General features: G+C 49.5%; 1 protein-coding gene across 4 annotated transcripts; it reads left to right on the top strand.

The window, feature by feature from the left end:
- The first annotated feature begins 33,762 nt into the window (after nt 1-33,762).
- On the top strand, nt 33,763-54,570 carry LOC122492766 (centriole, cilia and spindle associated protein). 4 transcript variants are annotated; one of them, XR_006299762.1, is made up of 5 exons: nt 33,776-33,941; nt 34,408-34,851; nt 49,386-49,654; nt 51,199-51,994; nt 52,386-54,570. XR_006299762.1 is itself a non-coding variant. In XM_043596356.1 (4 exons), exons 2-4 carry the CDS (start codon nt 34,461-34,463, stop codon nt 50,922-50,924), a joined length of 675 nt encoding a protein of 224 aa, XP_043452291.1. In that variant the 5' UTR covers nt 33,763-33,941; nt 34,408-34,460; the 3' UTR covers nt 50,925-51,240. The 4 variants fall into 4 exon arrangements, 2 of the variants coding, with proteins under 2 accessions (XP_043452291.1, XP_043452290.1); XR_006299763.1 differs by having other exon boundaries at nt 51,199-51,922; XM_043596356.1 differs by lacking the exon at nt 52,386-54,570 and having other exon boundaries at nt 33,763-33,941; nt 50,910-51,240.
- The last annotated feature ends 10,975 nt before the right edge of the window (nt 54,571-65,545 follow it).

Raw genomic sequence — 65,545 nt, forward strand, 5'->3', positions numbered from 1 at the left:
TCAACAGATGTAATGATTCATGTATCTCAGAGGATGTGCAGAGAATAAGAAAAAAAGCTGAAAGAAATAGAGCTAAGCCAGCTTCAGCACTATTTCATCTTTTTAGGGGAAGATTATGTGTGTCATTTTTGTGGAAGCCACTTTTCCTTATGGCCCTATGGCCTTCCTGATTGGAGTAGAGGCAAAGAGCACTCCCTTAGGAGTGGTACTGATTTTGATCATGTCTTTGACGGGCCTGGTTGAGAGATGGACCGGAATGTAAACAAATGATTCATCCCGTGGAATCCGGCACTTGGCTCAGCCTCCGTTATCAATGTGTGTGCGGATCGTTTTCCACAGCCAGGGAGGAAAAACACTCTGTACCCTCACGCAAAATAAAAAGAATACAGATACTCTGTCGAGTTTTGGCCCCCAAAGAACCAAATCTTGAGCATTTCTTGTAAGTCTAGACTCTGGGCAGAAACAGTTAACTAAACAGACTAAACTAAACTAAACTAACAACGAAACAGAAACAGTTAGTTTTTCCACCATGAAAACACAGACATAAACATGGTCATCTTGTAGCGTCTTTAATGTTAGATACTTGTTTGTTGTTTGTTTTTCTATTATTGGATGAGATAGTGTTGCTGAAGTCTGACTCCCTTGCCCCTTTTGCATAAATGAACTTCTTTTTGGGGGGCACCTGGGTAGCTCAGTCGGTTGAGCATCCAAGCCTTCGTTTCGGCTCAGGTCACGATCCCACGGTGTGAGATCGAGCCCTACGTCAGGCTCTGCGCTGACAGTGCAGATTCTCTCTCTCTCCCTCCCTCTCCCTCCCTCTCCTCCTCCTCCTCTCTCTCTCTCAAAATAAATAAATATATTTTTAAAAACCTCTTTTTTTGCATTTGGAACACTTTTCGTTTCTAAACCTTCCCTTGACAGATACCATTCGTGAGTCTGATTTCAGTTTTCAAGAAGCCATCGCTTCTCGGCCTTTCGGCTAAGATCAAGTGCAGTTTTCAAGAAGCCAGGTAACGTGTCCCTCTTTGTGGAGCCACACAGAACATCTGAGGGGCCCCAGGGCCCGGGTGCCTGCTTTGCCACGGCTGCAGCCCTGGGCTGAACTCTCCTTCCCTGTGAACTGGTGTCAAGGTCCTTGTCTGCCCAGGTCCGAGGGACAGATATGGCCTCATTGGAAGGATGGGAGCATCGAGGGTCTGCCTCACTTGGTCCCTGTGTATTTCACGAGGTAGAGCTTAATCTCAAAGAAGCGTCTACCCCTGGGACCGTAGGTAGGCAAGGAGGTGTTGTGCGAGTCCCGGGGGACTTTGGTGACCTTCACACTATCCGTCACTCGGGGCCACTTGTAGGACAACCGTGTATTTGGGAGAAAATATTGAGACGCCTGGCCTGATACCGGGACCACATTTGGCACAGCCTGCATGGGAAACCCAGGAAACCGTCCAGGGAGGCGTCTTAGCTCCGGTGGGAAGCCATCACGTCAGTGTGTCTCTGGTTCATTGTCAAAGCCCCGGGTTCCTAAGGGCCCTGCCTCGGCACCCATGGTCGTCTGGCATGTCTTTGCCTTAATTGAAAGAGCCTTTTCCCAATGGAAGGATTTACTAGCAGAGCACACGCCGCGTCCCTGTGTCACCTCCAGCGTGAGAACCCGAGTGCTGAAATCGCCCACATGTGCCCCGTTCGGTTCGGCTCGGGGGAAGAAGAGCTGCTCACAGCTTGGGAAGGTGCGGACCGAGGTGTCTTTCCTGTGAAGCAGCTGCTGCTCGGCTAGTGGTGTGGACGCTTTCTGGTAACCTGGTAACCACCTGTGTTTTGGTCTATTGCTTAGACTCCTCCTTTCCTCCCTGCGCTGTCAGTCACACTGCTGTGTGTCACCCGTCCCCCTCCCTCCCCCCCCCCCAAAACAGGGACCCAGCACGAGCCAGCTTGAGCCAAGTTGGAAACAGCGGCTGGTCCTGGATGAGCCGGTGATCCAAGCCCATCCAGTGAGAGTCCTTGCCTAGACCGGTCTGTGGTGTTCAGAAAGGGATGCTCGCTTCTTCTGGGCCTGGGGATGCCGAACAGGTGTGGGTGGGGGGGTGGATCCAGGAAGCTGTGGCCCTGGGGTGGGGGCTGGGGGAAGGAGAGTCGGGTGGCAATGCTCAGACTCCATCTGGGGACCGGGCTCCTATGCCTCAGTGCGTCCTCCCTGCTCGAGTCTACAGATGCCTCCCCACTGGTGTTTGTTTGGCTTGAACCGCTTTGAGTTGGGTTTCTGTCGCTTTCAACCAAAAGAGGCCGGGCCAAGAGTCTCGTCCTGAGGCAGTTGCCCGGGGGGTCAAAGGCACAGATTGCGGCTTTAGGCTCCCTCAGTCCGGACCTTGGTCCCGCTTCTCGAGATGGGCAGCTGGCCGGCACTGAGGCACCCTAGCCTGTCTCCTTGGCCGGAAGATGGGCCAGCGTCTCTGCTCTAGCTCCGGGGCCCCTTTCCCGAGCCACGGGACATGCTGTGCAGCGATCGTGATGGCCTCTCACAAAATGACCACATGCCAGCGTTCACGATGTGCAAGTCCTCGCGGGAAGTGTCAGGGGTTCCTTCACGTATTTATGCCGACAGTGTCTTGTTCTTTTTTTTTTAATTTTTTTTTTAACATTTTTATTTTTGAGACAGAGAGAGACACAGCATGAATGGGGGAGGGGCAGAGAGAGAGAGAGGGAGACACAGAATCGGAAGCAGGTTCCAGGCTCCGAGCCATCAGCCCAGAGCCCGACGCGGGGCTCGAACTCGTGGACCGCGAGATCGTGACCTGAGCTGAAGTCAGGTGCTTAACCGACTGAGCCACCCAGGCGCCCCTGACAGTGTCTTGTTCTAAAAGGGATTTATGCCTTTATGATAGCTTCCGCAAGATTCTGAAAGATGAAATGGAAATGAGTCAAGAAATTGGGGCATCGAGGGTTGGGAAGCTAAGGTAAACCTAGGAGTGAGATTAGTTAGCCAGGCAGGTTCAGATGAACCGGAAGTGTAATTCTTTTTTTTTTTTTTTTTTTTTTAATGTTTATTTATTTTTGAGACAGAGAGAGACCGAGCATGAACGGGGGAGGGACAGAGAGAGAGAGGGAGGCACAGAATCCGAAGCAGGCTCCAGGCTCCGAGCTGTCAGCACAGAGCCCGACGCGGGGCTCGAACTCACAGATTGAGATCGTGACCTGAGCCAAAGTCGGACGCTCAACCGACTGAGCCACCCAGGCGCCCCCAGAAGTGTAATTCTGAGCTCACCAACAGCTTATGCGAAGAGGGAGCTGTGAGCAGGCATAGGACTCTCGCGTCTTCATCCTGATGTTTTCACATCTTGGGGCCTTGATGACCTAGTGAAGGCCCTGCCTGCCCCAGGCCCCCAAACCCGCCGAGATTATTCAAACTAGCCAATCCCAAACCTGCTTACCCTGCCTCAGTGGAAGCCACCAGGAAGGCTCCGGGCGACGAGATGTCACCTGCGCCCCGTCCACCGCCTCACTGACCTGGTTGGTGTTCCCTCATTTCTAGGGAATCCATGGGTATAAAGACTGCTCCCTTCGTGACAGATATTTATTTCCACGTCTGTGTATCTTATCACACCCGAGTACAGCAAATCCCTGGCAGGTTCTGCAGCAGTGACTCAGGGTGTCCGTGGTATCCAGTGAGAAAGAGAAGCGCGATTATTCAGTAAAGCGAGGCCAAAGACAGTTGTCTCCGGTAGCCCTCTTGAAGAGGACGTTGCGTCCTGGACCGAGCAAAGTCCTCAAAGACAAATGCATAATTTGAGAGGAGGCTTTCAGGGGCGCCTGGGTGGCGCAGTCGGTTAAGCGCCCGACTTCAGCCAGGTCACGATCTCGCGGTCTGTGAGTTCGAGCCCCGCGTCGGGCTCTGGGCTGACAGCTTGGAGCCTGGAGCCTGTTTCCGATTCTGTGTCTCCCTCTCTCTCTCTGCCCCTCCCCCGTTCATGCTCTGTCTCTCTCTGTCCCAAAAAATAAATAAATGTTGAGAGGAGGCTTTCAGCGGCAATAGAACACTGGCTGAAACAGGCTTAAAGACCACAGCTCAGAGGTGAGAGCGGTGCCATGGAATTTGGAGCCTCAGGAGAGGCTGGTTTCTTTGTGATTCTTTTTTGTTTGTTTCGTTTCGTTTCTGAGCGCTCTCTGAGACACGAAAAGTTCCATTTATCTTAATGTGGCAGGAAAACATTTCGAAATATTAGCTGCTCGTTTAAAAATAATCTCTTTTAACGTTTATTTTCGAGGGAGAGAGACAGAGGGTGAGTGGGGGAGGAGCAGAGAGAGACAAGAATCGGGAGAGGGCTCCAGGCTCTATAGGTGGGGCTCGAACTCATGCACCGTGAGGGCCTGACCTGAGCCAAAGTCAGATGCTTAACTGACTGGGCCACCCAGGTGCCCCTTTAAAAGGCTGCTCGTGGGCCGCCTGGGTGGCGCAGTCGGTTAAGCGTCCGACTTCAGCCAGGTCACGATCTCGCGGTCCGTGAGTTCGAGCCCCGCGTCGGGCTCTGGGCTGACGGCTCAGAGCCTGGAGCCTGTTTCCGATTCTGTGTCTCCCTCTCTCTCTGCCCCTCCCCCATTCATGCTCTGTCTCTCTCTGTCTCCAAAATAAATAAACGTTGAAAAAAAAATTAAAAAAAAAAAAAAAGGCTGCTCGTGTTTATTCTTGGTATTCCTTTGTATCCCATGGCCCTTCTTTCCAACATTAGAGGCCAAGTTCAGAGTCAGAAAACAATCAAATTCTTAGCCTTGACACTAAAGAAAATAGGCTTGTGAGGACCAGAGAGGAGTAATGTCTTGAAAACCGAGGATCTCAATTGGCAAGAGCCGGGCTCTAAGGGGGATCAAAGGTCTAAGAACTGAAGAGCTGTTTGAAGTTCGCCTATAAATGACAGGAAGATGCTTGCAAGTGACATTTGGGAGGACGCTTACCTATAGCTTATTTTCTTCACCACAGAATGAGGACAGGCAAGCTCTTTGGGGCTGCAGGAAAAGAGGTTTTCCACGTTTAGGATGGTAGGGTAGTGGGGAGGCCACCTATGTCGTCAGTTTCAGAGGAGAAACTCTGTGGCAGGCACACCCAGGCTGAATGAGCCATGATCATGACCCCTCGATATGTTGATAATGACCCCCGAGCCCTGGGACGTGGCCAGCACGAACCAGAGCGTGGAGCAGGATCTAAGTGGGGTCTTCAGGGGGGTGAGGTGGTCAGGCTGGATCCGGGAAAGGCCCTGAGGCCCCGGGAGGTCCCCACATGTGCTGAGAGAGCTGGGGGTCCTGGGGAGGAGGTCGTGGCTCCTCGCAGAGCTGGAAAGGACGCACAGTTGTGGGAATGAGGTCCCCCCAGAAGGGCCACGTGGGCACAGGTGGACTGAGCTCAGCACCTCCTCATCAGCACTCACCTGAGTCCCCCCAGGGCCTTGCCACATCCCCAGGGGAGAGGAGGGCAGAAACATCCGATTTTAAGTCGTAGACTGACTTCACAGTCATTACCGAAATTTACCTGGAAATGACAAGATTCTTTTTGCTCTTGGGAGAAAACAGGGACTCAAGAAAAAGTATAGCATGGTTATAGAAAATACGGTGTCAGTTTTGCACAGTTGAGCTAGCTGCCAAGTTCTAGGAAAACGCTCTCTCTCTCTGTGGGGTATTTTGGTATTTAGTATCTCAGCGGTTGTTTCACTCCCAGCTAATACCCAGTTATTATCAATACCCAGTTATTATTACCTTTTTTTTTTTTAATTTTTTTTCAACGTTTATTTATTTTTGGGACAGAGAGAGACAGAGCATGAACGGGGGAGGGGCAGAGAGAGAGGGAGACACAGAATCGGAAACAGGCTCCAGGCTCTGAGCCATCAGCCCAGAGCCCGATGCGGGGCTCGAACTCACGGACCGCGAGATCGTGACCTGGCTGAAGTCGGACGCTTAACTGACTGCGCCACCCAGGCGCCCCATTACCTTTTTTTAATGTTTATTTATTTTTGAGAGAGAGAGAGCATGGGGGTGGGGGGAAGGGACAGTGAGGGGGACAGAGGATCCCAAGCGGGCTCTTTGCTGACAGCAGACAGCCTGATGTGGGGCTCGAACTCACGAACTGAGAGATTATGACCTGAACTGAAGTCAGACGCTTAACCAACCAACCCACCCAGGCGTTGCTGGCTATTACTGATTATTAACATGAGTCTCAAATTTTCTCTGGTTTGTCTATATTTTCTTGATTTTGTTATTTTCTATATTTTCTATATTTCTATATTTTCTTGATAATGAGCATGGCATTTATTCATTCAATAAGCACTATTGAGGACTTCTAGACAGCCAAAGCATAGTGCCCCAGTTTGGATCAGGTTCGGTTGTAAGAGACACAAAATAACAGTGGCTTAAATAAGATAAAATGTCTTTCTCTTTCCTCTAAAAGCCTGAGGATAGACCATCCAGGACTGGAATTGTGGCTCTACTCCACAAAGTTCTCAGACACCCAGGGCCATCTCTCTTGCTTCGCGTGGTTTTAATTTGCATCAGTGATGCAAATGTGGTCCAATGTGGCTGCACAGGTCCGGTCGTCACACACACATTCCAGCTAGCAGGAAGGAGGGAGGCAACGGACGTGACTAGCTGTCTTACGGAAAGCTCCTGGAAGCTGCTATTTAGTGCTTCATTGGTCAAAACGTGGCCAAAATACATCGCTTCAAGGGTAGCCCAGAAAAGTCGTTTTTATTCTGAGCGGCCCTGTGCTCAACTAAAATGTGGGCATTCCATAAAGGTGTAAGAAAGGAGAATGGTTTGGGGGGCGGATAACGGGCACAGTTCTTTAGGGATGCTTTATTTATGTCTATCCAATTCAGCAAACATTTATTGAGCAACTATTAGGAGCCAGGTACTGGCGGGACAGGTCCTGGAAGTGTCCTCCCTGGCGAGCCCTTATCCTCTCCTTGTTGTGCTCCCTCTGATGAGGCAATCATTTCCTCTCCTCCTTCGGATCTGATTTGGCTTTGCAGAGATAGAATTTTAAAAATATATATTTGTATTTATTTATTTATTTTTTGCGGGGCCCCTGAGTGGCTGTCAGTGGAGCGTCTGTCCGACTTCAGCTCAGGGCAGGATCTCATGGTTTGTCGGTTTGAGCCCCGCATCGGGCTCCCTGCTGTCAGCACAGAGCCCACTTCAGATCCTCTGTCCCCGCCCCCTCTCTGCCCCTCCCCTGCTCACGCTCCCTCAAAAATAAATAAAACATTTAAAAAACAATGAGAACAAAAGGTTTTTTTTTTTTTTTTCTGCTAGCCCTACCTCCGGATGTTGAACTCTGATGGCTAAGTGATTCTGTTTTACCCGCCTGATGCTCTGATTCTTTATGAAGAATCCCCTGGCCTCCATTTAAATTACCTCCAGGCCTTGAGGGTGAATCGTCAATCAGTATTAAATCTCTCAGACTCAGAGTCACAGACTCTTAAAGCTAGAAGGGTCTCAGGGAGCGCTGAGGACCCTCAGGGAGGACCCGTCAAGCCCAGAGGCGGGCAGAAGCTTGCCGGGGCTCTCAGGTGCCCGGGGTTCGGTTCGCGGCCCTCCAGCCCCCGCTGCCTCCCTCCACCGATGGCTCCTGGCAGAGATCAACACGCTGGGCAATCCCAGGCCTCAGTCACACGTCAGTCACCCAGGCAGTGCTGGGGGAGGAGGTCGTAACTGACTGACGTAACTGACGCTTCATCCCGTTCCTTAATCCCCAGGTGACCTGTCCCAGTTCTGCAGATGCGCATTTCTGAGCCCTGCAGGAGGAAAAACTCAGATTTGGATTTGTATCCTCTTGCTCCCCGGGCCCCTCCCCCACCTCTTCCTGCTCCTCCCTCCCAGCCGCCTCAGTGTCACCCCTGCAGCCCTTGCCTACCAGTACTTTGCTACCGCTGGGTGCAGGGGGAGGGCCAGGGTGGCTCGGCCCCCTGCCCATCGCAACCTCTCCCGGGGAGGCCCCCACCTGTGACTTGTTGTCCTGGAAGTGACACTCCCAAGTCATACATGATGGGGTGTATGGAGGCAGGATTATCCCTCTACTAGGGATAATGACTTGGATGCCAGTGACCTCTCTTGAGTGGGACGGAAGGGCTGGAGTCAGGCCCCGGGGCGCTGGGGATCAGCCCGGCCCTGACACACCGGGGGAGGCGGTCTCAGAGGTGCCCCGGCCTCTCCTCTGCCCCCTGCCAGGGGACAGGGTGCTAACTGCCGGTCATACCACCTCCCGTCTTCATGTCCCAGCAGAGGGAATGGGGTGGAGTGAGGGATGGGGTGAGGCTCCCTTGCTGGGGCGGGGTGGGGGGAGGGGAGAGCCTGCCAGACCAGAGGCAGGACCCTGGTGGGATCTGAAGGGACAGAGCAGCCCCACCAGAGAGAGCATCACCCAGAGAGAGAGCCACTACCCTCAGCCTCCTTTGCCAACGGGGATCACCCCCCCCCCGACCCCCACTCCCCGGCGAGCCTGGCTCCTGGTCCCTCCCTGGCCCCTTTCCTGCAGCACCGTCCCTGGTCCCTGTCCCCAAAGTGGTGTCTAGAGGGCCAGGAGGCAAAAGCAGAAGAACAGGCGCCCTACCCACCAGCCAGCGCCCTGGGCACCACTGGGGCCTCGGGCCTGAATCCTGGGGCGCTGCAGCCGGTGGCCAGAGCTGTGCCCTCCGTGTGCCAGCACATGTACAGATGGGGCGGCGGAACAGGTCAGGGAATGAAGAGTAAGGGAGCATCGTGATCCCACAGACACAAAACCAGCCCCCTGCCTGCCTCTCCCTGGGGAAACGGATCCGGGTTCATCTCACTCAGGGGCTTGGCATCTGGCCCGGGGTGAGTTGGGGCTCTCTGAGCCCTCTGGTCTGGACCCTCCTTTAATGCACCGGGTGGGGGGGTGGGGCACACATGTCGCTGAACTGGTGGGGGGGGGGGGAAGGGTGGTGTCTCATCTGTTCCACCAGGAGGCAGCGAGGTGATAGGAGCCCCCCCTCCACCCCCGCCTTCTCCCCCCCTGCTTTGTTGCTGCCGCATCTGTCTCTTGTGCAGGTCAGAATTCCTCGCAGAAAATCTAACGAAAGGAGAAAAGCACATTTTCAAGCCCGAACAAGAAAGATGCTTCCCGGAAGTTATGACGTCATTGCATCTGGGGGCACTGCGCTTTTGTGGTGAAGAAAAAGGATGGTTAGTATTCCTGTTAGATGCAGACTGGTGGGTGGGTGGGTGGGTGGGCGGGTGGCCAATTTCTCGCGCATCATCCTAAGTGGAAGGCGTAGCTGCTTCTCCGCCCAGCTATTCTCCTGGAGTTCATTTGCAAAAAAACTTGCTCTGAGTTTTCCTACAGGAAAAGAACGTACCCTGTTATTTTATGAGAAGGGGAAACACAGGCCACAAATCCCTGGTCCTCTTGGCCCTCGTCTGCCACACCCTTCCCCATCCCTGGCCACGTGGCTGCCCGGGAGGAACCCGCTGGTCGATGCTCACCCCCGCAGGACGGCATGAAACACTCCCCTGACTCCCAGCTCGCTTACGGGTAATGTTTTCAGGGCACAGACGAGAGTGGGGTGAAGCGTGTTTCCAGGTGCCGCTCCCCAACAGACCCGTCCTAATCTGGCGCGTTTTGGATGCGATGGGAGTGACATCACAGGCCCGGCTACAAAAATGGCCCCAGGTCGCCAGCAGACTGAGCCCCCCAAAATTGTAGAGCCAGAGGTCTGTTGGGCCACCTGTCAGGTCGACCCTTAAGGCCACAGACACAGCCTCAGTGGGGTTCCCCCTGGAGCATGTACTCCTGTTTCTTCCTCTGTTTCCCAATCCTAATCAGAAACCTCAGTGTCTCAGGTCAGGGGAGGGCTGTGGGGAGGTGGGATTAGACTTGGTCAGAGAATCTTTTTTTTTTTTTAATTTTTTTTAATGTTTATTTATTTTTGAGAGAGAGAGAGAGAGAGAGCACGGGGGAGGGGTAGAGAGAGGGAGACACAGAATCCAAAGCAGGCTCCAGGCTCTGAGCTGTCAGCACAGAGCCTGACACGGGGCTCGAACTCACAAACCATGGGATCATGACCTGAGCCGAAGTCAGACGCTTAATGGACTGAACCACCCAGGCGCCCCAGCCTGTGTTTTCTTTTTTATGCTACGTGAGAATATCACCCATGACAGAGCCACGGCCTTTGGTCTTTGAATGAGCTCGCGCTTGAGGAAAAGTGTTCGATATTCCAGAGACGGTACCTGTTCCTTCCTCGCCCGCGTGAGTCAGGAATCCTTGTCTCTGGCAGACGGAATATACCCCGTCTCCTCAACTGAGAATTCTACTCTGGAAATAAACACTGTACGCCTGACTTGGATCCTCTGTTCCCCTCTCTCTGCCCCTCCCCTGCTTGCCTGCTCTCTCTCAAAAATAAACACTTTCCGGGGCGCCTGGGTGGCTTGGTCAGTTAAGCGGCTGACTTCGGCTCAGGTCATGATCTCACGGTCCGTGAGTTCGAGCCCCGCGTCGGGCTCTGTGCTGACAGCTCAGAGCCTGGAGCCTGCTTCCGATTCTGTGTCTCCCTCTCTCTCTCTGCTCCTCCCCCACTTGCACTCTGATGCTCTCTCAAAAAAAAAAAAATTGAATAAATAAATAAGCATTTGTTTTTAACCAAGATGCCGATTCGAATTCAGTAGATCTGAGATGATCAGAGATTCTGGCTTATCACCAGGTCCCTGGTGATGCGAGGCCGCCGGCCTGTTCCACGGAGGGAAGGCGGTGTCTCCCCATGTGTGGTCCTCAGGCCGTCTGCATCGGAGCCCCTGGAAGCACCTGGGCTCCCCTACAGCCAGAATCTAGGGGAGGAGCCCCCGGCACCCGCAGTTCAGTAAAAGCCCCAGACGACTCCGGTGCAGACGGATGCCGGTGAGCAGCTGCTGTAGGGACGAGAAACATGGTCACTCGTGGCAGAGCCGAGGTTGAAATGGCCCATGGGCTTGTGCCGCTGCCGTGTGCGATGGTGTGCTCCTTCTGTGCCCCCAAGTTTTGGCCTCCTGACTCCCCAGAATAGATCTGCTTCATGGGATGGCTACCGTAATTAGCCAATAAGGTCAGATCTTGGTATAAAGAGGCCCTAGGGGGAACTGTGGCCTGAAGGAAAAATGACTCTGGAGAGCATCGGAACCCGGGGCAGGATGGGGAAGGACCCTCACCCTGCTTTGTTTCATGGAGCCTCCCCTGTACCTCCAGCACTGGGCCCAGAGCAACCACCTGGGCAGGCAAGGAGGCCAGGGGACCCACGGGAACCGTGCACAGCCGGCAGGCAGGAGTCCGGGTGCCGACAGGAGATGCAGCCTTGGGGGCTGGGCCAGCCCTGCGGGTCCCCCATAAAGCACTGCCGAGAAATGCAGGCTAGCCCGGCACACGCTGCCCCTGTCCCAGCCCCCAGCAGGACCCACGCTGGGTGCTTTGCACCCATGCTGGGTGCCCCGCCCCCCGCCTTCTCCCTCTCCCCCTTCGTCCCGGGAATATGTGGGGCGCACCTGCTAAATGTTGAGTGGGCACTAAAGAGAGAAGAGCCAGCAGAGGTCACAGAGTATGGGCCGACACAGACAGCTGAGCAAGCTCCTAGATCCGCTGTGATGAGTGCGGCAAGGGTGGTGGGGTTGTCTGCTGCGGTGCAGGGGGAGGGGGCTGCTGGAAGCGGCAGTTGCCCGGAGTCAGCTCTGGAAGCTGGACAGTTTGATATTCTAAGGCGGAAGGTCTTTCCACCCGTAAGCAGCACGGCACCGGGGCACTTAGGTTGAGCGAGGGCTAGGGGAAGATGAGGCCAGAGAGGCAGGCAGGGGCCAGATCAGGAAAGGCTTTCTGAGTCCTGCCAAGGAGGCTGGCTTTTCCTCTCGCAGGAGCCCCCCATCGGGTCGTCAGCAGGGGAGCCTTGAGTGAGGTCCCCGAGGCGGCCGTGAGGAAGAGATCCTGGAGAAAGCATGCACGGCTGACCGCCTTGGAAAGAAGGGCCGTGTTGCTGAATCAGTCCTGCACTTGAACTAGTAGAGGTTTTGGCGGACTGAAGTGCCCGTCACGGGTCAGTTTTTCTCTTACTGCCCTTCAAACCCCGTTTGAAAAAAAGATATTGGTGCCCCGGATAGATCTGTTCAGTGAGGACAAAGAGGCCGTCCATCCACCACGAAGATGGAAATGTTAGCAGTGGTGGCGCCCAGCCCTCAGTTCATTTGCAAACAATTGACAGGGAAGATACTCCCCGCGGTCAGAGAAATGGTTAGTATAGTCATGACTAAAGAAAACAAAAAAAACTGACCTTAAAAAATCCCAATAGGAAAGCAGGCAACAGATATGTACAAACAAATCATAATTATAGATATTGCTTTATTTTAGAGAGAGAGAGAGAGTGCATGAGTGGGGGAGAGAGGCACAGAGAGAGAGAGAGAGAGAGGGAGAGAGAAACAGAGAATCCCAAGCAGGCTCCACACTCAGCACATAGTCTGACGCGGGGCTTGATCCCATGACCCTGGGATCATGACCTGAGCCCAAATCAAGTGTCAGATGCTCAGTCAACTAAGCCACCCAGGTGGCCCCCCGAAACAAATCACGATTTAAGATACATATTCTGTAGAAGCACAAAGGACATGAAATAAACACACAAACCAAAACACGTGAAAAATGTTTAACACTGTTCGTGATCGAAGTCACGGCCATTTAGGCACTGAGAGTTGGCGCTCTTCGCGTATCAAATCGGCGATATTTAAGAAGCTAACACGCAACTCTGGACTGAGAAGACTAGCGGTGTGGGCAGCCTCCCAGCATCCCGGTGGGGGGGGGAGGGGAGGGAAATGGGGAAACTTTTCCGAGAGCAATTTAGACAATTAAACCCCAAAGCCATAACAGTGCCCTGTCTGTGATTTTACTTCCAGGAATCTATCGTAAGGGAATAATGAACGAGCCTGCAGGGATGGATGTACAAAGACACAGTAGTGCTATTTATGATAAGCCTAAATTGGAAGAGGTAAGTCATGGATCGAGGCTAGCCCAGTTTGATAAGCTTACACTGCGTGGTGTAGGATGGACCACTGAGCAACCACTAGACGTATGTACTGAAGGATCTTGAACCGATCGAGGGAAATGCCCGCGAGGCATCTCACATAAAACCAGTATATTAAACCACAAAATCGGCAGGATCCCAATTTTATTGTTTAAAATGAGCATACACTTAAATAAGTGTTAGAAGGGCACACAACCAAGCGGGGGAGATTATGAGGATTTTCTTTTAATGCGATTTCCCCCTTCCCCTGTATTTTGCAGTTTTCTACAACGAATGTTTTCCTAATTATGTTTGAAAACTTAGTCTACGAAGCCTCCTCGCCCCATCGAGTGACACGGTCCTCAATGCCACAGCAGGTTGATGCTGGCCTCAAGCTATGGTTTGGGGCAGGTGGGGTGGCAGGTGGCCCTTTGTGGGCCAGGTTTGCAGAGTGTCACCGCATCATCGGTCCCCGCGGAGGGCCTGTGACCACAGAAAGGAACCCCACCAAAACCCAAACTCACGTCTCCCTATCTCAGCGTCCTACCTGCCAGGTCCCCAAATTACCCGCAGCCAGCCCCATTCCGTATGAAGGAAGTGCACTGGAAGGAAGGTTGCAGTTAAATTACTTACTCTTGTAAATTTTGCCCAAACCAAGGACTTTCTAAAAACATTGCTAGAGGGGCGCCTGGGTGGCTCAGTCGGTTGAGCGTCTGACTTCAGCTCAGGTCATGGGCTCATGGTTCATGAGTTCGAGGCCCACATCGGGCTCTGTGCTGACAGCTCGGAGCCTGGAGCCTGCTTCGGATTCTGTGTCTCTCTCTCTCTCTGTCCCTCCCCCACTGGCGCTGTCTCTCTCTCTCTCTCTCTCTCTCTCAAATTAAAAAAACAAAACCAAAAGGACAGAGTTTGGAGAGCTTCCTGGTTGGTGAACACATGGGAATTTGGGGAGAGTGGTATCCTCACCCTTTCCCCATACCTTGTCCTATGTGTTTCTTCCATCTGACTGTTCCTTGTATAATGAATCGGTGATCTAGTACATGAGATGTTTTTCTCTGAATTCTGTGACAGGCTCTAGCAAATTGATCAAACCCAAGGACGGGGTCACTGGAACCTCTGATCTATAGCTAGTTGGTCAGAGGCACAGGTAACAGCCTGGGCTTGCGACAGGCATCTGAAGTGGGGGGCAGTCCTGTGGGACTGAGCCCTTACCCTGTGGGATCTGACACCATCTACACCAGGTAGAGAGCGTCAGAATTGAGTCGAATTGTAGTACACCCAGCTGGTGTCTGAGAATCGCTTCTTGACGGTGAGAGGAAGAACCCCACACGGGTCGGGACGGGCATTAGCACCATCAGATATGAAGCCAGCCCCTGAGGAGCTCAGGTTCTCGTTCAGAGCCCCAAACCTGCAGGACCCACAGCATTTTGTCCCAAGCTAGATTCCTAAGTCTTCCAGGGCACCAAATGAGCAGGGACCCTGGAGCTGGCCTCTTGAGTCAGAAAAACTCTGGGTCCCTTAGAAGGTTGAACCCTATTCATACGAGGTCCTTGGAGTCACGGCTCTGGGGTCTCTGTCCGGGATGGGTCCTCACACACCTGAAAACTTGGCCGATGAGAGCAGGGCCTTCGTTCCTACTTTCCCAGTGGGGCAGCTGGAAGGGGAAAGGGGGGATCGGCACGTTTGTTCAAAGGACTTGCTGAAGTCTGAAGGCTCGGATTCCTGAGCTCTGAGTGGAAGCCAGACCCTTGTGGGGAAGGACAGACACAGGGAAGGTATTTTTCTTGGATTCCTGGAGTGGGTTTGGGAACCAAGGTCATCAAGTGGATGGAGATCATGATTTACATTGTAGTTGAGGAGCGGGTGGGTGGGTGGAAATTGGGGTCACCTAAGAGACAGAAGCCATGCAATTTGCTTCGTATATGGCCGGCCACTTCTCGAGCAGGAGGCTTTGTTCTATCACCCAGTTGTCTGCGCTGCCGGCAAGAAAGCAATTTCGGGCACTCATTTAGAAATCAACATCCTTCCTGCAGCAAATGCATACTCGCCCCGAGAAGGATCTGGCTCATTACATTTCTCCGGGGACCAGAAACCTTCTCCCAGGCTTGTGCTCACCCAGCACGGCTCCCGCATGACTCAGGCAGGGACAGACGCAGGGCACACTGTTTCAGGACATAGGTGGCCTTGTAGACTGCAAACGCCGGGCGGAGCCCTGCTTCCCCCCCCACCCCCCGCCCCCCCATCGCTGTGGCCCAGCCCCGCTCTCACTTCTTACAGAGCTGAGGGATGGGGCTAGAAGCTGACTCTGTTGCCCATTTCAGTTGGGTCTTGCCCTCCACCCCCCACCTCTGGGGACATAGCCAGTGATAAATAGTATCACAATAAGGCCACCAGTGTAGTGGTGTCACGTGGGTTAACTCAATTCTTCGAACAGCCTCCTGCTTAGCGCACAAGCCCAGGCATGCAGGGTGCTTAGTGGACGGTTGGCCAATCGGTCTCTTTGACCCCCTAGATCTCCGAAGTGCATGCTGGGTCTTTTCAGACCACCGCTGTGCTCGCTACCTGGGATTACGCAGAATACCTCCGGGTAAGGATTTTCGCAGTTAGGATTAATCCTGCTGGCCACCCTTCAAATAAATTCTGCAGCCAAGTCCTCTTCTGTTTCTCTGGAGAAGCCAAATCTGGACCATCAGCCCCGTCAGTGAGAAGGTGCTGAGCCCGAGGCCCGAGCCCCTACCCGCCACATACACAGATCTGTTTCTGTCATGGGCTTGGTTCAATGCAAAGCATTCGTGCAAAGCAATGGCTGAAGAGCTTAAAACATTTCTCCTCTTCCTCGTCTCCGCTGACCCCTGTATGTCCAGGGGGGCCCTGAGTCCCTCTGGAGATGTTTGGAGCTATTTATAAACGTGACACAGGATGATGCCTGGCTTGGCAAGCGGGTCACACAGAACTTGAAGTTTTGGGAGGAGGAAACAGATACCCCGGTCCGAATCTGGCCATGATATCATTTACCTTCTAGTTCGTGGTGGCCCGCTGCCCGGGAAACGCCACCTGATCCCTTGAGGGATCCAGGGCTCTGTGGGAAAGTTCAGTCCCTGAGGACCCCAGCTGGTCGGTTTGGAAATGTCTGGACCTATAACACGCACGAGGGTTGGAGAAGACGCTAGCACTCGGTTTTCTTTGTCGAGTGATGCCCCCAGAGAAGCACTCGTGTATTATAACGAAAACCGGAGTTTCTCTTTGCCTCACCGTCCTCTGCATTGTCCTTTTAGGCAAAAGCATAATCCAGGGCACAGCAAGATGCTTTATGAGTTTCAGACTTCAGACCCAGGTAGTCTATAACTGCATTCTAAAGATGCCCCCCGGATATAATTTGGAGCCCTTTGTGGTGATTTAAAATTTTTGAAATGTTTATTTATTTTTGAGAGAGAGAGAGAGAGAGAGAGCACTAGCAGGGGAGGGGCAGAGAGAGAGGGGACAGAGGGTCCCATGTGGGTTCTGCACTGACAACACAGAGCCTGACACGGGGCTCGGACTCACAAAATGTGAGATCATGGCCTGAGCCAAAGTTTAATGCTCAATCGACTGAGCACCCCTGGAACCCTTTTTGGTGATTTTAAAAGAATCACAGATGATACCTTAGATCTAGATAATAGGAATATTAAGCAAGATTGGAACCAGGCTGGCATGTCATTTAAAAAAAATTTTTTTTTTAATGTTTATTCATTTTTGAGAGACAGAGACAGAGCATGAGCAGGGGAGGAGCAGAGAGAGAGAGAGACACAGAATCCGGAGCAGGCTCCAGGCTCCGAGCTGTCAGCACAGAGCCCGACGCGGGGCTCGAACCCACGAACCGTGAGATCATGAGCTGAGCCGAAGCCGGACGCTCAACCGACTGAGCCACCCAGGCGCCCCTCATTTTTTTTTTTAAAGGAAAATATAGTAGATCCCGAGAAACTGTAGATCTGTGTGACATTGCTTTCCAGAAAACTCCTGAGATTCATTGTTGAATATATGATTTCGACTATGAGGAAAAGATTTCTGGGAGTCTGCACTAGTTCAGAAAGAGCAGGTAAGTCATGCCAAAGTGATGCTATTGCTTGTTCAGATTGTGGTGCTCAGTCAATACCTCCAAGGGATCCCACAAGGGTGTTTGGTCCGTTTCATATGGCATCCGACATAAAACCCTATGCATGAAATGGAGAAATGTGGGTTGGGTAGTGACACGCTTGGACAGGTGAGAGATGGGTTGCTTGAACAATGATGTTTGGAAACTGGATTGATATCGTAGTAGAGGGTGGAGTATTCTGTTCTAGTTTCTCAATGTTTGGAAATGGAAAACCTGCTTGCTAAATTCGTAGGCACTTCGAAAGCGACAGGCAACTAGTCGGCAGACAACCAAACTTGACAGCCAAGCTTGACAGCCTGAAATGGCGGGCTCAGATCAATGCCTGGTGGGCATCAATGCCAACCAGGATGAATGCCAAGGTTGGATTTAGATTTTTAAATGCGAGAGAAACACGTTGGCAATTCATGAGAAGAATCACTGGGGAGTTGAATAGAACACATTGCGGCGTGATTAAAAGAGATACACAATCCCGCCCTACCTTCCTGAAGCATCCGTGTCAAGATCGTGTTCAAGCCATAGTACATGAAAATCAGTTTTCACCTAGTTTCTGTTAGTCCGCATCTCAGTTCAAGTCTGGGCTCTGCATTTCAAGATCCGGGAACAGTGATGAATTCTGGAACGTTGAGCTGGGTGCCCAGAATAAGGAGGCGTGTGGAATGCCATACCAAGGAGAGTGAAGGAAACTTTTTTTAGAGTTTATTTATTATTTTGAGAGAGAGAGAGCATGAGAGTGTGTGCCTGTGTGCACACAGGCTGGAGAGGGGCAGGGAGAGAGGGAAAGAGAGAACCCTAAGCAGGCTCCCCACCATCAGCCCAGAGCCCGACGCGGGGCTCGAACTCGTGAACCGTGAGATCATGATCCGCACTGAAGTCGGACGCTTAACTGACTGAGCCACCCAGGCTCCCCAACAAAGGAAACTTTTTCATTTTGAAAACATGTGTTTTAGTTTTTTACTGCAGAAAAACAAACCCGTGTTATAAAAATTGGGAAAAGTAAAGAGCAGTGGAGAAGAGACACTTGTCTTCTCCCCAGGGAAGAGTTGCTTTTATACTGGAGAAGGTGAGGCCTGTGGAGAGGGGGAGGGGGAGCAGGGTGGAGGGAGGGGGACACTTGGTTGAGAGTCAGGGCTTGGCCTCTGAGATTCAGTTTCCTCCTTATCCAAATGAAGGGCTTGATTAGGTGACCCTTCAGGCCACTTCTAATGTCGTCAATGACTTACTGATAGGACCGGACTGTCTCCTAAACACTTGAAGGGCTGGGAGGTAATCCCAGATTGATCGACACACTTCCAGGTTCCCGAAGATAAAACTAGAATCAGAAGGACAGGTAAACTAAGAAAACTCGGGATAGTTTATTATTAAGTAAGCATTTATTAGGGGCGGCCTGGGTGGCTCAGTGGGTCAAGCGTCTGATTTCGGCTCAGGTCACGATCTCACAGTTTGGTTCCTGAGTTCGAGCCCCGCGTCGGGCTCTGTGCTGACGGTGCAGAGCCTGCTCGGGCTTCACCGTCTCCCTCTCTCTCTCTGCCCCTCCCCTGCTCGCTCCCTCGCTCTCTTAAAAATACACAAATAAACTTTAAAAAAAGTGATTTACGTTGAAATTGCTGTCACAGCTGCAGCCTTGGAAGGCAGCATCGGACGGTCGTGCTTGGTCCCCGTTCTCATAGTCACGGGCTGCTGGGAAAGAAGCAGGGGCCCTTCAGAGCTGTTCCCATAGCCCCTCCCGGCACTTCCCCAGCCACTAGTGGCCTGTGCTCCTTCAGGCTTTCACTGTCATCCCTGCCTTGACCCTGTGTCCTCGAAATGTTCGTCCAGCTCCGGTTTCTTCTCAAATGCCCCTCTTCAGAGAAGCCTTCCTCCCACTTTAAATTTTCTCCCATACCAGGAATCATTCTGTCAACTCGGCCACTTGTGGGTTCCCTTTGTCCGCGTGGAGGGCAGGCTTTGTTCATGTTGTAACATCTGTTCCTACACCGGTGCTGACCCCACATCGGAGGCTCGGGCCATATTCATTTTTTGAGAGAGCGTGAGTGGGGGAGGGACGGAGAGAGAGAGACACACAGAATCCGAAGCAGGCTCCAGGCTCTGATCTGTCAGCACAGAGCCCGACACGGGGCTCGAACTCATGGACCGTGAGATCATGACCTGAGCCCGAAGTCGGATGCTTACCTGATTGAGCCACCCAGTTGCCCCTCTTTGACCTTGGTTTCTGACACAGGGCTCTTAAATCCCTTGGAATTTCTTGGATGATACATGTGTCTGTTCTTTTTTTTTTTTTAGAGAGAGAGAGCCTGGGGGAGAGGGGCAGAGAGAAAGAGACAAAGAGAGAGAGAATATCTCAAGCAGGCTCCACACTCAGTGTGGAGCCCAATGGAGGGCTCAATCCCACGACCCTGGAATCATGACCTGGGCCGAAATCAAGAGGAGGACGCTTCACTTACTGAGACACCCAGGTGCCCCTGGAGTGTCTGTTCTAATGAGGTGACTCTGAGTGGGCTGCTGGAGAGCTTCAGGATGGAGGTTGGTGACCCGCAAGACCAATCTAAGACCACGATTTCAGTCCTGCCTGCCATCCTCTGGGAAGGGGAGAGAGGCTGGAGGTTGAGTTAATCATCCGTCTTGCCTACATGAAAAAGTCTCTACAAAAATCCCAAACCTACGGGGTTCGGAGAGTTTCTAGGTTGATAAACATCTATATGCCAGCAGAGGCACACTCCAGCTCCATGGGGACAGAAGATCCTGGACTCCAGACCCTTCTGGATATTGCCTTATGTGTCTGTTCATCTGGCTGCTCATTGATATCCTTTATCATACCCTTTGTAACAGACCGTCAAATGTTAGTACATGTCGCCCTGAGTTCTGTGAGCCATTCTATCCCGCAAATGATCAAATCCAAGGAGAGGGGTCACAGGAACCTCTGATTTGCAGCCAGGTGGCACAGAAGTTGTAGGTAACTTGGGGACAGGTGGTGACCTGCGATTGGCCTCTGAAGTGGGGGCCATTTACGGGACTGGGCCCTTAACCTGTGGGATCTGAGGCTGACTCCAGGTAGATAATATCAGAACTGAATGGTAGGACACCCAGCTGGCGTCACAGAATTGCTTGGTGTGTAGAAACCTATGCATGTTGGTGTCAGTAGAGCGCTGAGTGTGGTGGCCACGTGAGAGTAAAAGAGAAACACACAGGGCGTTTTTCTCCGACTGGTCCCCTCCCTTCCCCTTCTCCTCGTGACCTGGAAGCTATGTGTTGGGATGGCCTTGGGGCGGCTGTGTCACAAGATGGGGAGATCCAGGGTCCCTGACTCACTGCTGGGAGGACAGCCCCCTCTTTGAGTGAGAAACAGGCTTCTATTGTTTTCGAATATGCAGATTTTGGAATCTGTCTGCTGGAGAAGCTGGCCCGACCAGGTAGGAAATGCTCGCAGGAACTACTACCCTTTCTGCCGATGAGATGAACAGTGAGTAAAAACTTTAGCAAATATTCTTGTTTTTCTAGAGGGCGAGGATTGATACCTAGGATTCCATCTAAAACAAAACCCTAGGGGTACCTGGGTGGCTCAATGGGTTGAGCATCCGACTTCGGCCCAGGTCATGATCTCGCGGTTCATGAGTTCGAGCCCCGCGTCGGGCTCCGGGCTGACAGCTCGGAGCCCGGAGCCGGCTTCGGATTCTGTGCCTCCCTTTCTCTCTGCCCCTCCCCCACCTGCCCTGCGACTCTCTCTCTCTCTCTCTCTCTCTCTCTCAAAATAAGTAAACATTAAAAAAATTTTTTTAAAAGAAACTATATTTCTATCTGTTTCACCTGTTTAAGCTCCCTTGGTCAGACTTTCTTTAGCAAAAGATTTCCGTGTGTTTTCTTTAAGGCGTAAAATGTCAAAGCTTCTAGCATTTACGGAGTGCTTGTGAAGCCCTCAGTGTGCGTCTCACTGAATCCTCCACGACGTCTCTGTGACACGAGTGTTATCATTCCCATCTCTCAGGGTCTGGCAGCTTAGGCTCAGAGAGGCAGACGCCTCGCCCAGGGGCACGCTGGGAGTAGGTGGGGAAGCTGGGTGTTCAGCCCAGCTCTGTCCAACTGCAGGGCCCTACATACTAACTGGTAAGTGACCTCACTGATCTAGTTGAGTCTTCCACTGAACAACCGAATCCCCAGCAAGGGTTTTCTGTGGTCCACACCTAAGCAGCCGGTCACATTTCGGGCCCAATTCAATTTGTAAGAAAGTTCTTCTTTATCCGGGGGTGAAAACTGCCTCCCAGGCCGCCAATAAATGCTTAATGAATCGAGCCACCACGGTCCTACACTAGAACCACTGGATTATGTATGCATCTTTCCATTTAAAAAATTTTTTTTTTCAACTTTTATTTATTTTTGGGACAGAGAGAGACAGAGCATGAACGGGGGAGGGGCAGAGAGAGAGGGAGACACAGAATCGGAAACAGGCTCCAGGCGCTGAGCCATCAGCCCAGAGCCTGACGCGGGGCTCGAACTCACGGACCGTGAGATCATGACCTGGCTGAAGTCGGACGCTTAACCGACTGCGCCACCCAGGCGCCCCTGCATCTTTCCATTTTAAGAAGTCAAAGGATCTGTACGGGAAAAGGAAAGAGCTCAAGAAGAGTTGCCAACCAGCCATCACCGACTGCAGAGAGAGGTGCTTATTATAAAGTCGTGTATTTCGACATCATGGCAAGGACGGAAGTGCAGTGCTGGCTCCTGATGTCCCTGCAGCCCCCTTGTGCCGGACTTTCATTGCTATTTTAAAATTTTAAAAAAATGTTTACCCATTATTGAGAGCGAGCGAGGGAGAAACACGGAGTGTGAGTGGGGGAGGGGCAGAGAGGGAGACAGGATCTGGATCAGGCTGCAGGCTCTGAGCGGTCAGCACAGAGCCCGACGCGGGGCTCGAACTCACGAACCGCGAGATCATGACTTGAGCTGAAGTCGGTCGCCCAACCGACCGAGCCACCCAGGTGCCCCTCATCGCTATTTTAACACCCTGTATCTCTAAATTATGTATCTGAAACGTCTTTATTGGGAATCATGAACAACAGTGCTCTCCTGGTTCATCTTTGGGGTTTATGTCAGGTAGGCTCTCCCAGAATATATATATATATATATATATTATATATATATATACTCATTTAATGAGTAAAATGAAAGAGAAAATTCTGGTCCCAGCTCTGACAATAAGTGTGTGATCTTGTGAAACTTATTTACCTTCACTAAATGACCTTATAAAAATTTTTTTTAATGTTTTTTTGAGAGGGGGGAGGGGTGGAGAGAGAGGGACACAGAATCCGAAGCAGGCTCCAGGCTCCGAGCTGTCCGCACAGAGCCCGACATGGGGCTTGAACCTGTGAACCAGGAGATCATGACCTGAGCCGAAGTCCGACACTTAACTGACTGATCCACCTTCACTAAATGACCTTCTAAACGTATTCTCGGTTTTAAAGACTAGAGGAATGTGGAGTAACCAATATTTAAGCAACGTCAGGAGATCCATGAAAGGAGATGTGTTCCATCTACTCCCACCCACTCCTGCCAACAGGGATTCGAATTTAACTTTGTAGCAATGATCAGAAGGTTCAAACACTTTTTCTCTACTATCTACACTTTTCCACCAAGAGTCCTTTGCTCCACTGTGTACTTGTGCTTATTAATCTCTAATATTGAGAAGGTAGCGTGCCCAGTTCACAAGATCACCCTCGCTCTGGACACCAGCTCCAAGTTTGGGATGCCCCAGGTTTGATAATTCCTTAGAAGAACTCACAGAACTCACTGAAAGCCAATGGTTGCAATATAACGACAAAAGGAAGCGCTGTGTGGGGCAGTCCGGGAGGGTTCCAGAAGCAGGGCTTCTGGTTGTTCCCTCCCCATGGTGTCACGGGCAGTGCTAACTGCTCCCAGCAATGATGGGTGACGTCATTTGTGGAATATTGCCAACCAAGGAAGTTCACCCACGCCTCAGTCTCTATGGGGGCTCCTTCGTCAGCTGTGTATGTAGCTGGTCTCAGTTTCCAGATCTTTTGGAAGTTGAGCTGATATTGCAGGACTTAACAGCGCCCCTCATAAATCACATTGTTAGACATTCTGGTAGGGTCCAAGACGCCCAAGCAAACAAAGACACTCAGCGGTCAGGACATTCCAAGAGCTTAGAGATTACCCACCAGGGGCTGAGAGCAAAGGCCAGGCCTCCTTCTGGGCCAGGTTAAGTCCTTACTATGCCTGTGGAGAAGTTTTCTTTTAGAGAAGTTTGTGAAGGCCAATGTTTACAAACTATCTTGGCTTTTTTTTTTAAGTTTATTTATTTATTTTGAGGCGGATTGGGGCAGAGAGAAAGAGAGAGAGAGAGATTGAGAATCTCAAGCAGGCTCCTCACTGTCAGCTTGGCACCTGGCGTGGGGTTCGAACTCACAAACTGTGAGATCATGAGCTGAGCTGAAACTAAGAGTCAGACGCTTAACCTCCTGAGCCATCCAGGTGGCCCTAGAATATCTCGTTTCCTGTCTGAGACTCAACAGAGTCCACTGCATCATCAAAAAGCAAATGCATTTTGAACATCCACCATGGTGCTCGGAAAATCCTGTGCTAATTGTCCACGAAGTTTACCCTGCCATTCTGAGCCCTGTCTCATCTATCGGCAGACATGTTTACGTGCCCTAGCAGCCCAGGCTAGATGAGGCAATGGAGGTGTTATCGCCCCTTGACCACACAGGGGGCTGAAGCTTTAAGCTGGCTTCTGACCAGCCATTTTTGTCATGGTTGCCAACTCCCAGGGTTCTGAAAAGAAGGCATGACAAGATGTGCCACAATGTCAGCAGCCACACAATCAGTAGTTGACTTGTAGTTCACTCAAGTCCCTTTCACATACGCGCTTTCTCCTCTGCAGGCTCAGGAAATGGGCAACTCTCTGACTCTCCTGAGTCACATTTTTGGGCGATAAAGTTTCCTCGGCTCTGAAAGTTGAGTGGACTTTGCCATCACAGTGGATCTCCAGAACCGGCGAAGTCTGTGCTGTGGACCGAACCGTGTTCCCTCCAAATTCTTGTGTTGAAGCCCTAACCCCCCTGAGCCGAGTCAGACAGTAGAATTCCCCCAAAGCGGTCAATGTGATTCTCTTACAAATTCAGAAAGAACGTGTTTCAGAGGTTCATTTAAACTCTCAGGGGAGAGATCTGCACGATGGTGAAGGCTGTTCTCTGTCAGGCTTTGAAAATGAGCAGCTTACGTGGGCTATGCTCATTGCCTCACGACTCACATACTATTTATTTATTTCTTAAGGTTATTTATTTATTTTGAGACGGAGAATCCCAAGCAGGCTCCACGCCGTCAGCTTGGAGCCTGACGTGGGGCTCGAACTCACAAACCGTGAGATCGTGACCTGAGCTGAAATCAAGAGTTCGACGCTTCACTGACTGAGCCACCCAGGCACCCCACACACTATTTATTAAAAAAAAAATATAGGGGCGCCTGGGTGGCGCAGTCGGTTAAGCATCCGGCTTCAGCCAGGTCACGATCTCGAGGTTGGCGAGTTTGAGCCCCGCGTCGGGCTCTGGGCTGATGGCTCAGAGCCTGGAGCCTGTTTCCGATCCTGTGTCTCCCTCTCTCTCTGCCCCTCCCCCATTCATGCTCTGTCTCTCTCTGTCCCAAAAATAAATAAACGTTGAAAAAAAATTAAAAAAAAATATATATATATTATTTAAGTATAGGTGACATACAATGTTATATTAGTTTCAGATGCACAAAAGTGACTTGACAATTCTAAGATTTGGCTTTTATCTCGTCTCTTCATTGAAACTTCATTTCTGAAGCTCATTCAACTCTTGCCAGTCTGATTTTTTTTTTTTTTCCAGCCGTCACTATCCTAAGTTACTCGGCACACGGTCATCCTGGGCTGCTGCTTTCTGATAAAAAAGAGCTCCCGTCTCCTGGTTGCTTATTAAATGCACATGCAAGTTCCATTACTTCACACACTGTAATTGTATCCAATCCTCACAAGACCTTGCTACCGCATCTATTTTGTGCCTACGGACACTGAAGCACTAGGAGGTTAAGGTACTTGACCAAGGTCACATAGGGGCAAAGCCAAGATTCAAACTCAGGCAATCTGGGCCCAGTTCCCGGCACACTTACTCTCCATACCACATTGTCCCCACCCTCTTTATTCTCTGCCTCGGGGTACCTGGCCAACTGCTCCTCAGCCAAATTCCTTTTGTCTTAATCATCCCTTCTAGTAACACGCGCGTTAACTCTGGAGTCGGGGGGCGTGCTTGGGTTCTAGTTTCATCGGCTACTTACTACCCACGTAATCTTGGTCAAGTTTTTTTATTAGGGCTAGTCCTCAGTTTTACCATCTCTAAAGTGGACGTAATAAGTCTAGCTGACAGAGTTGTTTTGAGAATTAATTGCGATAATGTGAGCAGAAAGCCTGATATTAGTAAGCATTTGTTAGATACCTGAGCGTATAGTTTGCCTCGCGAATACGAGATGGGGCTTCTTTCCCTGGGATCCATTAGCTGGCACGGGGACAGGATGACAGGCAGGCAAATGTCTTGTGTGTACATCTATTTTTTTCTGGGGAAAGAGCCCATAGCTTTATTTATATTCCCAGAAGAGTATGCGACCCCCACCCCCTCCAACTGGAAACCACTGAATGCTAGTGGGCCCGGAAGTTGAGCCCTGAGTCTTTCACATTTCCAGACCTGGGTCTTTTAGGTTTCCTCCCCCGAGCACAGTGCTGGACGCACAGCAGGCTCTCCGTGACGTGCAGGAAACCGAATTCGACTGCAGTTCGGCAGTGGATGTCAAGGCCTCGGATGGTGGGATCCCTTGTGTTGCCAACCTGTTTTCTTGCATACAAAGATGCCCACTGTGGAAAGATTTCCCAAATCGCTTCTTTTGTCCAACAACAATAATCCAAAGCGGACTATTCCAAATGTTGCATTGAAAAAGGACTCTAGTGACATCACATCACGCTGTGACATCTACGGTTGGCGGACTGCCACCTGGGCGGAGGGGGTGGCTATGTGCAGGGCAAGTCTGTATTGGCCCTCTTCGCCCTTCCCTCACTCAAACACCATGACATAATAACGGCTGCTATGTAAAGAGTGGAAACACAAGCTATTCATTCTTATTTTTATCCATCTACTTGGGGATTGTGATGCCCACCCTCAATTCAAAAAGGGCTCAAGTGTATTTAGATATCGGTTTCCCATTGAGATATATAATATATCTTGCCTCCCTACGTAAGATCTGTGAGGTTTACGTTACATACCCCTGCGAGTCCCACTGAATTAAAAAAAAAAAAAGTTTACACGTTACATCAGTTCGGAAGAATTAATGATTTTCAAACCAAAAAGGACTCATGCATGAAGAAAGGATTCATCATGGGTTTAAGTGAGCATCCCAAATACACCATGCGCTAGGATAAGATCAGTAAAAGAGGCGACCAAAAGGACATTAAAACAGAACAAAGTGATGGGAGGTTGGTGCACGAGAGTGGGCCACACGTTTGCCCCTGCCTCTGAACTTGACACACTCGAAGCCAAGCAAACCCACAGGAGTTTCGGCGCCCAAATGGTAAAAATAAGTCAATGCGTCAACAGAGGACCCAGACAGATTTCTCCTGTGAGATTTCACAAGGGGATCATGGGTAAAGGGGCAGACAGGGCATTTCGACTCCCTTGCACGGATTTAAAAGAAAGTCGCACCTGGCTGTTTCTTGGAGAATCCACCCGTGAAGCCAGTGCCCTAACACCACATATAACGCCTCTGTGAGACACCAGAGAAATGCTCTTGAAGCACACTTGTCCCATGGGTTGGCTAGAAACAAGGAAAAGATTTAGAGGGGGGAAATAATCGCTTAGAGCGATGGAGTGAGTGCATACCCATTAGGCAATCCTCCATGAAAAATACGTTCTTGTTCCCAAGCCTAATAGAGTTGGGGGCTCTATTCTCTGGGGTGACGGGGGGGGGACCTGGAATATAGATTTTCTATGCTGCTTACCTAAGTGGACAGTAGCGTGTCCATCCTTCCATGAACATTATGAAGCCGCAGGGGGAAAAAAAAAGGCATCCTGGTCTACACGGGGGTGGGCTGACAGAGTATATGCAGGTTGGGCCAAGATTTCTTCAGAAACACACACAACTAGGCAACCTGGGGCTCAGCGTTCAACATCGTGGAGCACTCTTTCAAGGCAGGCGCTACCAATGCAGCCAGATGAGACTGTGTTCTGACAAATTGCCATGGTAATCACACTGTGTTTCTGGATTTGACGGCTTATTATCTAGTAGTCAAGGTAATTGGGGGTATTTTTGCTTCTCTGCTAGATGGGACCAAGCGTAGGAAGATCAGGGACAGGGGATTGCTCCGGAGGGGGCCGGAGGCTCTGTGCTAGAAGTCAAGCGAAGAGAGAGAGAGAAGGAGGCGGGGAGAGGGAGGGAGAAGAGGGAGGAAGAGCTTGTAGGGCTGTTCAGCGAACGGACTAGAACAGTCGGTGAAAGGCAGCAGAGGTGGAGGAAGGGCAGAGGACATAGGGGTGGCCACAGTATGAATGTTTGTGTCCCTCTCAAATTTCTATGTTGAAACCAATGCCCCCCACCCCCCGCCCACTTATGCTTCTTACTTCCCACCCTTCCAGTTGGTATTAGGAGATGGGGCCTCTGGGAGGTGATTCGGGGCTGGAATCACCTCAGCCCTGGAGACAGGGGTCTCTCACCTGACGGCCCGCCCCAGGGCTGAGGAGCCACTCAGAGGAGCTCAACTAGTGGTCAAGCTCAGGGTCTGTGGTCAGTGGGTCCTGGAGCAGAAGCTCTAGGCCTGTTCTCGGTAAGTGAAGGACTTTGGGTGGTTTCCCTTCCCCTCCGTGGGACTCCCGAAGCCGCTGGCCAGGAAGGAGTCTAACTTCTCTTCTGCAGAGAGATGGTGCAAATGGCCGGCGTTCTCTGCACGGCCACCCTCTGCCTGTTAACGGGGCTGCAGGCTTCTCGGTAGGAATTCAAGCTACACACTGTGTTTCATCTTTTCATTCTTCCCATGGCTGGTAGGGCCTTGAGACAGAAGGTTATGCCGACCAGGAACAATCCAGGCAAACAGATGCTTGGCCTAGATCTTGTTCCTGTGAAAGGAATTCTCTGTGTGTACTTTTGTGTATGACAATTCCTGGCTACGTTCGTTGTAGACAAGGAGGGAAGGAAGGCAGTTAAACAGTCCTGAGGTGTCCTGGGGGATTTTTTTTTTAATGTTATTTTTCTAGACTCTCTTATTTAGAGTCTGGATGAGCCCACAGCTCTGACAGCTCTTTCCCACGCCACGGGCCCAGCTTCCCCTTCAGCTGAGGATCGGGGGAGGCCTTGTGGGTGTAGCAGCTCAGCTAGGCCTGCCCCTGACCGTGTAGACCCCTTATCTGATCAGGTCCTTGCTCTCTGCAGGGCCGCCAAGGGGAGTTGGTGCTTGTGCGCGTGCCCCCAACTGGGCTGATAAGGTGGCGGGTGAGAGGACGGGCACAGGAAATACGGCCTGATAGACGTGATCACACCAGCGAGTGATTGCGCGTGGGGCACCCGGTCACAAAGATGACATTTTGACTGGGACTGGGAGAACGGACATGCCGTTAGCAGGAACTGGGACTCCAGAAGAAGGGATGGGCGGGGCGAGGACGGTGGTAGATACGAGCACTGAGCTCGAAGTGGTAGCCAGCTGGGCGCGAGGGGAGGACGGACGGTGACCTGGAAGGCGGTGTGGCCCCCAGAGTGGGGGCGGGGCACCGGGGCATTGATGCCGTGATGCAGAGGGGTCACCGCTGCTATGCGATCCCTCGTGCGGGGGTGGCAAGAGGAGAGCGGAGGGGAAAGAATGGGGGGAATCCGTGGCTTAAAAAGGGAGACGGAGAAATAGGAAGCTGCCAAGGAAACTGGGAAACCCATCCGAGAGGAGGAGTCAGGACCGGCCGGTGTGTTGAACAAAGCGCCTGATTGCTCGGCAGACAAATCCGCTCTGCTCAGTGTAGAAGAAAAGACACATATTTAAAAACTTTGCCTGGGTGGCTTCCAGAAGCTCTGGACGGGCTGGAAAACACAGGTGTGGAGCTCTCAGAGGAAGAATAGCCACGGAGACCGCCACTGCCCTGGAGCCCTGGGTGTGCGGCTCCCATCCCTGACTCGGCTGGCTCTGGTCCCTGGGGTTTCTCCGAGCGCTGTGGCCACTGCTGCCCCAGGAACTCAGCCTTGAAACTGACACCGCGGCCAGAGAGCCTCCTGGTCCCTGCTTCCGATGCAACAGGAAACCCTGATGGCCAGCCTCGGGACAGGAGTATCTGACGAACAGAGTTTAGGGTCTCATAACTGCACTCCAGCCGCAAGAGAGGGTCTGGGAGAATATCTAGCGTTTGTAGCTTCTCCACTGGGAGGTGAACTTATAAAAAGGGTAGGGTGGACGGGCGACTTGTGAGTATGTTCGTGTTTGGAGAGGGGGCGGAGGGGAGGGCTCGGGAGAACTGGGAGCAGAGCCCGTGACCTGAAAAGAACATCTTCTCAGAAGAAAGGACAAGTGAAGCGGAGAGAGCTCTTGGAAGACGGCCTCCCTGCGCTAAAGAAAGACGAGGTTATTGACCCAGGATGGGGTGGCACCCTGAGGGGGAGATAGTGCCGGATGCTTGGGGAGGGCTCTGGGAAGCAGGGAGCCCAGAGAATCAGCCATGCATTTTTGTGACCAGACTGAGTCACCAGCAGGCCTTTTTTTTTTTTTTTTTTAATTTTTTTTTTAACGTTTATTTATTTTTGAGACAGAGAGAGACAGAGCATGAACGGGGGAGGGGCAGAGAGAGAGGGAGACACAGAATCGGAAGCAGGCTCCAGGCTCCGAGCCGTCAGCCCAGAGCCCGACGCGGGGCTCGAACTCACGGACCGCGAGATCGTGACCTGAGTTGAAGTCGGACTAGCAGGTCTTAATAACGAATCTGTACGCCTATGTAGCAAATAGCTATTATTTTCCTATAGTCTCCCAGGATTCAGCGTTGCTTTCTATTGGCTCCCCAGTCACCCTGGTGGAGAGGCTCTCCCAGGGCTGCCTCTCACTGAAGCCTCCCTCTGCCAAAGTCAAGGGGGCAGATCTTCCCCCTCTTGTCCATCCAGGTCCCTGCAGCCTGGCCTCGGAGGTCTCCTTGAGGCCTGCCTGTTTTCCACCTTCTCTGTGTCTTCTGTGAGCTTCTTAGGCCATTCCTAAAATTTCCCTCTTGCTTAAGAAACCAGTTCCCAGGGGCGCCTGGGTGGCTCAGGCGGTTATGCGTCCAACTTCGGCTCAGGTCATGATCTCATGGCTCACGAGTTCAAGCCCCGCATTGGGCTCTCTGCCAGCTCAGAGCCTGGAGCCTGCTTCGGATTCTGCGGCTCCCTCTCTCTCTGCCCCTCCCCTGCTTGCGCACTGTGTCTCTCTCTCAACGATAAATATTAAAAAAACAAAAAGCAGCTCCAAGTCCACAACGTTTGCCACAGTTGTATCTTGTAACCACTGTTTACGGGCCCTAACCCCACCTGCAAATATGACGGACACTCTCATCCACATCGGCAGCTTTCCGTGCTGTATGAACAGACTATTCTTTTTTTTTTTTTTAATTTTTTTAATGTTTATTTTTGAGAGAGAGAGAGAGAGAGAGAGAGAGAGAGAGACAGAGTGTGAGTGGTGGAGGGAGAGAGAGAGAGGGAGACAGAATCTGAAGCAGGCTCCAGGCTCCAAGCCATCAGCACAGAGCCTGACGCGGGGCTCAAACTCACAAACTGTGAGATCGTGACCTGAGCCGAGGTCAGATGCTCCACCGACTGAGCCACCCAGGCGCCCCGATTGTATTCAAATTCCTAACAGCTTAAGATCAACATACTTAAGATCAACTATATCCCACGTTTTTATCCCTCTTACACGTGCTGTCAAATTAGAACATTCTCATCTTGTTCTTCTTAGACACAAAGACAAACCTCCACGTGGGCACGCACAGTTTTGTGTGCCTATCACTCCTCCTTCTGAGGAGTCACTCCATCCTTATTCCCTGGGCTGTCAATCTCAGCCTGCCACCCTATCGCCATCGACAGAGATGGGCACGTTTCCCAGGCTTGGCCGATCATGTCACTTCCTACACCTGCCAACGGCTAAGCATGTGACCAGAGAATCTTTGTTCTCTTATGCTGGTGGTCCTCAGCTAAGACAACATAAAGCTACAAGGGGTTCTTCCTCAGCTATGTGGAAGAAGCCCATTTACATTGGGGGGTGGGGGTGGGGGTGGGGGTGGGAAAGGCCAGCCCCAGGAGGAAAGCAGAGCTCAAAGACAGAAAGAAACAGAATCCCAATGAAATTGACTGGGACTCTGGGTTTAGCTCGGCCAGAGTCAGTAAATGTCCTTTCTGTTTAAGCTGGCTGAATTGGTTTTTTATCACCTCCAAGTGGACGAGCCCTGATGAATAATAACACTTACAAAAATTAGAATCAAAGTAGCACGCTTAAGTGTGCACAACAGGTAAAAGCAAAACAAATCGGGGCACCTGCGTGGCTCAGTGAAGCGTCCAGCTCTCGATTTCACGAACCATGTGATCAGACCCCGCGCGTTGGGCTGCATGCTGACAAGGCATAGGACTCTCTCTCTCCCTCTCTCTCTGCCTCTCCCTCACTTGGGCGTGCTCTCACTCTCAGATAATACACTTAAAAAAAAAATAAAACAAATCATTCCTAGTTCTATTTTCAGCTATACGAAAAACAAAAACCAAAAAACAAAAAAACCCAGTATATTACCTTGTAAAGCAGGACCACAAAGCACTCAGGGAAGTTAGCTGCTGCCCTTTTCCTGCAGGGGTGAAGTTTATTTCTCTCTGAATCTGGGCTGGACTTGTGGTTTGTTTGAGTATTAGACGCAGGAGAAGAGATGTATATGACCTTCCCAGGCCTTCCAGCTTGCCATTACCCTCTCAGAAGACAGGGGCGAGTGGAAAAGCCAGTCTAGCCTCCTGAGGATGAGGCCACAGGGAGGGGACCAAACGAGGCCAGTGCACAGCCAGCCCCCCCAGCAGGCATGGGAGGCCCTCATGAGCTCAACTCTCTCCGGCTAAAGGCCACTGTACAGTGAGTCTAGACCAGCAAGGTGAAACCAGAAGTGCCTGGCTAGCCCACAGAGTTGTGAGAAACAAGCCATCTTTTTGTAATGTTAAACCACTAAGTTTTGGGGTGTTTAATCACGCAGCCAAGGCTGAGACAGCTTGCGTTCTGCATTTTTCATACAACTGCACATTGTCATTTCCCCCCAGGTTATTAATATATTTGTTACCATTCTTTGGGTCGCAACCATCCCAAACCACCCCTGGCCACTTCCACAAAGGTGAAATGCATTAGAAGTGTCTCAAGGGGGGTGTCTCAAGGATCAAAAGGCAAAGTTGGGGAAGAGAGAAGTCAGGGCTGCTGTGGGGAGGTCAACAGCCAGGGCTCATGCAGTGGTCCATCCAGAAAACTGCCCTTAACAATCCAGGGGTAATGACTCCTGGACTGCTCATTTCAAGTTCTCAGGACAGTCTGACTTGTCCCATTTGGGCAGTGTCGACCTCTGGATCAGTCGGCTTCCATGAGGGGCTGAGGCAGAATATGAATGAAGACAGAAGCAAAAATAGCAGATGAAGGGGCGCCTGGGTGGCTCAGTCAGTTATGCATCGGACTTCCACTGAGGTCATGATCTCATGGCTCACGAGTTCAAGCCCCGCGTAGGGCTCTCTGCCAGCTCGGAGCCTGGAGCCTGCTTCAGATTCTGCGCCTCCCTTTCTCTCTCTGCCACTCCCCTGCTCGCACTGTCTCTCCATCTTTCAAAAGTAAACATTAAAAAAAAAATTTTTTTTTAAATAGTAGATGAAAAAAAAAAAATAGGTGAATGGAGGAAAACCCACTACGGAAGCCAGACCGGTGTAACTCACTCATGGATGGCCTAGGCCTGCTTTTCAACCGTTTTAAGTATTTTGATTTTCCAAAGCTGCTTTCGAATCTTTTTTGTTACGAATGTATCAAGGCTCCTTTTAACGGAGGGTAAGGATCTGCGTGGGGCCACACTTGAAACTCTAACGACTGCAGCAACATTGTATGCTGCCGCACGAGGCAACTGAATCTGTCCAGGCTTTCTGTGCTGACGTCTCTGAGAGGGTGGATTGGCGGGTTTAATGAAGTTGAAAAAAATGTTTGGGGTGCCGAGAAGAAAGGAATTCGTATTAACACGTGGAAAGGGGTTAAACCCACAGTAACAGGTGCTGCGTGAACACAGGAAGGAAGCAAGAGCGACCGCGGGGACTCGTTTCTGGGAGAGGAGAGCAGCGCAGGGGTGTCAGGAGGGGAGCGCAGAGGGTGCGACCCCGGGGGGGCTGCGCCGTTCACTGGACGGGGTAGCAACCCCAGCCCCTAACTGACGCCTCCCGCGGTGGCGGGCGCCTGGGACGGCGCCTACTGGGGACGCGGGGGCGCGGGCGCCTGGGCCGGGTGGGCCGGGGACGTGGGCCTGGGGCCCCGGGCTGGCAGACGCGCTGCACCCCCGCGCCTCGCGCTCGGCACCGAAGCGGCCGCCCCCACGCAGCGGGCGGGGGCCGAGACCGGGAGCGCGCGGGGGAGGCGTCTGCTCCCGGGGACTGAGGCGGCGCCTTCGCCTGCCGGCTGCCGCAGGGACGCGGGCCGCCGCGCCGTCGGCGACATCTTGCTCGGCAGGAAAGCGCGGGGGAGAGCGGGCCGCTCGGAGCTGCTGCGCCACGCGCACGGAGGACGGGCCGGGGACGCAGGGCCAGGCCGGCGCGGGACCGAGGAGGTAAGCTCGGAGGGCTCCCCGAGGACCCCCCGCCCTTGCTTTGCCTCACTCCTGCCCCCGCCGGTCCCCGGCTTCCCGCGGCCCTGTCACACCAGCCCGCGGCCTCTGGCCGCCGTCCCCCGGGGTGACCCCCCCCAGCCCCCGCAGTCCTGGCCGCTGCGCCCTCCTCCTGGAGCCTCCCGCGCGGTACCCCGCCGGGGCCGTCAGGACAGGGTCACGGGACGAGGCGCTACCTGGCCCCGTCCTCCCGGGCCCCGCCCCTTCCCGGGGCCGGCCGCCCGCTCCCTCCGCCCCCTCACCTCCGCCCCCTCCCGGGCCCGGCCCCCTCTGCCCGCGCCCCGCCCCCCCGCCCGCGCCCCGCCCCCGCCCGCCCCGTCCGGGCGGGGCTCCGGGTTTAAACGTCGCGGCGGGCCGGGTCGGCGGGAGGGGCGGGGCGGGTTTCTGTGTCGTGTCCCCGGCTCCGTAGGCGGCGGCGGCGGCGGAGCGGAGCCGCGCGCGCTCAAGCCCGCGGGAGGCACCATGTCCCCGGGGAGCGGGGTGAAGAGCGAGTACATGAAGCGCTACCGGGAGCCGCGCTGGGAAGAGTACGGGCCGTGCTACCGGGAGCTGCTGCACTACCGCCTGGGCCGCCGGCTGCTGGAGCAGGCGCACGCGCCCTGGCTCTGGGACGACTGGGGCCCGGCCGGCGCCTCGGACGACTCGGCGTCGTCGGCGTCGTCGGGCGCCGGGGGCCCCGCGCCCCAGTTCGCCCCCGCCTCGCCGCCGCCGCCGCCCGCGGAACCCGCGGCGCGGGAGGGGCCGGAACGGCGGGCGCGGGGGCCGGCGGAGGAGCAGGGCGCGGAGGCGGCGGAGGCCGGGGAGGCTCGGGACGCGGCGAGCGCGGAGGAGGCGGCGGACGTGGCTCTGCCAGGTACCGGGCCGGGAGGGGGGACGCGAGGGGGCCGGGAGGGGGCTGCCCCTGGCGTCCGAGCTGCCCAGCTCCGTGTCTCGCAGCGCTCAGGGCAAGCCCTTCCTATTTATTCATTTTTTGTTTTGTTTTCTGGTAGACGGAGAATGCGCCTCCCTGGCCGAAATAAGGGTGGTGTCAGCCCCGCCTCCGCCCTCCCGCCCTTATTTCCGTCAGCGGGTGGCTCTGGGTTGGGCCCGCTGTGAACTGGGTTGAAGTGGCGCTGAACTCCGGGTCTTCCTCCGAGGGCCGTGGTTGCCTTAGTGAGCTCCGAAATCCCATCTATTTATATCTAAGCACCTCCCCCCCCCCCCCCCCCCCCGTAGAGGAGCCCAGCTTCCGTCAGATTCTCAGAGGGGACCGAGCCCAAGAGGTTAAGGTCGCTGAGCCCAGCTTTCAGTCTTATGAATGGGGCCGCTGTTTTTCTGTGTTAAGTCCCTGACCTCGCTGCATTGTCCCTGAAGAGTATTTTGAATTTGTTGACGCAGGCGGTTGCGTAACTCCTGGTTGGTGGGAGAATATTCGTTGTAAGTGCGAGGTGCTCTCCGCTTCTTGCCCACCCACTCGTCCCCCGTGCGCGCACCCCTCATCAAAAGGCTGCCGCGGGGTGGAGGTGGAGCCGTAGCTGGAAGACGGCCCTCGGGTGCTGTGCGTCTTCTGTTTCTGCCCTGGTCCTCCTCCACCTTCTTTCCTGGCCAGACGATGGCAGAGTTGGGGTCTCAGCGCGGGAGGCCGGATGGACGGTCGCTGGTGCTTGGGGCCGGGCTAGATGCCTTAGGATACAGCCTGGAGTAACCAGGGGTTCCCTCCTGCTACTTTCTAGCGTTGGCCAGACACTCCCCCCACCCCTCCCCTCCCCCAGTCCCAGTTCTCCACCCCCGTCCCGGGTCACTCGATTTTAAAGAGGCTTGGGCGAGAAAAGTAACCAAAATGTGTTGACAGCTTATTATCCCTCCAGGCGCTGATCTTGGAATATGTATTTGCTCGCTCAGCGTTCAAAACAATTCTAAGTGGTAGGGGTGTAATTTTTATCTCCGTTTCATAGATGAAGAAATGGAAGCTGGGACAGATGATCAGTGACTTCAGTTTTGTTTGTTTACGGCACCGTAAAGCGGGGATTAATCAGCTTTTCAGTCTCTCATCGCAGCCCCTCTGCGAGAGGCTGGAAGAGAGAAAACTGAATCTTTTAGTCACAGAGCCAGCCTGCTTTGTTGCTGTTCTGTCAACTTCAGCCATTCTCAGTGCATCCTAGAGCTGCCTTTCCATCCTCGGATAACCTGTAAATCCCCCAAGATTTGTGGCTGTGTAGTAGCTTCCTAGCTAGCTTCTAGCAGCTTCCTACCTTCAATGATCCCTGGTGGAAATTTGAATAACAGAAGGCAGAGGGGGCAGGGGCACATGCCTTCTGGTTTAGTCCCGTGGACACTGGCCCACCAGCTAAACTGTGAGATGTACTTGAGGTGCCTGTGTTTGCCTGAGTTCCTGATTATTTTGGTTTCCTTAGAGACACGGAATCCTACTAGTGGCTGAGGTCAGTTATTTCTTATCTGCTGATATTTCTGGCTTAGGCATCAGGCAGAAGAAAGGATGTTTGTTGTGTCCAGGCCTCTCCGTTGCAGGACCATTTGCTTTGCTCCTGCCTGTTGATTCCTATGTCTGGCAAGACTGAAAAATCCTTGTTTTTTACGTGGATGGTTTTATATACTAGAATGATGAGTCCTCTTGAGTTTCTATGAAACAAACCTTTGGTTCTTGTTTTTACTGAAGCCGTATGTACACATAGAAGCATCTAGTTCTGTATGGCTTATTACAAGGATCCAGCAGACACACAGGGCAGCCCCCTGTTCCTTAGAGGACCACTTCCAGCGCCTGTGGCTTTTCCTTTGGTGTTGATTTTTCTCCGAGTGACAAGGCTTTTGTTGACACTCCTTAATTTTTTTTCTTTCAGTCTTTAGCATTATCTATTGGCTTTCACTCCCTCCTAACCCATACACACGGGCCCTCCCCACACCTGCTCAATAGTCGTCATGGAGTTTGTTGCACCTACAACTGTATCTACATTATTGTGCCTGGAAAATGTTGTGCCAAGCCGCCCTGTATTGTTTGCCGTGACTCCTTTTTCTTTCTTTCACAATACAACCAACGCATCAGGTTCGCTCTCGCTCTCGACATCTGAAGACATCCCTCCCAGCGTCTCTGACTTACTTCCATCTGGCCTGGTTGCTGCTCTCTCTTGCCTGCCTGGTTCCATGTTGGGCGGGCCCTTGGCTACCACCCCAGGGACTCCTTGGCTTCTCTTACGTAGGAGCCCTTGTGCGGCTCTCACATCATCTTCCTTCTTGGTTCACCCCTCCCGTCGGAACTTATCTTCTAGTAGCTTCCCGAGAAAGCGTATGTGCGAGGTTAATTTTCTGAGAGCTGGCACGTCAAACGATAGCTTGTATTCCCGCCCTCGTGATTTGGGGAGTTCGTGGCTGAGCCTGGAATTCTAGGTTGGAAGAACTGTCTCTAAAGAGTCTGGAGGCATTTGCTGTGTTGTGTTGTAACTTGCGGTATTGCGCTAGGGTCCTCTGGTCACCCGATTCTTGATAACGTGTCCCCACCCTCAGGAAGCTTTTAGGGTCTTCCCTTTGTCCTTTGCGTTCCGAAATTTCTGCTTGATCTAGGTCTGTCTTCCTCCAGTGTGCTTGTGAGCCCTTGCAGTGAAACTCCTGCTTTGTCATTTTGGGAGGTTTTGTTTTTTCACCTCTATTTCTGTTCCTGTTCCTTTCTTCTCGAACTCCTTAGTTGGATGTTAGACTTCATGAATTTCTCCTCTACCTTTCGAATGTTCATCTGTCTTTTTCTTCTGTTTTTTTTCTGGGCGATATTCTCAACCTTATCTTACAACTCTTTCTTTCTTTCTTTCTTTCTTTCTTTCTTTCTTTCTTTCTTCTTTCTCTTTCTTTCTTTCTTTCTTTCTTTCTTTCTTTCTTTCTTTTATTTTAGAGAGAGTGAGAGACAGCGAGCGTGAGCAGGGGAGAGGGGCAGTGGGAGAGAGAGAGAGAATCTTAAGCAGGCTGCATGCTCAGTGTGGTGCCCCCCCGCCCCCCACAACTCTTCTATTACTTTTTTTTTTCATCTGTGGGATTCTATTTATTTTTAAATTAATTTTGTTTTCTGGACTTGCTACCTTCCCTCCCTACCTTCTCCCCCCCCCCCCGTTCCTCTTTTTATTCCTTTGTTATAAAGTTCATTTATTTATTTTGAGAGTATGAGTGGGGATGGGGTAGAGAGATGTGAGGCTTGAACTCACAGAAACACGAGATCACGACCCCTGAGCAGAAACCAAGAGTCCTGCGCTTAACCAGCTGAGCCACCCAGGTGTCCCTCTTTTTATTCCTTCGTAAAAAACAGTATTCTCTTCTCAATTCGTGCATATAGTGTCTTTTATTATCTTGCTGAGGATATTACTAGAAGTTTTTCTTTTTTATGTATTTTCTTCTCATTGCATTTCTACGGCCTAGTTTCTGGCTCCCCACCCTCTCCCCACTTGCGTTTCTTTTTGCTTTTAACCCTGTATTTCATGTTAGAGACCTTTTTGAAATGTCTGATGATCCTTGGCTTCTCACTCTTATTTAAGAGACGGGTACGAAAAAGCTGTCAGGACGTTCTGTGCACCTGGTGGGTGTTAAGGAGTGTTCACTGTGATATGCCTTGAAGCATGCTTTGGAGAGTCCTCCGAACTGTCTCTAGTGCCTTCATATGTCTCCTTTTCACTTAAATTTTATTTTTTAGCAAATTTACACATATGCATAATTTTTTAAAAATATGCTTAAAACGGGGGCGCCTGGGTGGCGCAGCCGGTTAAGCGTCCGACTTCAGCCAGGTCACGATCTCGCGGTCCGGGAGTTCGAGCCCCGCGTCGGGCTCTGGGCTGATGATGGCTCGGAGCCTGGAGCCTGCCTCCGATTCTGTGTCTCCCTCTCTCTCTGCCCCTCCCCGGTTCATGCTGTCTCTCTCTGTCTTAAAAAAATAAATAAACGTTGAAAAAAAAAATTAAAAAAAAATATGCTTAAAACGAAAAAAAAAAAAAAAATCTGACCTATTTCCCACCCATGCCCCTCGCTCCCGCGGATGCTCCTTCCAACTCTTTTTAGCTTTCCTTTCAGCGACGCCCGCCCTCTTCTCATCTAGAGGCTTTTTATTTTATTTTCTTCTTTTTTTTTAACGTTTGTTTATTTTTGAGAGACAGAGCACGAGCCGGGGAGGGGCGGAGAGAGAGGGAGACACAGAATCCGAAGCAGGCTCCGGGTTCTGAGCTGTCAGCACAGAGCCCCACGCGGGGCTCGAACTCCTGAACCGGGAGGTCATGCCCTGAGCCGAAGTCAGATGCTTAACTGACTGAGCCACCCAGACACCCCTCCGTTGGCTGTTTAAATGTTATTTTAAACATTATATATTGACTTCCCATCATGGGAGATGATGTAAGCTTAAGATCTTGGCTCTGCCCCGCCCACTCCCTGACATTTACCAGCCCCCGGTTTGTCCCACAGTATTAACTAGGTGACTATTTTGTTTAAAGCACGATTCTGCGTTTGAATTATTGTGGCTATGTAGAAGTATGCACAGGCGGGCCGTGTAGTATATTCTGACTACATTTTCTTTTTATTTATGTTTTTCCTGAAGTTAATCATTGTTTTACCTTTTTGTATGCGTGTGTGTGTGTGTGTGTGTGTGTGTATTCCCATGACTACTTCACCCTGAAATAGTCCGGTAGTATTTTATTTATTTATTTATTTTATTTTATTAAAAAAAAAATTTTTTTTTCAACGTTTATTTATTTTTGGGACAGAGAGAGACAGAGCATGAACAGGGGAGGGGCAGAGAGAGAGGGAGACACAGAATCGGAAACAGGCTCCAGGCTCCCAGCCATCAGCCCAGAGCCCGACGCGGGGCTCGAACTCCCGGACCGCGAGATCGTGACCTGGCAGAAGTCGGACGCTTAACCGACTGCACCACCCAGGCGCCCCATAGTCCGGTAGTATTTTAAAACTTGGCATATGCTAGACACATTAGGTGTTCTATTCATTTATTTTTCTTTTTTCCCTTGGAGACTTTTTTTTTTTTTTTTTTTGAACCCCCATCCTCCTATTCCAATTTAGACGTTGTGCTGTCAGTCTGGGACTTCTCTTCACTGTTTCAGTATTTCTTTTGCTCACATCCTTTCTCTGATCTCTCTTGTACATCTCGAGTGTTCCTTCGTGTGGCTTATCCCTTCCTTCTGGGGTAACATGTCCTCTGTACGTCCTGAGAAATGTTGCATGGGAATAGAAATTTTGTGACCTTGCATGACCGAAAATGCCTGTATTGTATCCAAAGGCTGGATTGATATTTTGCAAGGTAGAGAACTATAGATGAGAAATTTCAGTGTTTAAAGATATTATTATATTGCATCCTAGTTTTTGGTCTTGCGTTTTAGAAGTACCATGCCATTCCAACACCTTGTATATGTGACCTCTTTTTTGGGGGGCGGAGAGAGCAGTTTTTAATAGATTCTCTTTATCCTAGGTGTTCTAACAGTCTATGTCTTTGTTTTTTTTTTTAAGTAAGGTCTACACCCAAGGGGCTTGAATACCAAGATCAAAGTCGCATGCTCTACTAACTGAGCCAGCCAGGTGCCCTTTATGTGTATGTCTTTTTTTAAAAAAAGTTTTTTAATGTTTATTTGAGAGAGAGAGAGAGACAGAGCACAAGTGGGGGAGGGGCAGAGAGCGAGGAAGACACAGGCTCCAGGCTCCGAGCTGTCAGCACAGAGTCCGACAAGGGGCTCGAACTCATGAAGTGTGAGATCATGACCTGAGCTGAAGTCAGATGTTTAACCGACTGAGCCACCCAGGTACCCCTGTCTTTTGTCATTTATTGGGCTGACAACTTGGTGGGCCTTTTTAGTCTGGAAACTTCTCGTTTAGTTCGGTAATATTTTCTAGTACTGTTTAAATAATTTCCTATGCTCTATTTGCTTTTTCTTTCTATATTTACTTTTAGTTGGATGGTGTGACTCCTGGATCAAACCTCTAACATTTTTATTTAAAACTTTTTTGATATTGGAATTTGGGGTTCTGTTTTCTGGAAGAACTCTTTAACTGTATCTTCCAATCTTTATATTGAAAATTTTAGTTCTGTCATCCTAGTTTTAAATTTTGGAAAGATTACCTTTTTTTTTCTTTTGTCCCAAGTTTTATTTTTAAAAATTAAAAAAACAATGCGGGCACCTGGGCGACTCAGTGGGTTGAGCATCTGACTTTGGCTCAGGTCATGATCTCACGGTTCATGGGTTCGAGTCCTGCGTCGGGCTCTGTGCTGACAGCTGGGAGCCTGGAGCCTGCTTCCGATTCTGTGTCTTCCTCTTTCTCTCTGCCCCTTCCCCACTCGCTCACCTCTCTCTCTCTCTCTCTCAAAAATAAACATTAAAAATTAAAAAAAAACACAAACCATCCTGTTCTTCTTGGATTTCTTTTAACTCAAAAAAAAAAAAAAGCCATAATTGAGAGGTCTGTTATATTTCATACTCTTTTTGTATACTTTGGACTTTCTCTTTTTAGAGGATGTACTCAGATGTTTGCTCTTAGCCTGTCTGCTCGCACGTAAGAGTGAGACTTGCAGAGCTTTCCAGGAGCTCTGGCTGTGGGGGTGCTTGTTGACTAATTGGATGAGGACGAGCTGTTTCTCTGGGGGACTTAAACATAATAAGGACCCATTTTTCTTGTGTTCACCTCCCCAGATGGCAACCCTCCAGTCTCCTGCCTGGGGCGGGGTACAAGCCTGGCTGTCAGCATTCGGGGAACAAGAGTTGGGGAAAGGGAGGAGGGGCCTTGTTCTTTACCACATAAACCTGTTTTTTCAAGAAGGTGTCGCCCTTTACTTTTCCTGTGCCTCGCATCTCAAGCCCCTACCCACTCTGCTTCTCCATCTCTGGGGAGTAGCCCACATGCCTTCTGAGCGAGGAGAGGGGCAATCATGTGGCATACCGACTGGAGGAAAGACTTTGCAGGAAGTGTCGACAGCGACATAACCGAGTGACCCGGAAAACTAGTGGCTTAAAATCCCACTGCTCATTTATTACTGCCCACGGTCTCTGTGGGTTGGCACTTGCCCTGGGCACAGGGGATGCCTTGTTTCCACTCTGTGCCGTCTGCAGCCTCTGCTGGAAGGTGCCAGGGCTGGGGGCTGGCTGCTAGGGCACTCGCTTGTGACATCTTCATGCACCTGGCCTTCCTCATAATGTGCTGGCTGGCCTCCAAGGGCAACTGTTCCTGAGAGAGAGCAGGGCACGTGCTGGGCTGCCCTTTGTGACTTATCACCAGAAGCCATGGACCACTTCTTTCTCCCCATTCCTCGCTTATGAAAGTCTGCCCAGGTTCAAGGGGAAGAAGCATCCACACCCCCCCCCCCCCCCCAATCTCAACAGGCACGTTCATATTATGTTGTCAGAAGAGCATGTGGGTTGGGGGGCCTGGGCGGCTTAGTGGGTTCAGCGCCCGGCTTCAGCTCAGGTCGTGATCTTACGGTCTGTGGGTTCGAGTCCTGAATCGGATGTGCTGACAGCTGGGAGCCTGGAGCCTGCTTCCGATTCTGTGTCTCCCTCTCTCTCTGCCCCTCCCTGTTCACGCTCTATCTCTCTCTCTGTCTGTGTCTCAGTCTCAAAAATAAACATACATTAAAAAAAAAAAAGAGCATGTGGGCTGGGGCACTGATTAATGCTGGACCTTTGGAAAAGGCATTCCATTACACTGGCCTTCTGCCTCATTTTCTATTTCCTTTTGGGGTTCAGTGTGTGTCCTGTGGGGCTTTCTCCCACAGGGAGTTAGGATTCGTCCTACTCAGTTCTCAAGGTCACTTCTACGTCCTCATCTATGTTCCAGCTTCCAGAATTGTATGGACACCTGCTGCCTGGTGTCATTGTCTCCCTTGCTTTTTGTCCTATGGGTTATGCGTTTTTTCCTTCACTTTAGTGGGCTTTTGGGGGGAAGGGACTATATGCACATGTCATCAGTGCGTATTAAGCCTAAATTCCATTTGCTGTATTTTTACTTAGATTTACTAAATTTTTTTTTAATCTTTATTTATTTTTTTTAAATTTTTTTTTTTTAACAATTATTTATTTTTGAGACAGAGAGAGACAGAGCATGAACGGGGGAGGGGCAGAGAGAGAGGGAGACACAGAATCGGAAGCAGACTCCAGGCTCTGAGCTGTCAGCCCAGAGCCCGACGCGGGGCTCGAACTCACGGACCGTGAGATCGTGACCTGAGCTGAAGTCGGACGCTCAACCGACTGAGCCACCCAGGCGCCCCTAATCTTTATTTTTGAGAGAGAGAGACAGAGAGACAGAGAGAGAACAAGTGGGGGAGGGTCAGAGAGAGAGGGAAACAGAATCTGAAGCAGGCTTCAGGCTCTAAGCTGTCAGCACAGAGCCCAACGTGGGGCTTGAACTCACAAACTGCGAGATCATGACCTGAGCCAAAGTCGGACGCTTAACCGCTTAACTGACTGAACCACCCAGGCGCCCACTTAGGTTTATTTTTTACTTCCTTCTTGATCAGTCTTGCCAGAGATTTGTGAATTTTATTAGTTCCCCCCCCCCCCAAACTAACTCTAGACTCTGTGGATTTTCTTTATTAATATGTCTTTATTGATCCATGATCTTTTCTTCCCTTACGCTTTGTAAGATGGGTGCTTAGCATTGATTTTTTTTTTTTTTTTTACCTGCCTTTCTTTTTGGATATGTTGATTTCAGGTTGTAAATTTCCCCACAGTTACTGCTTTAGCTATACTGTCAGTTGAGTAGGATGAATCTTAACTCCCTGCAGGAGAAAGACCCGAGTTTTGTTATATAGTATTTTATTTACTTAAGCAAAATCATTATGATTATTAAAATACATGAAAAAATTAATAAACCTTAGCATTTATGTATATAATACAAACGTAAGGAAATGTTTTTTTCTTTAAAAAAAAAAAAAAGACTATATCCTAAAAGCATAGTACAAACGTTACGCTTAATGAAGAAACTTCAGAAGCATTTCTAATAAGGTCAGGATTAAGGAAGGAATGCCTTCCATCACCACTTTTTTTTAATTGTTAAAAATTATGGTAAAATCTGCATAACTCGCTCTGCCATTTAACCATTGGTAAGTGTGGCATTGAGTGCATTCCCATCTTTGTGCAACCATATGATTTATTTTTGATCTGTGCGTTATTTAGAAATGTTTTTAAATTTCAAAACTGGAGATTTTAAAAAGTTACTTATTTTTGGGGCGCCCGGGTGGCTCAGTCGGTTGAGTGTCCGACTTCGGCTCAGGTCATGATCTCACGGTTCGTGAGTTCAAGCCCCACATCGGGCTCTGTGCTGACAGCTCAGAGCCTGGAGCCTGCTTCGGATTCTGTGTCTCCCTCTCTCTCTGCCCCATCCCCACTCATGCTGTGTCTGTCTCTGTCTTAAAAATAAATAAAATATTTAAAAAGTTAAAAAAAAAGTTACTTATTTTTGTTGTTTTATCAAGGTGATTTACACTATAATTACACCATAATTATCCACTATATAGAGGGTACATTCTGTTTGATTTCAATTTTGTAAATGTATTAAGATTTGCTTTAGAGACTCAGATGCGTAAATTCTTGTAAACGTTCCATTTCACCACATTATATATTCTGTAGTTATGGGATGCAGGGTTGTATGTATAGCCACTCGGTCAAATGTGTTAATTCTATTGTCCAGATTCTTCAAAACAGACCCTCCAATAAAACTGAGTGGCCCGGTGGACGTGTTCTCTCTTTGTATCATCCGGCATGGTAGTTCCTAGCCACGTGGGGTTATTGAGCACTTAAACTCTGATCGGCTTAACTGAGGAATCGAATCTTTACTTTTATTTAATTTTCCTTTACGCTTATAGTTGATAGCCACGCGTATTGGCTAGCACAGCCCTACACCAAGACTGAATTTATTTTTGTTTGACTGTCCTGTCAGCTCCTGAGAAAGGGGCATTCTAATCCTCTCCCACAATGGCGATGACCGCTGTTTTTTGTTCCTCTGAGAAGGTCTTTGGTTTAAACTTCAGCCCTCCAGGTAAGATCTTGACCCGTATGGTCACATGCACTCACCTGACAGCAGGCAAGAGTTTCATAAATATTAATATTGGGCTGATAGGTTCTGTCTCTTCTGCATTTTCCGTCTTTGTCTCCTGCTGCTGCAGACGTACTTGGGTTGGTCTCTTTCTTTTAAGTGTTACGGAGAGTAAACGCAACGATTTGATAGCCTGTAAATGGAAAATTGCTCCCGCTGGCCCTTCCTTCTTGTCTTCTGTCCTTACGAGGCCGCCCATCTTTTGCAGTACATTCATAAGCGCGTTTGCAAAATTATTTGCAGGGATAACTTGGCCCAGGGTCTCTAGAGAAGAGTTTGCTTCTTTGTACCGGGCGCCTGTGGACCCTCGGGATTTTTAACATCAGTCTTTGTTTATCTGTGGGGGGGAGGGCTGGTCCGGTAGCTCACGGTTAGCAGAACTAGGCCTCCACTCTGTCCGGTACGCAGCCCACCGTGACCTGGTGCCCCGACCCCGCGTCCCCCTCTGTCAGCAGTAGGCGGCCTGCTTGCCCAATGCCGAGTCTCTTCCCCCTCGTCTGACGGACCCCCTCCCCCCTGCGGTGTTGAACACTGTTCACGGCTGCCTCCTTTACCAACGCTCTTCCCGTAGTTTCTCTCCTGGTGAGTTTTTCTCCTTTTCTAGCAATTCTTTCTCCCTCTTAGGCTCTCCTTCTTCAGCCTGGCTGCTCCTCAAATAATGGTGGCCCTAGGGGCCTGACTCACTGTCCCCTCCTCTGACTCCGCGTTGCTTCCTGGATGATCTGTTCCACGTCCAGACCTCAGTTCCCACCTGCTGGCTCACTACCTTGTCTCCTGGGTTCATGGGCCTGCTGAGTTGTTCCAGAAGTATCTCCCATCCGACGCCGCAAGTATCCTGTCTTTATCCTTGGGTGGACCTCTGTCAGAGGACAGCAGGACCATCCCCACTAAACATCTGTGGGAGCCGTGGACTCCTCTTTGCTCCCAGGGCCGCGGGGTGTCTGTCGTCTTCACCGGTCTGTCGCAGTGTTGCTGGGCCGTCTGCTCTGGAGAGGCCTCGGTACCACCCACTCGCTGTTCTGATCAGTGTGTGGTTCACAGGTGCCCAGTGAGTCTGAGCACCTGCCAGGCTCGGTGGGCCCCCTTCTGGCCCTTTCTCTCCCCTCTCCACCCCTCCGTGACTCCTGGCCCCCACTGGCCCCCACTTCCCACCTCACCCCCAGACTCTGCCGTTGTTTGCTAGCTGGCCTTTCTGTCCTCGCCTCTCTCACTCAACCTTCACGTTGGTAGCTGGAGGCCCTATCCCTAAAATGCAAATAGGGCCGTGTCGCTTTTTCAGCTTACAATCCTTTAGTGATTCTTCATCGTTTTCAGGATACAATGAACTCCCGAGTCTGGTGTGGAAAGTCTCCTCCTTTGCCACCCGCTCCATGCCTTCATCCACAGACTCTCTCTGGACCTGTCATTTTGAACTATTTATATGCCCTTTTCTTTCCGGGCCTTTGAACAAGACATTCCCTCTTGTTGGGACTCTCTTTTTCTCTTTTCTTCCTGACTAGTTTGTCCTTTAACCTAAATCATTATTCCCTTCTCTGGGCAGGCTTCTCTGGAAGACCTGGGTTAGACACATACAGACCAGGAGAGGAAGAGAAGGAAGGGAACTTTGGTAGAGTCAAGGTCATTGCTGAAGATAGAAGATAGAAATGACAGACGACAATCTGTCAAGACTTCACGCTTGTGCCCCCGTATCTTGACTTCCTATTCAGGGGCTTACTCTAAAGGGAATGTGGGCAAGAAAGAAAGAAAGAAAGAAAGAAAGGGAATGTGGGCAAATAAATAAATAAATAAATAAATAAATAAATAAAAATAAATAAAGGGAATGTAGGCCGAAACAAGAAAAGAGTCACAACCAGAAATAGGAAGGGACAAGAATGTGTCCTAAAGAGGTGATGAGGTTTTAGAATAGCAATCTGTAAATCATCACCTAGAGCCAAATTCTGGAGCATTTGAAGTGAGGGGTATCCTTAAGACCTAAACAGCTCGGGTAAGTGAAATGGAGTTGTAGATATATAAGGAGCCATTATTCAAAAGACTGAAATTAAATCACTCTGTTGCATCATACACACAAATGAACTCAAGTGGATTAAAGACTCGAATGTAAGACCTGAAACCATAAAATTCCTAGAAGAAAACATGGGCAGTGAGCTCCTTGGCAATTGGTCTCAGCAATGTTTTTTTTCCGGATCTGATTCCAAAGGCAAAGGAAACAAAAGCAAAAATAAATGGGACTACAACAAGCTGAAAAACCGCGCAGCAAGGGAAAGCATCAACAGAATAAAAAGGCAGCCCACTGAGTGGGAGAAGGTATTTGCCTAAGGGGTTAAATATCCAAAATACATCAAGAACTCACACAACTCAACAACAAAGCACCAAACAACCCAAGTGAAACATGTGCACAGGGTGTGAATAGACATTCTTCCAGAGAAGATACACAGATGGCCGGTAGGCATGTGACAAGATGTTAAACATCAGTCATTAGCAGGGCAGCGCAAATCAAAACCACAATCAGCTATCTCCTCACACCTGTCAGAATTGCCATTACCAAAAAGGCAAGAGATGACAGGTGGTGTGAGGATGTGGAGGAAAGGGAACCCTCCTGTACTTGGTGGGGATGTAAGTTGGTACAGCCACTATGGCGGACAATATGGAGGTAAGAGGAGAACTAACCATATTATCCAACCATTTCCCTTCTGGGTATTAAGCTGAGGAATACAGAAACACTAATTCGAAACGACATAGGCACCCCCATGTTTATTCTAGCATGAGTTACAATAGTCAAGATAGAGAAACCACCCTAAGTGTCCACCGGTTGACGTTGACGAGTGGGTAAAGAAGATAAGGCGTATATACACACGACGGAGTGTTCCTTACCCAGCCACAAAAAGAAGAAGGAAATCTTCCGTTTGGAACACCACGGGTGGGTCTAGCAGGTTTCAGACCAAGTGAAAGAAGTCAGACGGAGAAAGACAGATGCCATGCGATCTCACCTAGAAAACAAGACAAAGGAACAAAACAAAAGCAAACTCCTAGATCCAGAGAACAAGCTGGCGGTTACCAGAGGGGAAGGGAGTTGGGGGAAGGCTGCGTGGCCGAGGGGACTCAACTGCGTGGGGATGGGTGGTAACTAGACTTACCGTGGTGATCAGTCTGTAGTGTCTACAGATACCAAATTATAGTGTCGTGCACCTAAAGGTCATACGATGCGGTGTGCCGATCTTATGTCAGTAAAAACAACCAAACAAAAAAAATGGAAACGCGGGCCGAAACGAAACATGGGATCACGAAGCGTTGAAACAACATCACATAACTTTTACAACAAATAAAGGGTCTATAAAAAGTAATGAGCGGCCAAAGGATAAAATGTTGTTAAGGGAAGTAGGTATGTTTTAGAGTATATCCTTCATGTCTGACGTTCACCTCAGAAAGGGCAGTCCCATTCTCCTTGAAGATTGCTCCAGCTCTGCTGGCGGGCTTTAGGGCTGTGTAGACCCTGGGCCCTGATTCATGCAGTCATTTCTATTGCAAGTGTTGGGGAAGCCCTCTTATTTTTTTAATTTATTTATTTATTTTTTGGTTTTTTTTTTTTTCAATATATGAAATTTATTGTCAAATTGGTTTCCATACAACACCCAGTGCTCATCCCAAAAGGTGCCCTCCCCACACCTCCAGCTCTTCATGCTGGGAATCCATAGTGAGTAACTATGGAAACCGCTCCCGATTGTGACTGAGGACCGTTCAAACTAAGGTGGGCAGCTTACTCTTTCTTACAGCATGTTAAGAGCCACAGGGAGCTCTCCATATTCGTGGCACCTCAAAAAGCAATGAAATTGAGCACGTTAAGAGCCGTAGGGAGGTTTCCGTAATCATGGTGCACCAGAAAGAAACGGGATCCCGGAACTTGAGTTGAGTGACTTCACGCCTAACCTTTTACATCTGCTGAGAGATTACCGCAAATCCCGATCTGTTTCTGAAGTGAGGCCTTGATGATTGGACTTCCCTTGGGGTTGTGGAGAAAGCCATGAGGCTGTGGTGCTCTTTAGGTTTTAATATTTAATTGGGATGCTTGATATCGGACTGTGAGTGAGAGTTGTGGCTTTCCAATAGGTTTGGTCCAGCCTTGGTGGATTTGCTGTTGATTTTAAAATGGGCCAGACCATTTGAAAGGTATAACCCTGACTTGGTTCTGTATTTCTTGCTTACTTGGACTCGTGAATTGAGCCGTTACGGCATGAAGCGTTATGAATTTCACAACCCAGCTATTTGAAGTGATTATATAGAAACGTGATTTTAAAGCATTCTCGTCTTGTTTTATCTCCTTTTTTTTTTTTTCTTCAAAAGCACTGCCAGTGAAAGACATAAAAGAAAAACCTGAACAACAGGTCAGAGCAAAAGAGACTGACAAGTTACCCAGCAGTACTGAACCTCGACAGCAACCAAGTGCCTTATTTGCTAGAGGAAATAGGAAAGCAGCCAAAAGTCCTCAAAGATCATCAACTAAAATAAAGGAGAAGAAGCATCCGTTTGCTCTTTATGGGTGGGGAGAAAAACAGACCGATACAGGAAGCCAAAAAACTCACAACGTCTGCGCGTCTGCCCCCGTGCATGAGGTGGGTTCGTGGGCACCTGGCTGTCACTGCTTTTCCTTGGAGGCTGGGGGTTGGGCTGCGTTCCCGTCATCGGGTGTCCTATTCTGTGTTCACCACGGTGCTTTGGGGTCATGGTAGATCTTAGGAGATGGCAGGGTGGGCCAAGGAAAGCCTGGAATTTGGGCATCTGATTGGCAAACAGATTGAGGGTGTCAGCTCCCTGGAGATCGAGGGGTGTTGCTGGGAATTAGCTGGGATTTGGAAGATTTACCAACATGGAACCAGGAGAAGAAGTGGCTGGAGTCAGGGTTTTCAAGTTCCGGGGGGGCGGGGTGGGGCGCAGGTGCAGAGGAGGAGCCCAGCGGGGCTGGTGGCTGCCCGTGTAGATGTGCCGTGGGCCTCTTGACAGGTTTCTGGTTCCTGTGGCTTTGATGACTGGTATTCCTCGACTCCCTTGTTATCTTTTGTTAGATTGATTCTGTAGTTCTTGGCACCTACTGTAGATTCCCTTTGGCTCTTTGAGTTCAATTCGGATGATTGTGTTTTCCCCTGCTCATCCACAGCCAGTGCCTTTTACTCATTGGAGCCTTAGTTGTCCTCTTTTTTTTTTTTTTTCCATGTTTATTTACTTATTTTTGAGAGAGAGCACAAGCTGGGGAGAGAGAGAGGGAAACTCAGAATCCGAAGCAGGCTCCAGGCTCAGCTGTCGGCACAGAGCCCGACCCGGGGCTCGAACCCACGAACTGTGAGCTCATGACCTGAGCTGAAGTCAGACACTTAACCGACTGAGCCACCGAGGTGCCCCCAGTTGTCCTCTCAGTCCCGAGAACACGTCTGACCAGAGGTCTTCGTGTGTGTGCAGCCATAAAGCAATTACATATGTTAGCACTGACATGACTAAGTCGGCCTAAAGCAAAGAACGAATGAAAAGAAGCAGAAAATACAAAGAGTTTGAATTCTGATGAATTACCATGATCAGATTTTTACTGAACAGACTTCTCAACGAACCCTAGCAGATGGTGTTATTTGGAGTGGTATTTGAGACAATGGAGCTGTGGTTTAACAAAAGACTCTGGCTATTGCATGGGATTAAGTTCAACAGAGTTCGTCTGTAGCATGAAACGTCTTAAGTGGTAAAAGCCCTTTAATGGAATACTTATCCAGGCTTACCGCTAAGCATCTTCAATAATTTTCCAGAGCCAGTTTCTAGAGACACATGCAAATTAGTTGCGTACCATTTATACCTAAAATTTAATGTCCGTTTTTTATTGTTTAGCGTCTTGGTCACTGACCAGGGGCAAGGGAATGGCTTTTCTGGAGGAGCTGTTATACCTAGGAGAAAGGGATATGATGAAGCCGGGCTGGCCTCTGCCCTGGTTTCCATCCAGCTGATACAGGAATCTACAGGAACGAAGAGTGCCGAGTTCTCTGGAAGAGGGAAAAAAGGTCCTGGGGGTAGTAAATATTCATCGCAGATATTCTTGAAAATGAGTATAAAAGCCACGTAAGTTATTATACTTTTATTTTAGAAGTAACAATAATCTTTTTATTTTTGAGTAATTTAGATTCATGAATCAGCATTACGAGCCAAGAACAGAAGACAGGTGGAAAAAAGGAAACTGGTCACTCAGAGGCAGCGCGCTCACTCTGTAGACGTGGAGAAAAACCGAAAGATAAAGCCTTCCTCCTCGGAGAACCCATGGATGACAGAGTACATGAGATGCTATTCGGCAAGAGCTTAAAGGCCGAAACAGTTGCTTGGACAGCCTCTTCAAAAGAGTGTAAATGAAAAGAAAGAAGAAACAAAACAAAAGAAAACAGACATAGAGTTAAGAAACCAGCTGATTATGCAAGGTTTTCCGTAGGGCATGTCCAAAAGATTGCTCTATTTCAGTGAACCCGGGTCACCTACCTCAGTAGTAGGGCGACAGTTGAAGCCATAGATATTTGGTTATTTATGAAGCTCAGTCCCTAATATTTGATATTCTTATAAGGGTTTTTGTTTTAAAGCATCTTAATCTTCTCAGATACCGCCACCGAATGCCTTTAAATGGCTATTGATGCTTAACATTCAGTCTTCTCTGTCAGTGTAGCCGGAGCCTGTTTTCATCCTGTCCTGAGTAACTTTCCAGATTCCATAGTGAGGAAGATCATTCCGACCTGTAGCTTAAGACCCGTTTTCCTTACGTGTGGTTTTCTTCGTGAAAGAACGGCTCATCGAAAGGGAGTTTCGACACTAACGTCCATTCCTTGTATAGTGACGCCAGAACCCCCGCAGTTCCTGAAAGAGTAAACTCACTCGTCTCTCAATTATGGCACCACTTTACACAGACCGTGATATTTAAGAATTATCTGGGCTGGGTGAGGGTCCTCTTTTCTCTTTAAGTTGTCATCTGGGCACTTTCTATCTCATACAGATTTTAATAGATCGAATGCAGTCCCGCACGTAAAGTGCCAGTGCGGTGTGTTGAGAGGAGGACTGAACTTCTTTTGTGAAACTTTTCTTTTCATTATTGCAACTTTCTTAACACGTACCGGGAGAAGCAGCTCCTTGCTGCGGTCCAGCCTTTTGGCATAGACGCGCTGCGGACTCTTGCCTCTTCTTTAATAGTTGGCCGTGACATTTAGAACTTCCCGTGTGAAATTTCACTTAGCGATGTTGAGGTGGTCTTGCGCACGGGGTGGGGGATGACATCCAGGTACCAGTTAGAGGTGTGGCTTACCCCTACTTTCTCCACTTTTTCCTCTACAGAACTCATTCGTAACAAAGCCTTGACGATGTACGTTGTTCAGACTTCCGCTGAAATGCATTTCTCCCGGATTCCTAGCCAGTGGAATGAGACGATGGTGGTGTTTGTCTAGGCACGGATGTTGAGCATGTAAATCGCTCCTTCCCTGGTACATTTCCTTTGGGATAGAACAAAATGGTTTTAAGGAATGCTGGTTTCCATCCAGCTGATACAGGAAAACTACAGGAAGGAAGCGTGCCGAATTCTCTGGAAGAGGGAAAAAAGGTCCTTTGCCTAGGCCAGGCTAGCACCTGTAGAGGGGTGAATAAAATTGGCTATTAGGTGTGAGGTTGAACATTCCCTTGCTGTTTTTACTCTGGATCTTTGAAGTGTTGTCAATTTTTACTCTTTTTTTTTTTTTTTTTTTTTTTAAAGTAGGCTCCAGGCCCAGTGTGGGGCTAGAACTCATGACCCTGAGACCAAGAGTATGCTCTACCAATTGAGCCAACCAAGCCCCCCCATAGTCAATGTTTAGAACACAAATATGTTGCATTCCACATAAAATCTTCACACGATGTCCTCTTACAACTGTATAAGCTTTGAAAACTCAAGAATCGCGAGCTTTAAAAAAAAAAAGAAAAAAGACTTTTTAAATACTTGCATCGTTCTGAGGTGAATCCTTTTACATAGAGAGCTCTCCTAATCATTGAGATGGGTATTTAACAGGAAGTTCTATATGTCGGTCCCAAACAACCCTGCTAATAATCCTGGTGAACGTTACTGTCGTTATTAAAGTCCTTAAACACTGCAGGTACCTAACGATCAAATTAACGTGGCATTGTGATGGTGCAGCTGACTGTGAAAACGGTTCCTTCCAAAGCCCTTCGTGCTCCTTTGTGTTTAGGCATCCAGCTCAAGCGTTCCTGTTGCACCTGACAATCTCCGGGAAGATGGCCTTGGGTGTAGGTCAGGTTCCACACTGACGGGCTGCCTTAGAAACCCAGCTTCCTCTCGGCTTTACCAAGCCGGACTCCCTCCCCTTTAGGGAACAGACTCGTATTCAATGTGCTTCCTACTGGCAACTCCAGATGGAGACAAAACCTAGAAGGCAATATTGGCCAGTTTTACCCCTTTTTTAAGTAGAAGACCAATGGACAGGGTTTTTAAAGTACTTTTCGTGTGCATGAACAATGAGTACGTCAGGCTGAATTAACTGTGAGTCCCCTTTCCATGTCCAAGTCATTAGTTGGTGAGGGTGTCTTTTTAGGGGTGAAAATCACCTTTGGAGCCCATGAAGTTTTTTAAGCGGTAACAAGTTGATGGTCTGACTGTTCCCTTCATTCTAGAAACTCATGTTCCTAATTCTTATAAATCGTGTTCCTAATTCTTGGGACAGCGTGGAAGACAGCAAGCTGGTTTAAAATTACCTTTCATGTTGAAAAGTCTGAAACGGAAAATCCAGTGAGAATATGGAATAAAATAATTGCTGCCTAAGATTCTCTTTTTTAAATTTTGGTTTTAAAATTAAAAGTTTGCCATAAACATGGTTTCTGTGTTACTTTTATTAAGAACAGTAATCGGATACTAAGTAACATCTAGCAACTCTGCTGGACCAAGGCAAATGACAAGTGAATAGAAATCTATTTCTTTTTTTGAAAAAATATTTTGAAATACTTTTTTAAGTGTATCTTTATTTATTTCGAGAGACAGAGCAAGCAGGGGACGGACAGAGAGAGAGGGAGACAGAATCCCAAGCAGGCTCCGCACTGCCAGCACAGAGCCCGATGCGGGCTCGAACTCGCGAACCACGAGATCATGACCTGAGCCAAACTCAAAGAGTCGGACGCTTAACCGACTGAACACCCAGGCGCCCCTATTCTTTCATTTTAAACTAAAAGGCTGCTCTTATTTAGGAGGTATCAAAATACTCAGTACCTCTGGGTTTTATATATATATATATGTATGTATACACACACACACACACACACACACACACACACACACACATATATACTCCTATATATATATAAACTCCACCGCAGTAACATTTCTAAGTACATATATACATTTTTTAAAAGTTTACTAAAGGTATAATAGGGTATAGATTCTCTGAATTGCTCATGATGTAGTAGGCACCTATTTATGGTACTTCATATGTAATACCTTTGTCATTGTTTCATTAAATAAAAATTGCCAATAACTTGAAAAGTGTGTGTGTGAGGTCACTCAAACTCTGTAAACTGCACGGAAGAATGGTGTCTGTGAGCCATTAGACGTCACCCCCCCCCAAAAAAAAACCTCTCCTCCCCAAACAGAATTTTGTGCAATTTGCAGAGTTAAAAAAAAAAAAAAATTCTAGTGATAACCTTCCTCCTTTGACTTGAAATGCTGTACTGAGCATAAACTTTAAAAATGGAATGTTATCGTACTTGGTATTTAAAATGTTCAAAAGTATTATTGGCAAGGAGGGAGAGAGGCGAAGCATATGTTAGAAGTGAAAACAACTTTTCTGAGTAAAAAATAGTTTTACACTGGATTAGATACAAAATGGTGCTAATGTTTCTTTATCTTGATTCTGTGTTTGGTTTGATACTAAAATGCTAATGCCTGACTCATAAGGCCCCTGCTATACAGTTTGGTGATAAGTTAACATTTAAAAAGGAATACTGGGGCACCTGGGTGGCTCAGTTGGTTAAGAAGCAGTACTAAAAATGTGACCTGATCATTTCAAATGCTTTTGAAATGGAGTTTTTGGACAGCAGAGTGAATAGGGAGTAATGCAGTGTAAGAACACACTTAATCCCAAATTCTAGGCAAGGAGCTATGTCGAGATTATTGGCCCAGATTTGCTCCCTTCAAGCCTAGTAGCGTGAAAGGGAAATAAATTGCTGCTTTAACACTTATTTCCATTTTGAAAGTCAGGACACCTGCATGAAGACATTGGAAGCCTCTCTTGAGATTTCTTTTACAATTTGCAAAACTGTACTTAAGAACTGTCCCTCCCCCCTGCCCCCCTCCCGCCATGTTGTTTTATGGTTATTTTGAGTGGTGCCTTCCCTTTAACGTTCTGAAGGAATATACGGCCTACTTACAATCCCAAAGCTCAGCCGATGAGAATTCTGGGTTGTCTTTTCGAAGAACTACGTATTTGCTTTTAGCTTCTATGTAATATTGCAATTACTTGGAAAAATGTGAATAAACTTAGGATTATGGGCTGAAACTTCTGTGGGAAATACTTCTGAGTAGTAGATCAATGGCTGTGTGTACGATGCATGATCACATTGACTCCTGAATGGGTTCTTTTTTCCCTCAGACAAATGTTACCAAGATACATTACACCCAGGAAAAGATGCTTTCTGGATATCCGCTTTGAGTTGAACGGTAAGTGTTTCGTTGTCGTTTCGCTCACGTCGTCCCGTTTTGAAAATTACAAAAGCAATAACGCGCGCATGCTTAGAATCGTTCAAAAAGAGGTATGGAGTAAAAGGTGGAAGTTCTTTCGATACCACCCCTGCGCCGAAATTCCTTCTTCGAGGAAACCCCGGGTCAGGTTGCGTAGGTAAGCTTGAAGACCTTCTTCCCTAGGCACTTACCTGTGGAGCCGCACAGACTCCTTTCTTCGGTGCACAAATACGCAATAGTGCCATACGCCTTCGAGACCTTTCTCTCAATATCGCGGGGAAGGTTTGTTGTTCCGGCTTACGTGGAGTTAACACACGCCTTCCTTTCCCTTCTCGCTGAACACGGCTGCGAAGCCCGGACAGAATGTATGGCACCACCGCTGGACGACACGAAGAAGTAAGTAGCACCAAGCAGGTTGGGGAGAACCCCAGAATTCCAAGCACCCCCGAGGTGGTGAGTGTGCCGGCTTCGTGGTCCTCTGGGTCTCCCAGCCGGAACGCAACGCAGCCCCAGATGCAGCAGTGGGCACGGTGGTGCCGGGATCCTAGAGAAGCCAGGCTTGAGAAACACAAATGCTAGAGCCCAGAAAGAGTGGGGGAGATGCCCGCTTCTTCCCCTCCTTTGTCTCCATGTTTCAGGCGAGGCCTCCCTCGGCTGCCAACAGGAGGCCTGCGGGAGCCGAGAGTCTGAGGGAAGGCAATTTCTCTTCCATTTGGTAGAGCTGTGGCACCAAGGAGGTAAGGCTGAGCCCGTGTGCTCGCCCTCCTCTCTGAAGGACGGGGCTCGGTTACAGGAGTGGGCCGGAAGTGGTGGGCTAGAGGACCCAGAAAGTGCCGGGGAGAGAGTAGCGAGGGAAGAGCTCACACAAGTGACTCCGCGAAGTTATTCTCGAGCTCTGGCTCAGCCCTGACCTGCTCACCTGTTCACGCTGTGCACCCAAGGAGCTGGTCCTAACTGGCGTACCAAGCACATCGGAGACCTGAGCTGATAGGAAGATTCCCTCCCCGGGTCTCCCAGGGGTCCCAAGATGGTGACAGATCCAAATAGCACTTGCAAAGGCTTGGAAAACCGCACTGACGTGAGAACCAGCACTCACAGAACGTATGGCCCAAACCTAACCAGACTGATTACTTGCCAAGACAAAGCTCAGCGTTCTCCATAGGATTGGCTCCCACCTCCTCATGCAACATTCAAAATGCCTAGGATTACTGTAGAGTTCAACACAAGTCCTCCATTCCGATCAACAGAGAAGAAAGGAAAAGTTTCAGGGTCAGGTCATAGCGACGAGGGACCATAAGGCAAGTTGAGGGCCAAGCACAAGCTAGCACAACCCCTGCCCCTCCCCCTGCTCCCGCCCCACCAAGGTGGGATAAGTGTGAGGTTCCTCAGGCACTCCTGGCTGCCCAAGAACAAAGGAAAGGACAGAAAGCAAATGGTTAAACTGCTAGTCTCCACCAGGTTACAAATATCTCATCAATAGATCTCCAGGAACTCCCCACTACCTTAATGATAATGCTTCGCTAGAGGGAAAAACAACCTTAGCTTGACAATAGCTAGGCCTCCAGTAATCTGTAACTCCTCTTTAGCATATGGAAATCCCTTTAAGAAACTGACTCTTGACTTTACCTCCCCTCCAAACTCCACGGGAGATAAGCAGTCACTCTGCACAACCCCAGGGCAGCTCTTCCTGCCCACGGGTCCTTGTCCCCATGCTTTAATGAAATCACCTTTTGTACCAAAGTCGTCTTCAAGAGTTCTTTCTTGGCCATCAGCTCCAGACCCCACGAACCCCACCATCACCCCCAGACCCCATCAGTAGGAGTCACAGCACGAGAAGAGCAAGCATAACGCTTTATAAACATCTGCGGAAATGAGGGGCTGACAACCTCCCGGGTAAGCCGAGTGAACGGGAAACGGGTTCGACCCAAAGAAATCCACGCCAGACACGTCCTAAACAGTCGAAAACTAAAACACATCTTGAAAGCAGCCGGAGAAAACGAAACGTTACCTATAGGGGAGAGTTCAAACGACAGTCCATTTTTTCATCACAAACTAAGGAGGCCAGAAAAAGGGACACATTTCTTAAAGTGCTGAAAATAACTGAGAACTCAGGATTCTCTATCCTGTGGGATAGCCCTCAGGAATGGAGGTAAAATGGAGACATCTTCAGATGAGAATAGCTAAGAGAATCCATAGCTGGCAGATCTGCTTTAAAGGAAGAGCCAAAAGATGTTTCTTCAGACCGAAGAGGAAACTTGGACCGTTGGGAGTGAAGAAGAAGCAACAATGATAATATTCGGTCTTTGGCCCTCAGTTCCCGAAACAGTTCCAGAACCTTAAAGGCTTGTCTTCGTGACAAGCCCCTTTCAATCCCACCCGGAATTTGGGTTAATGAAGTGACTTTGGGAAGTACCCAAGGACGGGGGCTGGTGGCCCGAGGAACTCCTGCGATTAGGGGGTTGGAACTGCCAACCTCTGCCCTGACCTCTGGGGAGGGGAGGGGGCTGGAGATTGAGTTCAGTCATCGAGGACCAACCCTCAATCATGCCTGTGTCATGAGGCCTTCACAAAACCTCAGAAGGACAGGGTTTAGAGAGCTTCTGGGTTGGTGAACACAGGGAGATGTGGTGTAAGGGTTAAATGGTAGTGTAGGGCTAATGCTTAGCTTGAAAAATAACAGCTTTGTGTTGACACTGAAGGTTAAGCGATAACAGCCTTGCTTTGCTCTGCTAAACTACGCCTCATACGCTTGCAAATTAGGCTTCACCAATCAAGGAAACAAAAGTTCAAAGAAAAGAGTGTCAGAGGCAGGGTCAAGGAGATCCACTGGTTGCAACTTAGAGGCAGAAAGCCTAAAGTAAACACCTCATTAGGCAACTGTTTCTAACTCATCCGGAACCTGTTTCTTTGTTCTGTTCCCAGGTGATGATAAAAGGATGTGATCAGCCATAAAAACTTTGCACCCTGGCTGTTCGAGGCCGCACTCTTATCACGAGTGTTGGTCCCGATCGGTCGGCCTTGCCTCTCATTGTAATAAACTTTGTTGTGACTGTCACTGGTGCCCGTAGCATTCTGTGGCAGGAGTCGTGTGGATGCAACAGTGGGAAAAGTGGTGTGCCCAGAGAGCGTGGTAACGCCACACCCCGTCCCCCATACCTTGCCCTGCACGCCTCTTCCATCGGGCTGTTCCTGAGTTCTAGCCTCTTACAATAAACCAATAATCTAGTATGTAAAATGTCCTGATTTCTGTGAGCCACTGAAGCAATTCATTATTACCAAAAACATTCCTTAAACGTGTCCGCCATTTTTATCGTCCCTTTGGAGAACATAGTGTTGATACCCTGAGGTCTCCTCATGTTGCTCGAACTCCTTTGCTGACTTTGAAGTGAACTTCGTTCTCACGGTGCGAGAATCCGTGTTAGGGCTTAGAGCTCGTATAATCCAAACCTCCTCATTTAAAAAGAGTCAGGGGAGGTCAGAGAGGAAGTTGAATTGCTCAGACACCTCCCCCACAGTAGAATGGAGCCTGTGGATAATGGAGCGACCTGTGAGATCAGGACCTGAGCTGAAATCAAGAGTTGGATGCTCAACCCCCTGAGCCACCCAGGTGCCCTGGAAGTTTTCCGCTATTATTTCTTCAAATAAATAATTTGAAGCAGGTTCTTCTGCTTCGTCTAGTAAGCTGTTCCATCTGGTATGTTTTTAATTTTTTTTTTTATTGTGTTCTTTATCTCTGATTGGTTCGTGTTTATCCAATTGTTAAGGGTCTTGCTGATGTCCTCCACTCTTTTCCCAAGTCCAGTGAGTATCTTTTTTTTTTTTTAATGTTTATTTTTGAGAGAGTGCAAGTGGGGGAGGGGCAGAGAGAGGGGGACAGAGGATCCCAAGCAGGCTCTGTGCTGACAGCGGCGAGCCCAATGTAGGGCTGGAGCTCATGAACTGCGAGATCATGACCTGAGCCAAGGTCCGACGCTCAACCGACTGAGCCCCCCCCCCCCCCCGCCGCCGCCAGTGAGTATCTTTTTTTTTAATTTTTTTTTCAATGTTTTTTTTTTTTTTAATTTATTTTTGGGACAGAGAGAGACAGAGCATGAACGGGGGAGGGGCAGAGAGAGAGGGAGACACAGAATCGGAAGCAGGCTCCAGGCTCTGGGCCATCAGCCCAGAGCCTGACTCGGGGCTCGAACTCACGGACCGCGAGATCGTGACCTGGCTGAAGTCGGACGCCCAACCGACTGAGCCACCCAGGCGCCCCCCCCAGTGAGTATCTTTATGATCATTACCTTAAATTCTCTCAGGCGTATTATCTCCATTTTGTTTAGGTCTCTCGCCGATTCTGTCCCATTCTTTTGTTTGGGACATATTCCTCTGCCTCCTCATTTTGTCTAACTTTCTGTATCTGCTTCTGTGTGGTAGGAAAGACGGCTACGTCTCCTGCCCTTGAAAGTAATGGTCTTCTGAAGAAGGGGTCCTGCAGTCCCCTGTTGTGCAGGGTCCCCTGTTCGCTAGAACCCGCCGTTTCAGGGGTCTCTCCTGTGGGTCCTGTGTGCACCCCGCACTAAACTGTGGCGGCACTTTTCCTGTGTTGTCCCCGGGGAAAGCTTTTGTTGGTGGGTGGGGCCTGAAGTCAGACCAGTTGTCTGCCTCCAGTCCACTGCTGGGGCCTCCGTCTGACTGGCGTGTGTCGTTCTTTCTCTCTCTGGGGCAGGAGTCACTGTGGAGTGGTGCTGGCCACTGTAGGGACTCCTCGTGCTCCCACCAGGACTGTGATAGTGCTGTGTGTGGACCCTGGTCAAGAGTGTATCCGAGAGGGCGGGTCCACCAAAGTATAGCACAGAGGGGCAGTGCTGGGGGGTTGGGTGGAGGGGGGGGGGTGGGCGCCAGCAAGTTTGGCCTCCCTGCTGTCCCTCTGCACGGGGAGCCCTGCGGTGCCTGGATTGAGGCAGGCTCTCCAGGATGGTGGATTGAGGGAGGCACAGCGTGGGTGGGGACAGCAGCGGTGCTAGTAAGTTCTACGGTGGGCTGTGTGTTTATGCTGGCACGGGGAGGGGCGGGAAATGGTGCCTTCTGGTTCCTTTATTCCTGGAGGAAGTCCCCAGTGCTTTCTGTCCCTCTGGGGCATGCTCTGAGATTAGTAAATAACTCTCCCTCCCATATGCCCCAGGTGTTTTTCAAACTGCTGCAGGGTCTCCGCGGGCTATTTGTTGTGCTTTTTTTTTTTTTTTATATGCTTATTTATTTATTTATTTATTTAGAGAGAGAGAAGGAGGGAGAGAATCCCAGGCAGGACCTGAGCTGTCAGCCCAGAGCCCAACCTTGGGGCTTAAGCTCAGGAACCGTGAGATCACGACCTGAGCCAAAACCAAGAGTCAGACGCTTAACCTGTGAGCCACCCAGGTGTCCCTGTTGTGCTGTCATTTTCAGGGCGGGGACTCCGCTTCTTCTTGCCCACCTGCTCTCCCAGAGCGGAGCCCACTAATTTTTTTAATTATAGTTTTAAGTCCCACTGGTTGTAAGGATTCCTGAAATTTGGCCCTTTTGGTTTTCGAGGCCAAACGCTGTGGGGATTCATCTTCCCTGCGTGGGCTCCCCGGGGTGGGGGTCTGTTTCTCTCCCCTCTCTATGCCCGTGGCATCCCTCCCTCCCATGAACAGTCCCGAGGGTCCATTGAATTCTCAAGCCTTGACCCTTCCTACCCTCTTTTATGTGGCCTCTTCTCTACCTTCGGTTGTGAAGTTTGCTCTGCCCATCTCTGGATTATTTTTCTGGGTTATTCACACTGAGGTGCCATTGAGTTGTATCCATGGGATAGGTGGGCCTACAGTCCTCCTCTGCCTTCTTCCCCAGAAGCCTCTCTCTTTTTTTAAAAACAATTAAAATATAGTTACATGAAAATACTAAAGAAAGAAAGGAAAGACATGTTACATCGGTTTTCAGGGGTACGGCCCAGGGATTCAATAAGTCTGTACATCATACTGTGCTCACCGCGAGTATGGCCACCGTCTGTCATCACACAACGCCGTTACATTACCATTTACTCTATTCCCTACGTTGTACCTTTCATTCCTGTGACTTAGTCATTCTGTAAACTGGGAGCCTGTCCTTCCCACTCCCCTTCACCCATTTTGCTCCCTCCCACCCCCTCTCCTCCGACAACTACCGGTCTGTTCTCTGCATGTATGGGACTCTTTCTGCTTTGTGTGTGTGTGTGTGCGCGCGCGCGTGTGTGCGTGTGTTATATTCCACATAGAAGTGAAAGCATAGGCTATTTGTCTTTCTCTGCCTTACTTCACTTAGCGTAACACTCTAGGTCCAACCACGTTGTCGCCAGTGGCGAGATTGCATCTTTTTTTTTTTTTTTTTTAAGGCTGAGTGATACTCCGCTGTGAATATCTTCTTGGGAATTACTGGGTCGGATGGTGTTTCTTTTTCACAATTTTTGAGGAACCCCCCTACTGTTTTCCACAGCGGTCGCACCAATTTGCATTTCCACCAACAGTGGATGAGAGTTCCTTTTTCTCCCACATCTTCACCAACACTTGTTACTTCTTGTCTTTTTTATCCTAGCCATTCTGACAGGTGTAAGATAGCTCAGTGTGGTTTTGAGTTTCTGTGATGATGAGTGATATTGACACTCTAGCAATTTAATAGAACCCGGGGAGGGTGTCATGGGACCCTCCAATTATAGTTGGTCAGACAGAAGAACAGGGAATAATCTGGAGTTGTGATCAGCGTCTGCAGTGGAGACAGAAGGGCTGTCTCGTGGGACTGAGCCCTTAACCCGTGGGGTCTGATGCTATTTTCAGGTACATAGTGTCAGAATTGAGTTGAATTGTAGCCTACCGCTGGTGTCACAAAACTGCCTGATGTGTGGAAAACCCCCAAATCTAGTGTCAGAAGTGAAGTCGTTAGTGCTCTGGTTAGAGTACTGAGAGTAGAGAAGACACATATTAGGAATTTTTCCTCAGCACCTAACAACAGCTCAGTCGCTTAGGCGTCTCACTTGGGCCCAGGTCATGATCTCACGGTTCATGGGTTTGAGCCCTGCGTCGGGCTCTGTGCTGACAGCTCGGAGCCTGGAGCCTGCTTCGGATTCTGTGTGTCTCTCTCTCTCTCTCTGCCCCTCCGCTGCTCATGCTCCGTCTCTCTCTCTCTCCCCCACAAAAATAAACATTAAAAAATTATAAAAAAACACTGACATGAAAGAAAAATGAAATTACGACATATTAGAATTTGTGGGCACAGTTAACAGCACAGTGCCTAGAAGGGAATTTAGAGCCTTGAGTACTAATATTAGGAAAGAAGATCTCAGATCAGTAACCTACGCTTCCAGTTGTTAAGCAACCGGAAAAGGATGAGCCAAATGAACCCACATGAGTAGACTGAAAGACAAAGAGTGGAAATCGATGAAATTGAAAACAAAAACAGAGAAAATAAATGGCAGGTTTTGCAAAAAGAATGAGAAAGTTGATGAACATCTAGCCAGACTGACAGAAAAGAACAAGTCGTGTATTACCAGCATCAGGAATAAAATGCGGTTAATTGGCAGTTTACTTGATAAGAGTGAGGTTAGCATCTTTTCATGTTTATTAATCATCCATTTCTTTGATGAATATCCTGTTTATGCACTCTGCCCAGTGAAGAGCCCTTACTGATATAAAATGCCACATCGTATTTTTTCATAAATTGCCATGGATGCGTGAGGTTTCTAGATGCTTGCTCTTCTGTGGATCAATCTGTCTACATGTGAGCTCCTGCCACTGGTTTAATTTAATTTTGCAGTATACTTTAGTATCTGGTGTTGCAAGCCTCTCTACGCCCATCTTGTTCTTTGCTTTTCTTGGCAATCTTCTTTTTTTTTTTTTTTATACGAACGTTGGGATGAACTTACCAATTCTAAAATTCCATATGGGAGGTTTAAAAAGATTTTTTTTTTTAAACGTTTATTCATTTTTGAGACAGAGACAGAGTGAAAGCAGGGGAGGGGCAGAGAGAGGGAGAGACACACACACAGAATCCGAAGCAGGCTCCAGGCTCCGAGCTGTCAGCACAGAGCCGGCCGCGAGGCTTGAACCCACGAACTGTGAGATCATGACCTGAGCCGAAGTCAGATGCCCAATCACACCTGAGCCACCCAGGTGCCTCCATGTGGGAGTTTTATTAAGGCTGCGTTAAATTTGCTAATTTTGAAGGATTCATATCTTAATACTGCGTCTTTCTATCCCCAAATATAGTATGTCTCCATTTAAGTTAGTCTTCTTATATTTATTTCAAGAGTCTTCAGCAAAAATGTCTTGCACGTTTCTTGCCGGATCTCCCCCTCCCCCCTTCCAGCAAATTTTCTAAATGGTTCTTTCCTATATATAGGAAAGGGGTTAAAGTGAAAGGAACGCTATTACTTTTTTGATAAATGAGGGAAGGAGAACATAGGCGAGGACTGAGAAATTAACAATGCTGTCGAATTGAGTATTTTGGAATTACCTCCAAAGAACCAGGGAATTGGAAATGACTCAATTGCTTATCGGTTAGGAACTGGTTAAAGAAACACGGTCTATGCACACAAGGGAAGCTTTAGTGAGAAGAAAGCTCTCAGTGTTTAGGCAAAGAGCTCCAGGATACAGTATAGATGGAGAGTAGGTCATACGTTACCTTTTATTTAAGAAAAAAAAAAAGAATACAAAATATCTGTCTCTACATCAAGAAACTGGAAAGAGGCACGAACTAACAAGTGGTTACCTATAGAGGTGAGGGAAGGAATGGAGTGGTGGTTGGGGAGAGAGGCCAATGTTTACGTTTCATACCGTTTTGATTTTTGAACGATAAGAACGTATTCGGTATTTAAAGAAGTCCTAGAGAGAACACAAACTAAATACCCCTCTCCAAAGACAGGTCCTCCCACTGAAGATTCGTCTTTGTTACATTTTAGCTTTTCCATAAATACTGTAGCAGTCACGAAGAAAGTATACTTCCACTCCGCAAATAGCAGTCTATCCAGCAGCACTGTTAACGAGATTTAAAAAAAAAATTTTTTTTTTTTACATGTATTCATTTTTGAGACACAGAGAGCGACAGAGCACGAGCAGGGGAGGGGCAGAGAGACAGGGAGACACAAAATCTGAAGCAGGCTCCAGGCTCTGAGCTGTCAGCACAGAGTCCGACGCGGGGCTCGAACTCACAAACTGCGAGTTCATGACCTGAGCCGAAGTCGGACGCGTAACGGACTGAGCCACCCAGGCGCCCCTACACTGGGATTTTTGAATAGTGAGATATAAATCCTGAATTTTCACTAAAAGGACTAACCTTTCCTAGGTTAATAATGACAAAATATAAACCTTGTTGTTGTTGTTGTTGTTTTCTAAAGTGTGGATTTAAGATTGGGCCTCTGGCTCTAGGAGTGGGAGTATAAATTGGCGTTAAGTTCACTGGAGGGCAATTTGGCCTTATCGGAACACATCTTTGATGTGGCAGGTCCACTCTTAAGCACTTCCTGGTATATCCCTGAGTGCAGGTGTGCTGGCCGAGGGAATTCACCAGGGTAGCACAGCGGGCAGACTGCCTGCCTCTCGCCATGAACTAGACCAATGGGGGAGGGGGAGGGGTGCGGGGATGAAGAAAGGAAAGTGCCCAGCAGTCCTGAAGCATACAGGCTCCCTGCACCATTGCTAACTGCTCACAGATGTACGGGGTAGCCTGGGGCAGGAATCTTGCTATGTGTATATGGTTTCAGTTTGTGTCGAACTATGACAGACAGTCTGACCCGGGCCAGAGTAACTACTTCTAA

This window comes from Prionailurus bengalensis, chromosome D2 (genome assembly GCF_016509475.1).
Source record: "Prionailurus bengalensis isolate Pbe53 chromosome D2, Fcat_Pben_1.1_paternal_pri, whole genome shotgun sequence".
NCBI lineage: Eukaryota > Metazoa > Chordata > Mammalia > Carnivora > Felidae > Prionailurus > Prionailurus bengalensis.

Bases quoted from the DNA above. Each gene is read 5' to 3' on its own strand.
- LOC122492766 (XM_043596355.1), top strand. From the start codon at position 34,461: ATGTCCCCGGGGAGCGGGGTGAAGAGCGAGTACATGAAGCGCTACCGG. The intron at 34,852-49,385 runs GTACCGGGCCGG...TTTCTTCAAAAG, and splicing joins GGCGGACGTGGCTCTGCCAG to CACTGCCAGTGAAAGACATA. The intron at 49,655-51,198 runs GTGGGTTCGTGG...TGAGTAATTTAG, and splicing joins CGTCTGCCCCCGTGCATGAG to ATTCATGAATCAGCATTACG.